Raw genomic sequence first — 72,089 nt, 5'->3', positions numbered from 1 at the left:
ACTTTCGAGAAGTAGGGAAGGAGGGAGATGGGCCGCAGATTCTCCAGCTTTTCGAAGCTGATATTAGGCTTCTTGCGGAGGGGGAGCACCACTGCTTGTTTCCATTCCCAAGGCACAGTGCTGGACCTGAAGGAGATATCCAACAGGTGCCTAATATATGGCTCTAGTGTTGACAGGCTGTCGGCCAGCCGTTTAGGAGATGCTGGATCCCGTGGGGAACCTGATTTCACTGATCTACAAATGTTGATCAGGTCTTCAGCTGGCGGGGTAGAGAAATTAAGCAGCAGCTTGTGACCATCTTCCTCTCTAACTGACGCCTCGAACTTTCCCTCTGCCGTTGGTTGGGCAGGGAAGGCGGTATAGATTTTGGACACTTTGTCACTAAAGTAGTCGGCAATGCGGTTACAGGCAGCCACAGAGCAGTCCTCTGATCCCGCTGAGGATTTAGGGACAACAAGAGATTTGTATACACAGAACAGTTCTTTTGCCGAGTTCTCTGCATCCAAAATTCTTTCGGCATAGTGGGCAGTTTTCGTTATCCTGATAAGATTGTGATATGCTCGTCTGTGGATGAGATATCTCTCTCTCTCCTGATTGTCATATTCTTCCCTCCACTGCCTTTCCGCACGCTTACACTCCCTCTTGGCACCCCGCAATTCCTCATTAAACCATGGTGCCGATCTCTGTTTACGACCACCCTTCTTTGGATGGTCTAACGGGGCCGTTTGGTCCAGCGCAGCCGTGATGCGGTCGTTAAGTAGTTTGTTTACCGAATCCGCATCATCGCCTCCAATGGGGCCATTGGCTATAAGAGCCTCATTGAATTTGGGCAGGGAAAACCTCGCCCATTTGCGCCTGGGATGGTTAAAGGGAGTGGGAGCAGTGACCTTGTTCTTAGGGAGAGAGATTTCAAAAGGCACCAAGAAATGGTCAGTCCACGGGAGAGGCACTGGGGGGGCCACCCTAACTTCCTCCCAGTTCGCAAAAACTGGGTCGAGCAGATGGCCGTGTTGGTGTGTAGGAAGGTGGCCCTTTAGCTCTAACTGTAATGCTTGAAGATCCTGCCGGAACTCCATCGCTCCCTTGTCTAGTGTATCTTCGAGGTGCATGTTAAGGTCTCCAAGTAGTAGAAACTTGTCTCTCCGCAGCACCATCTCTGTGGCACACTCTAAGAGAGTGCCCTTAAACCTAGCCAGAGGGCCAGGCGGACGGTAGACTAAATAACCCTTCACAGTTGTACCCCCATTGATTTTTATTGTGAACATCCCCACCTCACTTGCCGCCATGTGGACGGATTCAATTTGACAGGCAAGGTAGTGTTTAAATGCAAGTGCTATGCCTCCGCCTCTGCCCTCAGGTCTATCCAGCCTTACCATCAGATAATCATCTGGCAGTGCCTGAATGATATCAGGGTCGGAGTGTGTATCCAGCCAAGTTTCTGTAAGAAATAACAGGTCCAATTGTCTGTCCACGAGCAGGTCGTGGATGTCAAACTTATGGCAGCGCAGCGACCTCACATTAAGCAAACCGCACGAAAGGGTGGGGCTGTCCTGGGTATCAGCCATTGCAGTGCAGAATCGGAATTGGCAGAATCTGCAACCTGTGTCCGCCCCTGTATGCATGCTGTGGAGCCCGTCACTACATGTGACGGAGGACAGATTCATCAGCTCGTCCCTACTCCACCGGATCCGGTTAACAGGACCAGGGGCTTTGGCCCTGGGCCGTGTCCGGTCGCGGACGGGCGCAGACGGGCTTGGCTTTGGCGCGGCTTCGGCGCGCGCCCGGCGTGCCCGCTGCGCTCGTCCGCTGCGCTTCCTTGGCCAGGGTACCATTTTGTAGAGTCAAGGTCGGGCGGGTCTGAGCACTAGAGTGCTCGCCCAGCTCGTCCCCCTCACCCAAGATGGCGGGACCGGTGAGGAGGGAACGGGGGTTCGCGCCCTGCTTCTACAAAGTCCGTTTTAAACACAATGGAGCAGTTTTTACAAGCACTCTGTGTAAAATCAATAGCAGCAATTTAAAATCATAGCAGCAATTTTATAGGCATAAAACAGTCCCGGCTTTCCGCCTCAGGACAGCACTCTTACCGCGCTAACAATCAGCGGGGGCACGGGTGCGAGGAGCTTTTGTAGAGTCAAGGGCGGGCGGGTCTGAGCACTAGAGTGCTCGCCCAGCTCGTCCCCCTCACCCAAGATGGCGGGACCGGTGAGGAGGGAACGGGGGTTCGCGCCCTGCTTCTACAAAGTCCGTTTTAAACACAATGGAGCAGTTTTTACAAGCACTCTGTGTAAAATCAATAGCAGCAATTTAAAATCATAGCAGCAATTTTATAGGCATAAAACAGTCCCGGCTTTCCGCCTCAGGACAGCACTCTTACCGCGCTAACAATCAGCGGGGGCACGGGTGCGAGGAGCTTTTGTAGAGTCAAGGGCGGGCGGGTCTGAGCACTAGAGTGCTCGCCCAGCTCGTCCCCCTCACCCAAGATGGCGGGACCGGTGAGGAGGGAACGGGGGTTCGCGCCCTGCTTCTACAAAGTCCGTTTTAAACACAATGGAGCAGTTTTTACAAGCACTCTGTGTAAAATCAATAGCAGCAATTTAAAATCATAGCAGCAATTTTATAGGGATAAAACAGTCCCGGCTTTCCGCCTCAGGACAGCACTCTTACCGCGCTAACAATCAGCGGGGGCACGGGTGCGAGGAGCTTTTGTAGAGTCAAGGGCGGGCGGGTCTGAGCACTAGAGTGCTCGCCCAGCTCGTCCCCCTCACCCAAGATGGCGGGACCGGTGAGGAGGGAACGGGGGTTCGCGCCCTGCTTCTACAAAGTCCGTTTTAAACACAATGGAGCAGTTTTTACAAGCACTCTGTGTAAAATCAATAGCAGCAATTTAAAATCATAGCAGCAATTTTATAGGCATAAAACAGTCCCGGCTTTCCGCCTCAGGACAGCACTCTTACCGCGCTAACAATCAGCGGGGGCACGGGTGCGAGGAGCTTTTGTAGAGTCAAGGGCGGGCGGGTCTGAGCACTAGAGTGCTCGCCCAGCTCGTCCCCCTCACCCAAGATGGCGGGACCGGTGAGGAGGGAACGGGGGTTCGCGCCCTGCTTCTACAAAGTCCGTTTTAAACACAATGGAGCAGTTTTTACAAGCACTCTGTGTAAAATCAATAGCAGCAATTTAAAATCATAGCAGCAATTTTATAGGCATAAAACAGTCCCGGCTTTCCGCCTCAGGACAGCACTCTTACCGCGCTAACAATCAGCGGGGGCACTTCTGTCAGAAATGCAATAACATGTTTAATGTCAGCTGTCAACGATCTTCTGTAAAATAAGCCGGTTTGTCTTGTACCACAACATTGCCGCCTTCATCAGACTGCCGATTCACAATGGTATTGTACGATTTTAGTTTTTCTATTGCCAAGGTCTGATCAAAACTAAGATTTTTCTTGCCAGAGGGAGTTTTTTTATGCCGGATTTTCTTAAGATTACCCAGAGCCCCTCTGTCAAAAACTTAATTGGGAAAAGAAAAAACGCTTTTTGAATAGAAACAAGGTCCTAACTATAACTACCTAATGGCGACCGCCAATAGGTAATATATATTGACTATCGGAAATTTGAGAAGGAGGCGCGAGGCTTTGCGCTTCCTTAAACTCCCCGTGGAGGCAACAACCCGGGGAGAAACGCCGATACACGGCGAGATTTTGTTAAATTTCCAATTAAATTGCACTGAGCAGGGGCACCACAAAGATGGAAATATGTACCTGAATTGTTGGCTTTAACATACATTTATATGTTCAAAGATGGCGCGGCGCTTAGTTGCATTGTCAGTAGTCCATCATTAATGTTTAGTTAAGCATGTGACTGCATTAATACCTTTGGCCAGCCCGCGGAGTGCGAGTAACACTGACGAAGGCTTGATGCTGAAACGCGTCTGTTGTCTCTGAAAATAAAATAACGATGGTGTGAGCATTTACTTGGTTTACAAGTGGGGTTCTTCTGAGCATATTCTTGGGAGCTGAGCATTGGGATATTGCGGGAACCCACTGCCGCAGGCCGCACCCACCCGCGAGTGCCTCGGACTGTCAGCGGGACCGGGAGCATGTATACATAGACGTGCACCGCTGCAAATGCAACGTGCAAGGAGAGTGACACGAGGACCTGGGGATCATGGATCGGATGGAGGAATCAAATATCGGAGATTTACTCTGACAATGATACCACTACTGTGAGAGCGCGAGTTCAGATTTATATGAGCGGCGGCGTATAAGCAGCAGGGTGACGGTAAACACAAGTGAATGCACACACCCAACTCTATCAGAGCGGCAAGTGAAATCCATGAGAGGATATGTATTGTGAGAGCACGCGCAGAGATGCAGCCAAAGGAATGTTTAATAAACAAGAAGCTGCAGCAGTAGGCGTAAGTGCACAGTTACCACAGCAACAAACAAAACTTAATGACTTACTGGTGAAACTAGAGAGACTCTACGAGCGCGAAGTGCGCAAATGGTGGGAGGGGACTAGCCTCCAAAGTTACATAGACGACAAGAAGGTACCCAGAGGTCTGCGGGTGTACACCATTCCATCCTATGAGAACCCGGATCCCCAGCTCTTAACTAATTGGGCAGAGCACACAGCCCATTACTGTGAGGGTACATTACGAATACTGGTCCAATACGCCTGGAGTGATCATGATAAGGCATTGGCAGGCCAAAAGGAGAACAAACCAACCCTCCTCTTCTTTTTCACGACGAGTTCAGTGTAATCCGCCAGGCCTGGCCACGAGGTGGCATGAACAAGCCACCCGAAAGTCAACCCGTAGGACTCGGAGGGCAGGCGGAGGCATTAAGAGGAAGGGCCCAATCCTGGAGGAACAAGAGGAAAACCAACAAACAACAAAGATAAGGATGACAGATGACTTAACTGTGGTAAACCTAACCGAAAGTGTATTGACTAAAGCAGAGAAAGATCTGTTAAGCTTGGGATTAAGTTTCTTTCCGAACAATAAAATTTAATTTACACAAACAAGAATTGATCTGTATAGTTTTGTGAGGAAACTTGAACTACATAAGTATCACAAACTGAGAGCGTCGACTAAAGGGATGAAAACAGCTACTAAAAGACTGACTGCTACCGACATACTATCCTGTGAAGACCTAAGGGGTGTTGAAAACCTAGAAAACCTCAGGACTGAACGAGATACACAAAGCTCACAATGCAACGCCATGATCGAGAGGGCAATAATTAATGATATAGAGCAAGACAGGGAAGAAAGTGGATTTAAGCCTGTCTCAACATTTTGCCCTGCAATGACCTGGGATGCGATAGATGCATTCTCTGAGACTGTCCTGAAAGATCTAGTGACCCTGAGAGGTAAATGGAAAATTCCCAAGGGGAGAGATAATATCACAACACAAGAAAGGACTGCCCTACAGAACCTACAAAAAGACGAAAGGATTATTATCAAGCCCTCTGATAAGGGCGGCAATGTGGTGTTACTTACCAGGGAGTACTATCGTAAAGAAGCCCTGAGGCAACTCTCGGAAACTCAATACTATGAAAAGACTGATGAGAAGGCATATAAAGAGAGTATTTGCCGATATGACGATCTGGTGATGAAATGGTATAAGAAGTCAATGCTGGGGAGTGAAGAGAATCTATTCCTGCGCAACAACAATCCATCTATACCCACTTTTTACCACCTGCCTAAGCTACATAAAAACACTACTGAACCGCCGGGAAGGCCCATCGTCTCTTCAATTAATGGGCTGAACATATGTCGAGGTTTGTAGACAGTTTTTTTTCCCCCCTTGTTGTCCAGCTCAAATCCCACGTGAGAGACACAAAAGACTTCTTGGGAAAAATTGAAGACATTGTATGGGACACCACGTATTTACTAATGGTGCTGGATATAACAAGCCTTTACACCAACATCAGGCATGAACTGGGAATAACTGCCATAGAGCATTTTTTGAACAAACGGCTAGCCAGGTTTCATTTACACAACTGTATGCTGCTTGAATTCGTTGAATTTTGCTTGACTAATAACATCTTCCTGTTTGATGAGCAACTCTATGCACAGGTGTCTGGGACCGCGATGGGCACCTGCTTTGCCCCCAGCTACGCGAACTTGTTCGTAGGCTGGTGGGAAGTGCAAGTGCCCATGGCGCTCCAGAACGGGGGGCGTGAGGCAGGAAAGGTAGTGAGGTGGTGCCGATATATAGATGACCTCATGTGGCAGGGGGCGATGGAGACGGCACATCAGTCTATCGAGGTCTTGAACAATAACAACTGCAACCTGCACTTCTCGGGGACAGTTAGTCCGGTGGCAGCGGACTATCTGGACCTGAGGGTGTTTGTGGAGCAAGGCAGGCTACATACCTCGCTATACCACAAACCACGGCAGGGAACTCCATCCTGAGGGCTGACAGCAACCACCCTACCAGATTGATACAAAGCATCCCCTATGGGGAACTCCTTAGACTCAAACGGAACAGCAGTAGGGATGAGGATTTCGACCTGGCAGCAGAAGGTTGCATAGAGAGATTCTGTGAAAGAGGATGTGATTCTTCCTCCTTATTTAAAACAATGGCAAAGGTAAGAAAAATCCCAAGGGCCCACTTACTTAAACAGAAACCTGTAAACACTCAACCAATCAATGAGGGAAAATTTCGGATGATTACACCATACACCACCGAGTCCCACAATCTCAAGAGAATACTGCACAAAAACTGGCATAATCTCAGAACTGACCCAGTACTAAAGGAAGACATTCCATCTAAACCCCTAGTAACGGCAAGATCATTAAAAGATTCACTAGTGAGGAGTCACTTTGATAAAGCAATTCCCAATACAGGCAAAATAGCTGATATAGGGGGATTTTATCCCTGCGGCAAATGTAAGGCCTGTTCAGGAAGTAAGAGGGTACGTTCGTACTGGGTACCAGGAGCAGGCATCTCTAAACCTATCAATAAGTTCTTGACATGCAGTACTAGCTATGCGGTATACTGCCTTGTCTGTCCATGCACCCTAAGGTATATAGGGAGTAATAAACTAACTTTGCTACTGCACAATGCCTTCTGTGAATACCAAACGTAGTAAGTTTAGCCACAAGTAGTAGGTTTAACCAAAAGTAGTAAGTGCATTCTGTGAATACCAAAAGTAGTAAGTGCCTTCTGTGAATAGATCTGTGATTCGGGCCCATAGTCTTGATACATAAACTGTATCCCACATTACTGTTTTAAAAGCTTTCTATTACATTTCTCTTTCATGTTCAAGTTTCTTTTTGAGAAAAAATAGAGGGGGACAGGGAGCTGAATGAAGGTCCAGAGACTCGTACTCCTAAATAATGGATGATTCACTAAAGAGAGTTGCTGTTCCTAGGGGAGATGTTTGGGAAATGTCATTTTTAGAAAATAGAGAAAGGCAGGTAGACTTATACTTGATGCCCTCAAACACACCAAAGGATGTCTGGCTTCATCATAGGGCGGTGCTCCCTGTTGGGCTTGTGCTGCAATGCCTTATGGGTCTCCCGAAGGGTCACTTTGGCGGAGATCTGTTGTTTGTCAAGCTGTAAGATGAGTACGGGTCAGTACTAATCCATGAGAAGTAGGTAGTGAGTGGTGGGTTTAAAATTACTAAGGGGTGTCCAGAGTGAGTAGATTTAATAAAGAGGACCCCTCTGTCATAGTTAAAAAACCAATAGGTTAGGTGCTGCTCAGGGGTAATTATGGCCCTTAGTAGCTGTAATCGTGTTGTGCTGTTTATGAAAGTGTAATACAGTAGGTCAACATGTTTCGTACTTCACATGGTCTCAGGAGAAGATACCTAGCACTTCTTCAGGACCACAAAGGGATGATAAAGGTAATGATAAGTGAGTGAAAAGTGGCCTCATCAATTGAAGTAGTGCCACTGTGGGGACCTGGGAGTCGGTCCAATCTAAAACGACACGAAGGGTGGGGTATACAGGGAAGAAGAAACTTAAAAAGGGACACAGTTGTTCATATCAACGGTGTATCAGGCTATATATACGCCATACACGGTTCCTAGGAAGTGTGCCGCAGTCCTGTGTCCGAACTTAAGATCCAGGGCCGACTATTGACGCAAAAAGAGTCAAAGTAAGACAACAAATGAACATAAAAATGTATTTCTAAATGAACAGATTATGCAATCAAATCAATTCATCGGGTATAGTGATGGTAAATGTTTTGTCACAAGCATCCCATGTCTCTTGACATTAGGATGTTCGGGACGGCAGGTGGTAGTGGCACATAGTGTTAAGTATCCACTCAGTGATGGGACGAGATATTGATATTCCCATATAGTCTAACTTCATGGGCATGTTACGGGTCTGTTTCCATTAATGGCAAATCCTTTTGATCAATGGTGATAAGGTTCACTAATAACATATATCGAGCGGAATAGGAAAGGAGGGGGGAGGGGAGGGAAAGAGAAACAAGTTAATAGGTAGGAGACCGCTTACCTCCCTCTCTCCCCCCCTCCTTTCCCTTTCCCAGTCAATATATGTTACTAGGGAACCTTATCACCATTTGATCAAAAGGATTTGTCATTAGTGGAAACAGACCCGTAAAATTTTTATGACAGTTAGTTTTAGTCGATTGATTCTTCATGCACTAATCTGTGTTATGAAAGTGTCTTTTTGTACCAATGTCTTACAGGTGTGCCTTGTTCTCCTTCTGAAGGAGGGCCCTGCTCTGTTCCCTCTCCCCCGAGAGAGCACACATTATCTATACCTTTCCCTCTCTCTTAAGGTTATGCATGCAATTACGGTACAGAAGTATTGCTGCACTGCAAACCACAGGGTAAATCCGTCAAATGAAAGTTGCTGCTGGTGTTAACCCCTTCTATGCTCATGACGGAGCCGCTCCGTCATGAGCCTCGGTTGAGCTGTGCTCATGACGGAGCGGTTCCATCATGGCCCGGTCGGCGCGCCTGCGCGGCGCGAATGTTGCGCCTGCGCTGGTCTTTCTATTGAGCGGGCAGGGCTATGACGGAACCGCTCCGTCATGAGCACAGCTCAACCGCGGCTCCTGACGGAGCGGCTCCGTCACGAGCATGCGAGCGCCGCTCGGCCCCCCCGCCCCCTTAGCGCTGCGGCGGAATTCCCGCCGCAGCGAAGGGGTTAAAGGGAAGCAACCAAAATCGCACAAATCATATCTGACCTCGAGTAAAATGGCATTAACTTCATATGTAATGCATTTACACAATAAGAAGCACAGAAAATACTTGTTTTTGCTGTTTTCAAGTATAAAAAGTGAAATTATGTTTGAGGCACACCCAGTAAGTAACAAAAATATGAAAAAAAATGTTTGCTTTATTTTTTTTATTAGGTTTTCATGTACCACGATTTATTTCCTAATATACCTATAGCTCGTTAAACATGAATTATAAGCTATTCCTGTGTTATATTTTCACAATTTACTTTCTCCACTATTTCCCGGGAGCAGAAAACTTTCTGAAGCTGCGAAGAGCGCTAAAAGCATTTGCCCCATTCTTTCTATTTCAATCATCCAGAAAATATCACTGAAACAGATGTGTGGTCTTGTTCTGCATAATACATTTTCTGTAATAATGCCATGGTCTGTGTTGTACTGCACTTTAGTCATCATTTTAGCATCTATGTTCCTCTGTTGCTCAACTTGTTACTTTGAAGTAGAGCTGGGCTGAATGTTCCATTCCGCCCATGGAATGGGCAGAATGTTGGTCACTCTGCGTTATTCCTTAACCCGGTTTTCCGGACAAATTCTGCAACCATTGCGTGGTGGAAATTTTCTCCCGCAAGACTGCGGTAAATGCGAGCTGGAGAGTGTAACCAAGATTTGGCATCCCCAAGCACAATCTAGTGATGTGGGTGGTGGCGGTCAGAGGGCTGCGGCTCAAGTACACTTGCCACCGCTCAAGTTGATTTTCTACTCGAGTGGCAGGAGAGTCAACTTGAATGGCCACCTACACTCGTGCAACGCATGGTGTAGTTTGCGCTGATTTGTTCAGCACTGCTCGCACTACATGTGCTGAATAGCAGCATTGCCAGAACTCCACAGAATCTCATGGAGCTTTTATTAACTCCATTACGCCCACCTCTAGTTTGAAGAACACTGTGAAAAACGTATTGGCTCAGTGACATTGTATCTTTATGTGGACTTGTTTGCACTCTATTGATTAAGTGTTTCCTCTTCTTACTTACACAGATAACAGGAGCCAGCTTCATTTCCTGAATGTAGTGAGGATGGTTAGCCATGGAGCCTGCAACTCGTATTTCAACAAGAAGAGTAAGCCTATATATTTAAATACATGTTTAACTCAGCATTGTGCGTAATGCAAACCAAGAGCACATCAGAAAGAAATATTCTGTTTGAACAATAAATCATGTTCATGGTGCTTTATAGTAATTGTATGTGGTAATGTATTTACTTCTTTCAAACAGAGGGAGAAAGGGAGAAAATAAAGCATTTGCCATGCAATTGGTCTTGCCGTTGGGACCTTATATGTATTTAGCTATGCAGCACATTAGCCAGGGTGCTGAAAATTCTACTGGTCTTTAATACGGAGGGATAGTGCCCACACCGCCAGCGCTCGCTCCACCTTGAGCCCCATACCACTTTCATACCAAGGAGACTCATGAGACCGAAATGTGGGAAACGGTGGTGCAGGTTTATTTTGCATAACAAGTAGCAGATAAGGGGGGTCATCTTACAGGCGATCCAATGCGGCAGCCCCTCGCTGACACGCATGCCTAATTAGCCATCTTGCACGGTAAGTCGATGCTCTTGACGGTGCAATACGTTAACACTTTATTTCGTTCTACTCCCGCCCCCCCTGTCAGGGCGGAGCGATGAGGCACACCCCCGGTCGGTTCAGGCCCCCCGACCGCCCGAAGGACTAACGGGGCGCCGACGCTGTTTCCTGGAACCCCCTCGGCTCCAGGTTATTGGCTCAGGCACCCCTACTGTGCCAGGCAGAGGTATTGACTGTATCCTTCTGCCGCAGAGGTACCCTTACTGTCCATCTGCTACCAGATCGCCCTGTACTCCGCCACAGCTCTGGAGGAGGCCCCCGTCGATGACAGAGCCCCCCCACCACCTAGTTACCTTCGTTACACCCTAGTGCCCTCAAGATCATTGGCACCCTGCTGCTGCCAGAGCTTCCTGTAAGTCAAGGAGGAAAACATCCATCCCAATACCAGACAAGTGGACCCCATCTTTTTCATAGTAACCCACAGTCCTTTCCTGTATCAGCGCATGCCTAATAAACCCCAGGCCCCTCTTCTCCATGAATTTTTGCATGGCCCTGTTGACCCTCCTCCTGCCTTGCTCGATGGCAAGGGGTGACCGCGCTCCCCTCCAGGCCCTGCGGGGGACAATCTCCGACCATATTAATTCAGTGGCCCCCAATTTGTTCGTTATCGCGGTTGCATCCCTCTGCATGGCATCCACTAATGCTCTCCTCCCCATTGTCACCAGATCATTCCCTCCCAGGTGTATCACGAGGATGTTGGGAGGCCCCCCCCGTGCTGACAAACATTGGTCCAGTCTGCGCCTCAGCTGACCCCATCTCATTCCCGGGGAGCCCATCCACACTATTCGTGTCCTTGCAAAGGCCAAATCCCACTTCCTGTATGACGCCCACTGTTCCAGCCTGGTAACATACGAATGGCCCATCACCCATACGCAACAGTCAACTGCAAGAAAAGACACAGTTGGCATTATTGTTTTATTTATAATGACCTGCACAGCAAACGAAAATTCAAACAGTATCAGCCATCCTGAAAATTGGCATTACATAAAAACAACACACAAAATGAATCCACTGTGCCATGGCTGCCGCACAATGGCTCCTTCTACCCTTTATGCCATAAATATGGCCTTGCCACTTGTCATATTCATGGGCGGACATATCTCTGATAACAGGAGGACGACCACCTCCCCACTCGTTTAACCCCTTCTTCACCCAGCCCCGCCCTATATGCTGCAGTAGCCGCCCCTATTCTAAAGGAATGACTGGAAAATGTCCTTCCTTCCCCCGCAACTGACAAGCCCGCCTTGGCCAATACCCTCTCCATCACTCGCTCAAATTGAAATTTGGTCAATGGCGTGCCGTCAGCGTGAATCAAGAAGGGGCCCGCCAGCAGGGGTCTGATTTTTAGGTATTCCCTGACCAAAGCTACCGGGCAGTATCTAGGGTCCTCGAATGCATGCAATGTTATGGCCACACCTTTCCCAGCCTTATCAGTTTTAGATTTGCGCAGCCACAGAACCAGCGAATCCCTGGCTGCGCTAGTTATCGGTCCCATGAGTCCGCCTCCCGCTTGCCCAGTGTCGCCACCCATTGGTCGTTTGGAAAAGGGGGCGGCTCCAGGCCGGCGCGCTATCGTTCTGCTCGCGCGGCATGTGGTACTAAGACGCTGTCTCGCTTTAGCTCCCCTTCGCGTCGCGCGGCCAGCGGCAAAGTAAGCATCAAACGAGGTGACACGCAACGTATGGAAACACATGGAGAGAAATATTGCCTTTCAGCTGGAAATGGTATAGTCCTAAGCTCTATTTTTAATATAAAAGCAAGGCCTTCGGTGGTCACATCACTGAAAATGCAAGATTTGAAAAAAATATTATTGTCTACGGGTGTACGTGGAAGACAATTTCTATGGACTGGAATCTAGAGAATGCTAAAGTGATTCTGGTATTTTACTGTCCTCTGCTGGTCGTTTTCTATCAAGAAAGTTAAGTAGAGGCAGTTGCCAGAAAAATTTAAAAAAAGAAAGTCCCTCAGCAGAAAGCAATTCTGGTGTTTTACTGACCTCTCCTGGTCGTTTTCTATCAGACAGTTAAATAGAAGCAGTTGAACAGAAAAAAAAGTCCCTAAGCGGACGCTGACAAGTCCTAGAGCTGATCTCCAAAGCCCACAAAGTACATACACATATAAGTATATGCTAAAGTATATACAAGAGGTCTGGAATGGTTGACCTAATAATACTTGTAATATTTTTTTTCCTAACACTTGGCGGTCCTTTTGGTGCCTGGTGTCTCATGGCAGGGAAATAGGTTAAAAAAAAAATAGGTACAAAGTTGGTGAATTGATTAACTTGTGGATTAGAAAAAATGTTTATCTGCAATAGCTCTTGAAGATGCCCCGAAATGGGCAAAAATATTAATAGTGTTTTTCAGCCTTGTTGCATCTCCAGAAATAAAACAAACATTCCTTTACTTTATGTTTCCCTTTTACTATTTGTACTTTTATTTTGAATGATTTTGATTCTCTGTTAATATATTTCTTTTAATTTGCAACTGTCTTTTGCGGTATTGGCTTTCAATCTGAAAAGCAAATTAAGTCTACACGTAAACTACACATGTTCTCTGCTAATCACAGAATTAAAGGCAAACAAGTCCCCAATTAAGAAATATGCTTGGTGGGTACCTGTCTACAATCAGTGTAGCCACTTGTTTTTCCTTTGTCAAAATGTCACCCCCAGTAGTATGTACGACAGGAGAAGGAAGGTTGGAAATTATTAGTCTTTCAGGTTCGAAATACTTGTTTTTGTAACTGAATTGCTTTTTTGTTGGGGTTTTTTAAAAAGCAAACTACGTGGTATTGGAACGTAAAGTAGTAGTGGACACCAGCCTCTAGGCTTGTGTTTTCAACACCTTTTCTTGGATCAACTTAGAATAACATGCAAACATTGAACAATGTTACGTCACAAATATATAATCATGGATTGACCATAAGAGTGTAAAACGGAGTCACCGTAATGCTCTTAAAAACCGAAAAACGTGTGTTTGTCCACCTTGTTGTGTGTACATTATTTAAAAAAAAAGCTAAACACATTTTACAAATTGAAATGTGGCATGTTGACTTATAGCTGGTACCTTACCACAAATATAAGTCGTACATCTAAGAATAGTTCGTAGTCTATTACCCAGTAGCTAAACAATTAAAACACACTTCTGACTATGAATTAAACAATTCAAACGAAAATCAGTAAAGTCACATTTCCTGCTCTGTGGAGGAAACGCTGCACAGAGAAGACCATGAAATCATTTTATTCACCATAGAGATAGTGTGGTGGAGGAAATGTTACCAGTGGACTCTCCATCACATTAAGGCATTTCTCCACAAATCAGAGGAGTTTAACCTACCACCCGTCTCCTCAGTAAGGGCCCAAACCGTCCCAGCACGAATTGATGCCTGTGAATCTGTTGATAATCTATCAAATGCAGACTTGAATGAAGCCGCTGATGCATTCTCTAGGAGCTGTTGATAGAAAAAGAAGCCAGACTAGTCATATGTATGCATGTATATGTGTATTTATATGTCACATTTTGTTTATGGCAAACCTAATCAAAAGGCAGAGGAAAACTGTACAGGGTCAAAGGCAAAGGCATGTGATTGGAAGGGAAGCTGTTTTTTAACAGCAAAAGGGAACTGTTACTGCATCATACTCAAGAGTCCTTTAAAAATGTGCCTCCTCAGCTCTTTTCTAAATTGGAGTAGGGATGGTGCAGTCCTGATGGATACGAGGATATCATTCTAGATCCTCAGTGCATAAATGCACAAATGTTATATACCTAGTCCTACAGAGCCCTACCGTGGCAAAACAATACTTGTCGTAGGATGGTATATGAAGGATGGGTGAAAATTTACCGGATCCATGTAGAATACATGTGGCCTTAGACAGCAAGCTTGTGCTCCGCTGTTTAGATACTGGTACTGAAGCCGGCCATTTCAAAATATATTGAAGTTGAATGGGTCACTAAACCAGTCTATGTGCAATAAAAACATCCATGAGCTGTTACTACAAGCACTGTGAAATCTAAAATCACAATCTGACGAGATTGAGCATATTACCCCAGCTGGTCCACCCTATGAACATAAAACATGCTTATATCAGTACAGAAACTGCAGGCGATACCTAATGTTCAACTGCAAACCCTCCTTTCCTGGTCTAGTTGGGTAAGAGGCCTGCACACCCTATCTACACAAAGTGGCTGAGGACTCCAGTCTCATAAAAAAGTTATTTTGGTCTTGTGACCATAGAGCTTCAACAGATAAGGTGTGGTTGTGGGTGTGGACTGGAAGGTGCAGGGTGTGTCCTGGTAAGATCTTGGTGCCTTTGCGGTCTGTTAGTTGTGGTCCAGGTGGGTCACTAGAAGTGGTGGAGCAGTGCCACGCAGGATGGGTACAGACAGGGCCGGACTGGCCCTAGCAGGCACCGGGCAATCCCCAGGTGCGTCGCACGGTTGGGGGGGGGCTGGTTTGGTGCCCCTGGGGGCCGTTTTTTTTTACAGGTCCATTACTGCAAAATCGGCCCTGTAACACAATCGGTCGAAAACCTGCCCTGGCAAAGAGCTCGGTGGCACCCACAACTCCCCCCCCCCCTCCCTCGGATGGGGGGAGGGCGCCGAGCACTTTGCCAGGGCTGGTTTTGGTTCCCAGTCCGGCCCTGGTCACAGACATATCAGGATTCACACAGCCTGAAACATGTCACTCGGTCATCAGACCCCCAAAGCCAAAACATTGAAGTCAGTCAGCTGGAGAGACAAGATCGACCAGGGAGTCCTCATCAGCAAACATCTATCCTTTGTATACTCTAGCATCCCACTGACGAATATTAATTGCAATACAAATACCATTTTGACTAAATGTTTTTTTAAATGTAATGTTTGTGTGTGGTGATCATAGCGGTGCAATTTAGTGACAATTTAGTACCCTCCCCTCTCCTCTTCTTGGCACATGCACTCTTTTTCAAACTCCTGGTGAAAGGTCCTGCTTCCCACAGATTGCCCCCGGGTGTTACTTAGATCAAGGAACCGTGGGAATTCTGTGCATGGAATAGAGAGGAAGAGTGCTGATTCAGGTTTGCCAGATCAATTTTTCTAGGTTAAATTGGTAGGTGTGATTTTAGACACCGATTAGTGGGAACTAAATCCTGAACTTCACAGCACGCCCACTGGTAGCAAGGCCAAGACCACACCACTCATTTCTGTGGGCACTCAAAGCAAGCGTGCCAAGCCATGATTTGAAACGTAGTTAATAGTTGAAACGTTTGCAACACAATGCCATCTTATGTTCTGTCACACAGACACACACACACTTTGCACTCTGGAAATGTAATCACATATCTTAGGGTCACACTGTATATTTCCTACGCAAAAAACAATGGCTTTTATAATAAACCTCCCTCACAAAACGCATGAACGAGACACGCCGGCAATGTATTTATTTAATACTTGTTTATTGATTGCCACCTTGTTTGTACTGTAACTTTGTGTGCTTACAGCTTATCCTCCCAAGTGTGAGAATCCCTGAAGGCCGGCTAAGCACTGTGGCTTAATATTGGAGGCTCGCAGTAATAATATCTCTCTGAATAATTCATTAAATGAAAATTAAAGTTATTGAAAAGACAAACCAGAAGCAATAACATTGACAAGCAGTTTAATATATATTACATAAAAAATTGAAGTAACAAAGTTACTTAAAAAAGTCATAGTTATTGCTGAATTGTAAGTAAATATGTTTTAATTAATGTTGTTTTTTAAGTTAGGTTATTCGCATACTCGTCATATTTTCTTTATTCCCTCGACTTAAAGCATATTGAGGTAGTAGTAGAAAAACCCTTCATACCATGCCACCATGAATTTATGGTAAAATAATGTACCCTTCCCCCATTCTTTTTCTTTGGCCACCTTAATCCTTTTAAAGCTGGCTGCCATTTATAGGTTGAGGTTTACCTGACAGTGCAGCTCTCTGGTTTGCTAAAAATATCTTGAGGACATTCGGAAAGCTTCCCTGGGATTCATCCCCCCCATTGCTTACCATTGGCTTTGTGGTTTGTAACTCAGATTTGATTGCTTTCTATTTGCTGGCTTTGTTTTAGGTGGTACAGCTTGAATTCCTCCCTTTCATGGTGCATAGCCTGTTTACAAGGAGCCCTTACATTCTTCAACCATTTCTCCTTTCTGTAAAAAGGCCCTTAAATGTTGTCACATTTGCTGTGCATTAAGAGACATAGGTCAAATGTCTGAGGGAGCTTGATGTTAACTTTTCTTTCTCTGACTTCAAAGTGAGGGAATTTATGTGACAATCATGTTGTACAATGTTATTTTTTTCTAGCACACAATACAATTTAAATGGCTGTAAATGAACTGTGCAGATACTTCAGAAAATATAAAAATTAAGAAAGCACATATACAGCACAAATTTGGGTAATTGTGAGGTGCAGAGGAAACACGTATTTGAATTAGATCAAAACAAATCAATACACTGGGTGATGACGTTCACAGATTATCGTTTGTGCGCTGTATAGTTTTGCCAATAAAGCTGTATGTGTGTGCAAATGCAATTGTCATTTCAATTGAAAATGTGTTGTCTGTGAGTGCAGTGTGCCCCCACACTAATCATACTCCACTTTACTCTGCACTACTCCACGCCACTGCACTATACTATGCACCACTCCACTCTGCGTCACTGCACTTTACTCTGTGTCAATCCACTCTGCACCATGACTCTCTATGCATCTCTATTCTACACCACTCTACTTTATTTCAATGCACTACTCTGCAGCACTGCAATCTCGCCACTGCACTCTACACCACTCCAGTCTAGGCCACTCCGCTCTACTCTACCCAACTCCACTCTACTCTATGCTACTCTACTCTGCAATACTGCACTCTATGCCACTGCACTCTACGCCATTGCCCACCACTCTTTACCATTCTACTCTATGGCAATGCATCATAAGGCACACTAATCTTCTCTGCAACACATGCCTCCATGCCATTGCACTCTATGCCTCTTCATGCCACTCTAATCCACCCCACTCTACCCTACACCACTCCACTCTACACCACTTCACTGTACTACGAAAGAATCTAATGTACACCACTGCACTCTAAACCATTGCAGTCTATGCTGCACCACTCTACTCCATGCCACTGTACTCTGCACCAGTCCATACCACTGCACTTTACTCCACTCTACTCTAAACACTGCGCTGTGTGACACTGCATTCTATTACAATCCACTCTACACCACTTTACCCAAAATCAATGCCCTCTATGCCACTTCGCACTATGCCAATCTACTCTGCACCACTACACTCTACTCTACTATACTCTATTCCACTCTACTCTACACCATTGCACTCTACATCACTGCACTCTACACCACTCCATTCTAGTCTGCAACACTGTACTCTACACACTGCTCTTTATTCCACTATACTCAACTCTCCGACACTCTACTCAACACCAATGCATTCTACGCAACGCACTCTATGCCACTCTACTCTACAGCAATCCACTCCATGCCACTCTTCTCTGCAACACTGCACTCTCTGCCACTGAACTCTACACCACTCTTTTATGCACCAATGCACTCTGCCACTACACTCTACTCTGCACCACTCTATTCCATGCCACTCTACTATAAAAAATATTAAACATATAAAAAGAACACATTAAATATTAATTACATATAAGAAATATATAAAATATAATACAATAATAAATAAATGTACACAAAAATATTTTTTTTTAAACTAGAAAATATTTACAAACAAAAAAATTATTTAAAACATAAATGTATTAATTTTATTCCCCACCCTATAAAACCACACCAATATCAAAACAATTCAATATTTGTAATTAAACTTATTTACATAATTAACATAATTAATAATCGATTAAAAATAATATTAATAATTAAAAAAATAACTACCAAAAAATGAACACTATAATATCCACAACACACACCTAAATAAAACTTTGAAACATTTAAACACGATTAAAACTTATTTTACAATTTACTATCAATCAACAAATAAATAATTTAATTTAATTTAATATCCACTCTTTAACCCTTTCATTCAGGATATTCGACACTTGATAATATTGCTTCATTGGCCCTATTAGTAAAAAAGGCAAGCATGTGGAAGATTACATTATACGCCTGTTTTGTGGACCATTCCACAGCTTTTGATAAAGGTAACTGGCAAAGGCTGTGGAGTAAATTAACAGCATGGGAGGTTGATCTGAACCTTCTGGTTTTTTATTATCGGCCTGTATTCAGGAACATGGCTTAGGGTGAAATTGGCTTGTGATAATACATTGTCACCAAAAATGGATACCTCAAATGGTCTTAAGTAAGGCTGTGTCCTTGCACCGTTTATTTTCCTTGTATATTGCAGATATAGATTTGATGCTAAGTTCTGATATGGGCTTGGCACCTAAACTAGGAGGCAAAAAGATACCATATCTAGCATATGCGGATGATATAGTATTCTTGTCCCTAACTCCAAAAGGACTCCAGTATCAACTGAATCAATTAGACACATATAATCCAGTGAATGGTTTGATAGCTAACTTGTCAAAAACAAAAAATGTGACCTTTGGATAGTCTATACAATCTAAAAAGGGGACCTTAGGAGAATATTTAATTGAAGTATTGGAACAATATAGTTTTCTTGGCATAACCTTTGACAACAAGTTATCATGGTTAAACTATAAGGTTAGTAAGACTGCTAATTCAGCAGCTATTACTAAATCAATCTTGAGATTCAAGAAAATGTTTTGAGGAAATGCTATTATTTCATCACTTAAAATACTACAAATGAAAATGATCCCGTATTTACTATATGCGTATTTACTATATGCATCTCCAGTTATGAAGAAGAAAGACATCCTTGAACTTGAGAAATGTTTTATGAAATGTGTACGCACCATACTTCATTGAAGACAGGCATCTCCGCACTGTACGATAAGACTGGAATTTGGTCTAAAATCTCTGGAACTGAGGCATAAGAGAAGTTGTTTTACCTATATTATTGATTGTGCTAAGGCTGATTCATGCACACTGAAACATCTAATATTTGAAGAACTCCGGAGCAAAAAAGTCAGAGATTTGCAACTACATAGTATAATGATGGAAATAGGATCTTATAACCTGCCTGATACACAGGAGATGGGGTGAATGACTAGGGACGTGCGGAAAAATCTAATACCTAATACGATAATGACAAAGCAGTTGAATTTAGATCTTCTACAAGCTGGGAAATATAAACATACAGCTTTAGTAATTGATACTCATACCTTACAGGCTCAAGAATACTTGGGATGGAATTTGTCCGGTTACATAAAATGGAAATACTTAAGGTTTAGACAATTCTATATTCCGATTGGGGAGTTTGAAGGGTCTTGGAACCAGGCATTTAAAGGTATACAAGTATGTCGGCTTTGTGGAATTGGAAAAGAAACTCTTGAACATGTAATATGCCTTTGCCTGAAGTTGTTGCCATACGGAGGATATATTTACGCCCCTTGTTTAATAATGCTAAACTAAGAACAACTACAGAGACTGTTCGCTATTGTTTCATATATATATATACATCACAATCCTTTCCAAATTGAAAAGAAGGCGGCACACCAGGAACTGCACCAAAAGATAGACTAGAAAAGTTTGGTCTATGTGCTGCAGCCTTATATGAATTCAAGTTTTGATTGTGGGATATTAAGCAATATTGAGGGCATATTCACTCCTGGCACATCTCCAAATTATAGGTTGAGGATATCTATTTATTTTTATAATCTTGGTGGGAGACCTCCTTGATTGGACACTGGTCCCAGATCCTAAACCTCATATGTATCTATTGGGCCACTTGGCAGCATGATACCTTCAAATAAGATTGCAGGTTGCATCGATATCTTACATTTGTGTTAATATTTTCAGCAACTGCATATATTTATTTTGGTGTAATCTGCCACCGATAACATACGTCTTGGACGCCATATTGAACGTTCTTTTCTATTCGGAGACAGTCATATTGTGTGTATTATTGTGAATTTATACATATAATGAATACTGATGAAATCCGTTTTAACCTGTTAATTTGCATTTGCATAGAACTCAATACTTCCTTTGGATCATGCTCGCTGATTCAGGTCGCGATACTCAAGTATTTATGTATTGTGCTGACTGCTCTTTGAGTAACTCAATTCAATTATAAAACTTTATTTTCATAAGAGTCACAAAAATCGCTATACTTACGTATTTATGTATTATGCTGACTACTCTTTGAACAACACAGTGATTTTTGATGTATTTCTATTCAAAACTTTATTCATAAATAAGTCACTAGAGTGGGTTTTTGTAATTTTGCGGCTGATCCAAGATGTATGTCTTCTGTTTCCATGATTGTAATGAGGAACGCCCTTTTAAAATGACTATGCGGCAGCCCAACCGTTGAACCTGACGAAAGCTGATTGGCTGAAATGCGTCGTTCTTTGTGCACAATAAACTCTTTTGGTGCAGTTCCTGGTGTGCCGCCTTCTTTTCAATTTGGAAAGGATTGTGATGCATATTTGTGGTTTGGCAGCCACGGCTGGCACCAAAAGCAAGAAGCAGGCGGACTGCGTGTGGCAGAAAACCTTTGTGACTTATATATATATATATATATATATATATATATATATATATATATATATATATTATATATATATATATATATATATATATATATATATATATATACCTGGTATTATGAATTATATATGTTCTTTTATACGATGTTTCATCATGGAAATTATTTTAATGTTTGCATTTTCTCTTTTATTGTAATCAAATGATTAATACAATAAAGTACTTTAAACAAAAACAACCCTTTAGCAAAACACAACACACAAAAAATAAACAATTACCCAAAATAAATATCTAATAATTAACATTAAATAACAACCAATTATTAATTCATCAATGAAAAATGAATTACTTCCCACCCTTCCCACCTTTAAAAACCACAACACACACTTAAATTAACTACACAGTTACCAAAATGAATAACCAGTTAATTATTTAAAATTAATTAACAACAAATAATTAATTAATAAATTAAAATTAATTTACTTCCCACTCTTTACACCCTTTACCCCTATAAACACAACACACACCTAAAAATAATTACACAATTATCATAAATAATGAAGAACTAACTAACAACCAATTGTAAATTAAATAACAATAATTTACTTTATACATTTAACACTATAACATCTCAATTAAACCAATATTAATAAATGTAATTATTAAATATTAATCAATAAAAATGTATCAATGCATTTAATATAACTAAATTACTTCCCATCCTAGTCCCCTATAAACCCACAACCGGCTACAAAGCTAAAAACACAAAATTCATATAAAAATAAATTAATAAATGTAATATAATTAAATTACTTTCCACCCTATTCCTCTATAAACCCACAACCCCTACAGAACTTAAAGCGTGAAATTCAAATTAGAAAAATAACTACTAAAAATGTAACACATATATTAAAAATACAAAGAATTCTTATACAAAAAAACACACATCACATACATATAAATATATCCTAAAACCCAAAACAATTATGAAAACGATATATTTAACAACTATATTTTTGCAAACTATATTAAACACATCAATATTTTTAAAATCAATATTACTTACCTTAAATCAATATTCTTGACCACTATATTCTTGCTGTCGATATTTCTGACCCACAATATTTATGCCTCGATATTTGTGCAACTCAATATTTATAACTCGATATTCTCTCTCTGCACCCTCTAAACCACTGCACTCTAGGCTGTTCCATTCTAAGCCACTCTAATAAACTACTCTGCACTGATGCATCCTACAACACAGCACTCTATGGCACTCTGCTCTATTCAACTGTACTCTACACCACTCCACCCTACATCACTGTGCTCTACACCTCTGTGCTCTCCACCAATGCACTCTACACCACTTTACTCAAAAACAATGGCCTCTACACCAATCTACTCTGCACCACTGCACTACCTAATATTATTCTCAACACGGCAACACTTTACTCCACTTTAGTTTACACCACTGCATTCTACACCATTGCACTCTACGTCACAGCACTCTACGCCACTCTATTCCGCTGTGCACCACTTTACTCTATGTCACTGCTTTCTATGTCACTCTACTCTATGCCAATGCCCTCCATGCCACTGTATTCTACACCACTGTACTCTATGACACTTTATTATGCAACACTATATTCTCTTCCACTGATCTCTGCATCAGTCTGCTCTAATCCACTCTTCTGCACTCTACATCCATGAACGCTATACTGTTACGCTCTATGCCTCTTCACTCTGCACCACTTCACTCTACACTACTGCATTCTACGCTACATTTGATCTACTCTGCACCACTGCACTCAATGACATTGCACTCCACACCACTCTGCTTTTCACCAGTGTACTCTAGTCTGCACCACTGCACTCCTCACCACTTCACTCTACTCTGAAACAATCTACGCTATTCCACTGCACTCTGCGCCACTGCACTTTGCATCACTGCACTCTGCGCCACTGCATTCTGTGCCACTGCGCTCTGCAGTGCTGCAATCTATGCAACTCTACTCTGCATCACTCCACTCTGCGCCACTTCACTCTACACCACTTTACTCAGAACCAATGCACTCTACACCACTACACTCTCTGTAAATTTATTCTACTCTACAATACTCTATGTCATTGAATTGTAAGCCACGCTACTCTGTACCATTGTACTCTATGCCACTGCACTCTACTTTGCACCTCTCTACTCAAAACCTCTCTACTACACTATACACAATGCAATCCTCACCACTGAACTCTAAACTAATGCACTCTATGACACTCTGATCTACTGTGCACCACTACACTCTACATCTCTCTATTCTATACCACTGCACTCTACCCTGCACCACTACATTCTACACCCCTTCTCTCTACTCTGAAGCAATCTGCTCCATACTGCACCACTGCACTTTATGCCCCTCCACACTATGCCACTGCACTCTACACCACTGAAATCTATGCTGCACCACTCACACTGCACAACTCTGCTGTACGTCACTGCACTCTACAACACGTTACTGAAAAACAATTCACTCTATGCCACTGCAATCTATGCTAGGCTAGTCTGCACCACTGCATGCTTTGCTTCTGTACTCTACTCTGCAACAATCTACATCACTTGACTAAATGCCACTTCACCCCAGGCCACTATACTCCACTCTACAACTCTAATCTACACTCCATAATACTCCACTCTGACACTCTACTCTATTAAACTCTACTTTACTCTACTCAAATCCACTCTACTCTACTTCACTCTATTATGCCTTACTCTAGGCCATTTTACTCCACACTACGCAACTCCATACCACTCTACTCAGACATTTTACTCTACCCTATGCCACTCTAAAAACACTTTACACCACTTTATGCTCTCCACTATACAATACATTATTTCACGATGTGCAACTCTTTGACACTCAACGGCACTCTACTCCACTCTACTCCACTCTACGATGCTCTACACAACTCCCCTTACGCCACTCTACTCCATTCCACTACTCCACTCTATGATACTCCAATCTATGCCACTCCACTACAAGACACTGTATGCCACTCCACTCTATGACTCTCAGCGCTACTCCACACAACGCCACTCCCTTCTCTGCACTCTATGCCACTCCACTCTATGATATTCTATGCCACTCCAGTGTATGAGACTCTATTCACTCTACACTAACCCACTCTACAACACTCTACGCCACTCTATACCATTCCAATCTACCACACTACACCTATCCACTCTACAACAATCTACTTTTCTTTACGCTACAGCACTCAACTCTATGATACTCCACTCTGCTCTACGACACTCCACTCAACTCTATTGTATTGTATTGTAATTGCATTTATATAGTGCTTACTACCCCTGATGAGGCATCAAAGCACTTTTTTAGTGAGTAGCACACTATTCCAGAACCCATAAAGGATTAGTGTTGAATTAGTATAGTGAAATATAAAAGTAATTTGAGTGGTCAATAGATTAGTCAGTTATTTGGATTCAGAAGGATAGCGGAAGGATAGAAGAAGGAAAGAGGTATGCAGGTATGCTTGCTACCCCTGATGGGGTGTTGAAGCATTTTTGGGGCAAATAGCACGCTACTCTGGAACCCTGGAACCCATAAAGGATTAGTGTTGAATTAGTATAGTGAAATATGAAAGTAATTTGATTGGTGTATATGTGATAGTCAGTTATTTGGATTGAGAAAGGTAGGGGAGGGATAAAAGAAGGAAAAATGTTTGCAGTTATATAGCGCTTGGTCCCCTGTTGGGGTGTTGCTTCGCTTTTTTGGCGAGTAGGACGCTACTCCAGAACCCATAAAGGATTAGTGTTGAAATATTAGTATAGTGAAATATTAAAGTAATTTGAGTGGTGGATATGTTATTCAGTTAATTGGATCAAGAAGGGTATTAGAGGGATAGAAGAGGGAAAAAGGTTTGCATTTATATAGTGCTTGCTACCCCTGATGAGGTGTTGAAGCACTTTTGTGGCGATTAGCATGCTATTCTGGAACCCATAAAGGATTAGTGGTGAATTAGTATAGTGAAATATGAAATTTGGGCAGTGGACATGTTAGTCTGTTATTTTGATTGAAAGGAATAGTGGAGGGATAGAAGAGGAAAGATTGAGGTTTTTTTGTGTTTGTATTGGAACTCATAACAGTAGGAGAAGGCTTGGGATGAGTAGAAATGGATGTGGAGTGGAAGAGTCAGAGGGAAGAGTTTAGAAAGGCTTGTTTTGGGTAAAAAGTATAGTAAAAGAGGTGTCAGATGATGCAAGGAGGAGCAGAGTAGGGGAGAGTCTAGAAAGGGTTATTTTGGGGTTAAAAATAACTGAGAGAGTGGATGTAGAGGATATGTATCTATGACACTCTGTGGTGCTCCATCTCACTCTACGACGCTCTACACCACTCAACTCTATGACACTCTATGCCCTTCCACTTTGCAACACTGTACTCCCTCCACACACTTTGAGCCATTCCACTTCACTCCACGACAATCCGTTCTATACTACACCACAATACACCACTCTAAACTACTTTACCCCACTCAACAACACACTATATTACTCATTAGCACTCCTCTCTACTCCTCACCATTCTCCTTTATGCCACTAACATTTAGCCATGCTGAACAGTATCCACACTGGTGTATAACATGGCTAAAACAAATTGGCAAAGCCATTAGCTCTTACATAGGTGACACCTATTGGTTTTGCCAATGCTTGTTCTTCTTTTTTTTACTTCCTAGAACCTACCTCCCACAACCCTCCCTCTTTCCCTTCCTTCTGCCACACATTGATCACACAAGTTCCTGTAATTCTTTCCCTTTCCTGCTGTGCACTTTGGCACCCTCACTCCGTGCACTGTTCCTTTGATGCTGAAAGCTGACATCCTGTAGATTCTTTGTAAATTTGTTAATTAAAATAAATGATGACTTCCAGTTTGAATGCTTCATTTTTAACAGGCATTATTGTCAGTTTTTGCTATCAATCCCTCCTCATTTCCAGTCTTTATTTTCATTATGGGACATTTAAAAACAAACCATCATGCCCTTTGCTCAGTTTCCCCAGGTGAGATTTCAAAGTATGTGGTGTACTGTACATTTATGTTCCTGTGCCCAAGCCCTGCCTCTCCGTCCAAGCAAAGTAGACTTACACCTAGTGAAATCAGAATATATGCTTGTAGACTTGTGCCTCTGAGAGGCCAGTATGGATCAGACGCTATCTGACTAGTTCACCTATTACTTCTTAAGAAAAAAAACACCACACAAGGGCAATGAAACTCCTCCATCCACCAGGTATAATCTGAAACCACATAACTAAGTAGACATTAGCACTATCACCCCGCATCACTCACAGGTGTCCAAGGGGTGGTAGAGTTCGAACGATGGCGCAAATATCCCACCTATGGTACAGATTACCTTGTCCAAGCTCCTTCACTAGGAGATGTTCTAGTTAGTGACTAGTTCTTGATTTTAGGATGTGGGGTTGCTATTGTGGAGGACTCAGGACAAATAAAGTTTTCCCTCCCCATTGAAAGAAAAAAATCAATGCTGTTGCATTTGAAAACTACTGCTTTTGTCGGTCACTATATCTAAGTTTACCAAATGTTCTCCATTTTGCACTTTGAGCGGGACACTAATTGTGCTGAATATGGGCTGAGTAAGCAGTTACTGGAACACACCTCTCATTGATACTGAAACAAAAATGGCCAGCTGCTTGCTAGGGGCCAGCGTCTACTTTCTAATCCCAGTGACGTGTTGCCTTCTGTCCTACTCTCTCACTGGTCTTTTTGCGGTCTGGGCTTGCTGTTCTTCAGATCAGTACTCAGGAAGCCCTTACCCCAAAAAGTATCTGCGAGGGAGACTGTCTTCAGAACCTGGAGGAAAAGCAGTGGAGTCCAGAAGAAGAAAAGGCAGAAAGGACGGAGGGTAAGAATATTTCAAACTTAGCTTGCCACAGTTTTTTATATTACTTTTTCTAAAGCCATTTCTCTTTAATGAATGATTGACATTAAAATCCCCTTCACTTTACTGGTTTTGTGTGGTTGGACTGCAGAGTGGAAATGATGAGTCTATTAGTGAGGGAATGTTGTGGTCATTGTTATCTACTGGAGATGATTTCATGTGAACTTTTATATTATTTTTTTATATTATGTAATATACTCAATTGTTTTTTTCAGGTGAGGCCCACACTAAAGGAAATTCTAAAATTAATTAAAGTAATGAATGTAAGTCAGTTTTGAGGTGTATGTGGTTCAGGCTTTTTAATAAATGCTTTTAACAAAACAAATGGAGGAGTACCCCCTAAAGGCGTAACAGAGAAAGTCTCTGTGCCTAAAGCTTAAGACTTAATCAAGCACTTGTGCCCAACCTTTACGCAGGACAAAGCGTGTCCTTTTTGAAGACTCCTCACTCACCAACCTAGTTGGTGACATGCTTCATCATCGGGGTCCCACCCCGAAGGCCGAGTGCCAACAGGGTGTGCTACGACACCTGATTACAGCGGAGCGGGTATTTTTTCTCTTTTTATATGTGAAGTGATAAAAAGGGGTAAGTGATTTAAAAAGGGGCCAGATATACTCACTTCAAGACTTTATTCCTGAGTGACTGGACACCCTAATAAAAGAACTGTGACACCTATGTCTAATTAAGGAGACTCCAGTGTTCAAGACGTGTAGTGTTAATAAAATAACGACGTGTGCTATGTGATTTAAAATATAGGTCATAGGTCTACATGTTTCAACCTTCTTGTGATTGTGGGTTTTCGTCAGGACCAATGGAAAAAAGAGAGGGACCTGGGTGGTACGCACACGCTAAGACGCGCCCTTCCCTAGATCCGTGATAAATGGAAACACAAAATTGTGTCCCTTTACAAAATGTTGTTTTCTCCCCAATCTGGAAGAAAAACTCATAGAGCAGTAAGAATCCACTTCATGGGTGTCCGTGTTCCAAAGGCGATGCTCGCGTAATTTGCGGCTTCTGTTCCTCGAACTGGTAACCTACTTGGTTCCATAGACAGTACGCCCCGTTTAATAAATGCTCCGGAGAAACTAAAAAAAGCACTGGAAACACTCTATATGACCTCTGGAAGGTGTTTAGAGGGGGCTCATGATGTGACACAGATAGATGAAATTCATTGCATTGTTACTAAAATGGCTGCCACCTCATTGGTGTTCATGTGGTGGTAGCCAATCAGATCTCACCATGAGATCTGTCGGCCAGCGAATCCTCCACAGTGTGATATATACAATTTTTAAGCTTTAATTGCTCAAAAAGTACTAAACAGATGTACACCAAATTACAAAAATCACCCCGTCTGGGCCAAGATCTAGCTTTCTGTCAAACTTGGTTTAAATCCGTACAGCCATTTGGGCTGTAGCTATGCCTAAAGTTCCTATGGAAAAATGAAAGGGGAAAAAGCATTTTAGGGCCTTTTTTTTTCCTGGCCTCCACTTGACGGATCACCCCGAAACTTTCCACGCACAAACTAGTCAATAAGTAGCATGGAGATTCATCAAACATCACTGAGTTATTAGCAACACAAAAAAAAGTTTCCTATGGAAGCACAATCCTAACAATAACTATCCAGTTGCAAGCCGATCTCTTTGAAAGTTTGGAGAAATAGGCTCTGTCAACTAGTCAATCAATCAATCACAGCATTTATATAGCGCACTACTCACCCAAAGGGTCTCAAGGCGCTAGGGAAGGGGGGTCCGCTACTGCTCGAACAGCCAGGTCTTGAGTTGCTTCCTGAAGGCGAGGTGGTCCTGGGTCAGGCGGAGGTGGGTCTGGAGGGAGTTCCATGTCTTGGCGGCGAGGTAGGAGAAGGACTGTCCTCCTGTGGTGGCTCTTCGGATGCGGGGGACGGCGGCGAGGGCATGGCCGGTTGATCGAAGCTGGCGTTTGGGAGCGTAGAAGTTGAGGCGGCTGTTGAGGTATCCCGGGCCTTGGTTGTGTAGGGCCTTGTGTGCGTGGTTGAGGAGTCGGTAGGTGATTCTCTTGTTGACCGGGAGCCAGTGCAGGTCTCTCAGGTGTCCGGAGATGTGGCTGTGACGGGGGATGTCCAGGATGAGACGTGCTGAGGCGTTCTGGATCCGCTGGAGTCTCTTCTGGAGCTTGGCGGTGGTTCCGGCGTAGAGGGAGTTGCCGTAGTCCAGACGGCTGGTGACGAGGGCCTGGGTGACCGTCTTCCTGGTCTCGGTGGGGATGTTGAAGCACGACGAGGAGACGGTGTTGACTTGTCTGGTCATGGAGAGGGAGGACTCCAGGATGAAGCCCAGGTTGCGTGCGTGGTCTGTTGGTTGGGGTGCGCTGCCCAGGGTGGGGGGCCACCAGGAGTCGTCCCAGGCGGAGGGTGAGGATCCCAGGATGAGTACTTCCGTCTTGTCCGAGTTCAGTTTCAGGCGGCTGTTCTTCATCCATTCGGCTACCTCTTTCATCCCTTTGTGTAGGTTGTCTCTGGCGGTGGCGGGGTCGTTGGTGAGGGAGAGGATCAGCTGGGTGTCGTCGGCGTAGGAGATGATGTTGAGGTTGTGCTGGCGTGCGATGTCTGCGAGGGGGCCCATGTAGACGTTGAAGAGGGTTGGACTGAGCGAGGAGCCTTGAGGGGCACCGCAGATGACTTCGGTGGCTTCCGATCTGAACGGGGGGAGGCAGACTCTCTGTGTCCTTCCGGCGAGGAAGGAGATGATCCACTCCAGTGCCTTCTCCTGGACTCCGACGTTGCTGAGGCGCTGTACTAGGGTACGGTGGCAGACAGTGTCGAAGGCCGCGGAGAGGTCTAGGAGGATGAGGGCCGCTGTTTCTCCGTTGTCGAGCAGGGCTCGGATGTCATCGGTGGCTGCGATCAGGGTGGTCTCGGTGCTGTGGTTTGTCCGGAAGCCAGACTGCAAGGGGTCGAGGGATCCGTTCGTCTCGAGGAAGGCGACCAGCTGCTTGTTGACGGTCTTCTCGATGACTTTTGCAGGAAACGGGAGCAGCAAGATGGGGCGGTAGTTCTTGAGGTCGGTGGGGTCGGCTGATGGCTTCTTGAGTAGGGCGCGGAGTTCGGCGTGCTTCCAGCTCTCCGGGAAGGTAGCGGTGTCGAAGGAGGTGTTGATGATGTCCCGCAGGTGGGGTGCGATGACAGCGTCGGCCTTGTTGAAGACGTGGTGAGGGCAGGGGTCGGTCGGAGATCCGGAGTGGATGGAGTTCATCGTGCGGATGGCGTCTTCGGTGTTGATCGGAGTCCAGGCGCGGAGGGTGGTGGTGGGGGGGGTGGGGGTTCGGTCGTGGCGTGCGTCGGTTGAGTGCTGAAGCTGTTGTGTATGTCCGCGATCTTGTTGTGGAAGTAGGAGGCGAGGGAGTTGCAGAGGTCTTGCAAAGGGGTGATGTCGTTGTGTCCGGCGTTGGGGTTGGAGAGCTCTTTGACGATGTTGAAGAGTTCCTTGTTGTTGTGTGCATTGTTGTCCAGTCGTTCCTTGAATGCGGTTCTTTTGGTGGTGCGGATGAGTTGGTGGTGCTTTTGGGTGGCGAGCTTGAGGGCAGCCATGTTGTCCGGAGTTGGGTCTCTGCGCCAGGTTCTCTCGAGGGCTCGGCAGTTCTTCTTGGAGTTCTTGAGTTCGTCGGTGAACCATGGGGCTTTCTTGCTGCCGGGTCTGCTAGGCGGAGTCCTCAGGGGGGCGAGGTCGTCTGTGCAGTCGCTGATCCACTTGGTGAGGTTGGTGGCCGCCTGGCTTGGGTTCGGTGTGCTGGTGGGAGGGTTCATGCTCAGGGAGGTCGTGAGTTGGTCGGCTGTGATCTTGTTCCAGCTTCTGCGTGCAACCTGTTGCTGGTGGTGGTGGATCGTGGTCCTTCTGAAGCTGAAGTGGACGCAGCTGTGGTCCGTCCAGTGGAGTCCGGTGGCGTGGCTGAAGGCGATGTCCTTGCTGGATGAGAAGACGGGGTCTAGTGTGTGTCCGGCGTAGTGGGTGGGGGTGGTGACCAGTTGCTTGAGTCCCAGGTTTGCGAGGTTGTCCAGCAGGGTGGTGGTGTTGCGGTCGTTGTTGTTCTCCAGGTGGAAGTTGAGGTCCCCGAGGAGGATGTAGTCAGCAGAGCAGAGGGTGTGCGGGCTGATGAAGTCGGCGATGTCTTCGCTGAATTGTGTGCGTGGTCCTGGTGCATGTGAGGAAAGCAAACTGAGTGTTCCCATTCATTTCTTTCCAAAAAGATTTGATGCACTCTAGGAACCGGTGCATTTTTTTATTGTGTTACTCCACACAGCTACAATAATAAGAAAGATAAATATATATATATATATATATATATATATATATATATATATATATATATTTATACAGACTATTATGGAGCCAGTTAGTTAATCAAGAGCTAATAACATTCGTAAAGGACAATACATATTACTATTTAGTGGCCCCCAAGCCAGTTATGCTATTAGCAAATCAATGTACCATTTATGTCAACAATCCCTTATGGCCTCTTAAAAAGTACAGGTCTGATTCATGAAGCCATTTTTGGCCTCTAATGCAAAGTTCGTGATCAGTGTAGGCAATGTAGGGAAAAATGTTTTCCTGTGCAGTATAAAGGCAAAAAACTGAAATTGTGTTTTACACACAAGGCTGCAGTTTCCCTGTATGTAATTGAACACTATGTTCAACTGAGCATTGGGGAAATTAAGCCCAGGAAACACTTCATATGACCTTCATATGTACATCTGGAAACGAACACCTAGCGCAGCTTTCCAGGTTAATATAAGATTGTATGTGAACTCCTAAAAGCAGTAAATGTGCGACTGTCCATAGGAAAAAGACTATGGGCCCTATTCACAAAGGTAAAATGAGATGAAAGTCTAACTTTATCACTTTCGATATTTACAAAGAATATTCACTACTTGTAAATGCCCTTTGTGAATACTGAAAGTCATAAAAGTTCAACTTTTGGTATTCTCAATTACTCGTAAATGCCCTTTATGAATACAAAGGGGGATATTTACAAGGAAGTAGCGGAGAGAGGCGTTAGCGGTCATGGCTTAACGCCTCTCTCCACCACTTCTGAAACGCAAGGCAGCACCATATTTACAACAATATAGTGCAGTCGTACATTTCCCCCTGCGATGGCGCTACACTTAGCAGTGTAGCACCAATGCAGGCACCCTTGCACCATAGTGCAAGGGTGTCTGCGTGCAGGGGAGGATTGTTTATGTGAAGGAAGGTGTTCTCTCCTGCACATAAACAAGCCTGAAATGCCATTTTGTCACGTTCATGTGTGCAGCTTTATGCAGCACACATGAAAGTCACAAAATTGAATTTTTTTAAAAAGATTGTTTATGTACAGGAAAGGGGACCTTCCTGTACGTAAACAATCCATGGCATTTTTGCTTTTTTCATGTGTGCTGTACAAGGCAGCACACATGGAAAAAGCAAAAACGAGGAGAAATAATGCACTTCCCCTCGTTTCGCCATCTTTAGAGCAGGTTTTGCCTGGTCTTAATTTTGGCACTGCCACCTATGTACATAGGGGGCAGCATCAAAAACAATGGGTGTTGCAGTAGAATAACCACCGCAACACCCACTGCCTTACGTACAAGGCAGCATTAAGCCATGTTTAGTGGCTTAATGCTGCCTTGTAAATAAGGCTAAGCCACTGTCGCCACCACAATGTTGGTAAAAATGATTGCTGTGGTGGCAATAGGGGCTTGTACATATGCCCCCAAAAGTCATAAAATTAGACTTTTGTCTCAGTTTACTTTTGTGAATCGGACCCTATGTATGCAGATTCACTACTTTTCTCTTTGATTTGTCTCTAAATTGTCTGTTGTGAGATCTGTAGCAGGCCTGTCTACCTATATGTCATGGATTGGCCTCTGAGAAATCTGGTTGGCTGTCCATGTCCCACTATTAAAATGAACCAATACATTTCATGACACTAAAAAAGATACAAAATTTACAAAAATCTATATTTTTATGACTTATTCTAGTGTGCATTTGCAAAGAAAAAGAAGAGCTCTGTTTCCTATTTCTTTGTGGTGTAAGTGAGTGAAGGCATTTTGGTGGCTTAGGGGCCCATTAGGATGGTGGGCGGATCACCCCCTCCGGGCGTGCGGTAGCCACCGCTGGCCCGGGGGGGGGGGGGCTGATCCACCCGCCATCCATACCTGAAAGACCCCCGCCATATTAGTATGGCTGGGTGGGCCGTGGAAGACGGAAAGACCGTACGCTGCTTTTCCCGCGGTCAACTCATCGACCAGGCGGAAAAGGGGCATGGTATGGTGGCGTTGTCTGCAAGACACCGCCATGCCTATTATGATGCAGGCGGAGAGCAACCTTTGCAGGGTGGTGTTGCCACCATGGAAAGGCATGTGGTTTTTGCTGTTGGGGGGTGCACATGGGGGGTACCTATGGTACCCCCCTCAGGTACCCCCCTCACTGCAATGTGCTAAGTGGCAGGCACCACGTGGTGCCTTCCATGCAGTGCATGGCAATGCTGTGCACAGTACTTTTACATTGCGAGTGGGTCCGCAGCCAGCAGATCCACTGGCAATTTAAAAGGCCCAGCATGCACCCAACAGTGTGGCGGGCGTATCCTAATGCCAATGGCGGGACCGCCGCAACTTTGGCCGTTGGTCCCTGACTCCCTTGCGACGGTCCGCCCACCATTGTAATAGCCCCCTTAATGATTTGGAGAGGGAGTGAACGATATCACTGTCCTTCTTCAAGCACTCTTTGCTATCTAGCAGGTATTCACTTACATTTTTAACACTTGGACTCTATTAGTTCCTTTCCCTCAACTAAATCAAAATGTTACCTGCAAAAAGGCTATAGCATGAGACCCAATGCAGACACAAAGTGATATCACTCCGGAAGAAATCTCATACACAGAGAAGAAATAACCTGCACAAGAAAGTTCGTAAATACCCAGCACACGGAAGTACATAAATACACAGATAGACCGAGCTATCGTCCACCATGCACAGTCTTGGTAAGAGGGGAATACATCACCTGGTCCATGGTGAGGAACAGATGCAACAGGGTTAGACGTGGGATCTTGAGCAGATTCCTTCAGTGCTATCCATCTCTATTGACAATCTTGTGTGAGCAAATGGAGTAAAGATTCCTCTGGCTAATGGGCGGGGCTAGTTAGGGTGTTCTATACCAAAAGATTTGGTAGAAAACGTGATAAATTTAAAAATACAGTTTAATGCCTATAATTCACAAAAATAGCAGATGCCAATGTCACTATGAAGGTCAAAACCCAAAGTGGATTAAGTTATTTTATTTTGGTGGCAAAGCGAAGACAGCTTGGTTGTTTCTAAATTAATATGTGTGCCAATAGAAAAATACAAATGATCAACTGTAATACAGTAAGGGTGTCTCCCCCAACTCTTGGGCTGTTGTAAAACTGTTCTAAAGTTAGTTAGGAACTGAAGGATGTGTGAATAAAACTGAATTTGAATCATGTCAAATGAAAGGACTTGTTTTTTTAGGGTCCATGGATCCCTTTTCAGGTAACAGCTAGAGTGACGGGATGGAGGTAGGAAGGAAGCCACCTTGACGATGCCACTCAAGCACTGAAGAAAAGGCGTCTTCTGGAAACAGCGCAAGAGGCCACTGATGAAGAAAAGATCACACCAGCAGAAATAAGGAAAACACACGGTGGAATTGTTTTCTAAAATCTCCCAATTAAGGTGTCAAGTCACTTTGGTGTAATAATGGGCCATTTACCCTCTTCTCTAAGTCATCGTATTTACTAGGGTAAATCGTCCTTGCATATATACAAAACTCAAACACACTCATTGGAAATGATGCAGCGGTCCCATAAAGAACATTAATGGCTAATGATGTGCAAGAATTGTAAAGAATATATAGGACTGGGGGGTGGCGTAGGTCCTGAGCATTTTTTTTTTAACAATGCTAAAAGGAAACAAATGTATTGGGCTGCTCTCCTGTGGGCAGACAGTCTATTATAATATTTTCTGCCTTCGTGTCAAAATCACATCTCCCTTCGGTGATGCTGTATCAGAGCTTGAACTCTCCCACCAGATCTATCAACTCAATTAGCCTGTTCCTATTGCACCACTCAGGCCCACTTCCTTCCCTACAGTACAAGTAATATATTGTATTTCACTTTATTGAATTTATATAGCAACAGCTAAGTAACAGCACAGCAAAATTAAAAAATGTAACTATAAATATATAGTGCCAGCACGAAGGTGTCACTGGCAGCATCATTTTAAGAGGATCTCAATGCATCATAACGCAAAGCCAGAACAGAGGAAATGTTCTTCTGTCAGAGACATTTTTTTTCTGCTTAGACTGAAAAGGGGAACACGCCACGAAGTGTCCCCTCAAAATCTACGGTTTCGCCTAGGAGGAGAATCAGAAGTTAGGTAGTGGGCAGTGCCGGTTCCTCCTCAAGGGCGGAGCAGCTTCGCCCTGCCTTCTGTACAGCAAACAACATATATTAAACAGAATGGTGAGGATCATTACCATTTTTATAAAGTGAAGTGCACTTCGAGTTTGAGTGCGGGGGCGGGGCCATTCCAACTTGCATACAGTGTTGCCTAATGCATCTTGGGCCTCATTTATGAAGCTGTGCGTCACTTTTACGCTGCCGTTGCGTCACTTTTTGTGATGCGCCAGTGGCGTAAAAAATGCGCCTTGTTGAGCCATATTTACAAAGTGACCCATCTAGGTAGGTGCATCATTTTGTAAACCCCTGCACCACATTATACCTGCGCCGGGTATAACGTATGCAAGGAGGGCGTTTTGACGCAAGAAAGGTTCATGGAAGTGACGCAGTGAAATCTATAAGATTTCACTGCGCCATTTCTTGGCCACAAATGTGTCAAAATCATACGCCTGCTTCATGGCAGGCGTAAGACTGACGCAGGCACTAACAACATGGGATTTGCCCATGTGAAAGTACGCATTGCTGGAGTTGCGTCACTTTTGAGACACACTCCAGCAATGCGTCACTTTTGCCCCTACAGATACGTCAGAAATACTGACGTATCTGTAACTCCTTGCAACATGATGCGTCATATTATGAATATGACGCATTAATCATGACACAAGGAGTGCGCACTGAGAAGTGACGCATCGCTGCTTTCATGCAGCGATGCGTCATTTCTCATAAATGAGGCCCAAAGTGTGCATGTCCGATTGGCCGGCTGTCTTGCGACGCAGTAACATGTAAGTTGTAGAACAGCCTGGCAAACTGCAGACACAGGCTTCTAGTCTCAGAAGAAGCGCTGCCTTTATCTGCTCCGACCAAAGAAATAGCTTTTGTTACTTTTAGACCTTGGCCGTTGAGTCGCCACTGTTTGAATTCCAAGAAAATAGCTTAAAATATTCTTCGTATTGAATTGAAACTGCTATTAAAACTTGGTTCTGCGTTGGAGTGAACCAAGGGGCACATTAACAAGGCAGGCAATTTGAAATTATCGCTGTTTTTGCGGCTGTTTTCAGCCGAAAAAGAGGCGATCATTTCTTCGCCCTATCAGCAAATACACGCTATCGTGTGTTTTGCTGATTTTGCGCCCTTCTCAATAACGCCCAGATTTGCATCTCTAATGAGATGCAAAGTGGGCGTTCCAGGGCAAAATAATAGGAGAAATGTCGCTAAGCGACATTTCTCCTAATAACAAGCTGCTCGCTAATAAGCAGAGCGTTAGGAAAAGTAGCGCTAACCACAGTTAATGCTACTTTCCTAAAGACAAAAGCCTTATACACCGACTGCAGATTGTGCAGAATGCTGCAGCACGCTTCGTCCTGGCTCTTCCGAAAACCTCTTCTGCCACTGCGGCCAGGAAAGACCTTCATTGGCTTCCGGTCCAGCACAGAATCTCCTTTAAAATTCTGTGTCTGGCCTACAGAGCACTGAAAGAAGGTTCCTCGAGTGCTATTGGCTCTCTTCTCACGTGTTATGTCCCTACAAGAGGCCTTCGCTCTGCGGGACTCTGTCAACTTGTAGTGCCTCGTTTCAAACTTGCTAGATGGGGAGCCAGAGCTTTCTCCGTGGTTGCCCCGCAGCTTTGGAATTCTGTCCCAATTGAAATAAAAACTCTTCCTTCAATAGAGTCATTTAAATATGCTCTTAAAACCTGCTTCTTTAAGAGGGCCTACCAATGAGAGAATGCTGCAGAGGGGGGGCCTTAGCTTCTATATTTGACTTAGGCGCCTTGACGCCCATTGGGCTAAGTATGCGCAAGATAAGAACCGTTTCATTCATTCATTCATTCACCTGTTCTTAGCCATGTAATCCAATGGTCGGTGGATTACATGGCTAAGATTGTCCTGCCCTATCAGCAAGGTTATCGCCATTTTCAATGGAATATCGCTGGAAAACCAGCGATATTCCATTGAAAACAGCAATAATCCCCGCTATCGCTGGGATTTTTATCTCCATGGAATTAAGCATTGTTAATACAACGCTACCATGGAGATTATCGCCAGCGATAGCGGGCGATAGATTTCCCACGCTAGCAGCGGTCAGCGATAATTATCGCTGCCGCTTTGCTAATATGCCCCCAAGTTTTTTATTAAAATAATGGAAATTAACAGGTGCTAGCAACAGACAAAAAGCATGAAGAGTATGAGAGTAGGATCAGAAACGACTCTTGGGTAAGAGGCAGAAGAAAATAACTGGACAATTCTACGAGTAAAATGAAAATGGGAGCCACATAAAGAATTTCTGTGTTTTTTTTATGTCTGAGTCCAAAAAAAATAAAGAAACTGTGTGGCATCCATAGTTGGGGCATCGTGAGGTATGTGAGGTATGGAGTTGAGTAGAAACAGAGGAAAGTGAAAGAAACATTTGGGAATCTTTGGTACGGGTTTGATGGGAAAAACCTAATGACCAGATGAGGGTACTCAAGAATGATCAGAGACCAAGAAAAAGATCCCTTGATGAAGCCCAAAGTGAAGAGGGAGGGACTGGGAAGTAAGAGTAGGCCACAAACCTGATCTTATTTAGAGAAATAGATACAAATATGACCAGGAGAGGGCCGTGCCTGTGTTGTCGAGTGAGGAGAGAGAAGGAGTACAGAGCGATCAAGAAGCTCACAACGGTCACTATACTAGGGCCGGTTTATGACCGTAGAAGTTATTTATTGCACATGATAAATAACGATACCATAGGGTATGTTATTTATCTTGTGCAATACACAAAACCTGATCCGAGTTTGTGGAGAATAACATACGGATTTTGGTGTTTAATGCACCAAAATCAGCATGGTATGGTAAATACCAAACAATTTCCCTTGTTAAATTTAACTAAGGTTGAGTCATTTAATTACCGGACGTATTAAATAAAACAAAACTCGTAATTCTGACCCGTGCCTAAACGGTTTTGTGCTCTGGTCGGAATTAAGGAACCTATTCAGAATGATGTCCTAAGTGGCTGGTAAATCATGTGTAGTTGTTTTTATGATTTGTACTACCCAGAGCCTATTATCTCTGTAAACTTTCTTTTTTATGTTACAGATGTGTTCCCGTCCTGGACGCTGACTTACATACAATGCCTGCCCAGCGCCAGAAAAGAAAAGGGCCAGAAAGAGACACATAAAGGTATAGTGACCAAGAACGAGCATGTATTTTCGTGAGTGAAAAGGGAGATGGTGGTCTTTGGGAAAGAATGAAGCAAAAAAAAAATTGTAGTAAAAGATGAGAATAAATAGGGTAGTGGAGGAGAGATCCTAAAAATAATAAGGGAGCTGAACATTTAGTTAAACTTTATATTACTTTCCTGCCTAAGATGCAGATATCAGATTGTGCAACGTTGCCCCCCCCTGCCCTGGAGACGTTCGGTAGATGGCAAAGTGTGTACTAGTTCGGTATCAGCCAAATCAACAACATCCTCAGATGCTTTGAAAAAGCAATTTTATGTGCTTAAAATCATATAACCAATTCACAAAAGTGAACTTTTACAATGAAAACATTAGGCAATGAGAGAGCTGATGATTCTGGGGAGGACCAAGCAGATGCCTTGAACACAAAGAGCATAAACAAAAAGCACATTTTGTCGAACTTCAGTGGTGGTCCAATCCTCTTAGGACCACCCCAAGCACAGTTATTGGCAAAAAAACAATCCCAACCAAAGGCCCTGCAAAGCATTATGGGGCGAAATTAGCAGTGAATATTATAGTATCCAATATCAAAATAATTCCACAAGAGCTGCAGTTAACCTAGTCGTTACTAGATGTCCCTCACAAGTCAAATGCAAAGCATTGAAATTATTCTTACATCAAGCTGCAGTTCCACTAGTCGTTACTAGATGTCCCTCACGAGTCAAATGCAAAACCATTGAAACACTTTCATCAAGCATTTGCATTTGACTCGTGAGGGATATCTAGTAACCACCAGTTGAATTGCAGCTCTTTGTAGAAATATTTTGATATTGGATACTATATAATATTCACTGCCCACTCCTAATCTCATCCCATAATGCTCTGCAGGGCCTTTGGTTGGGAATGTTTTTTGCCAATAACTGTGCTTGGGTTGGTCCTAAGAGGATGGGACCACCGCCAAATTGTTCAATAAGATGTGCTTTTTTGTTTTCAAGGCATCTGTTTGGTGCTCCCCATAGGTTAGGGAGGATCCCAAAATCATCACCTCTCTCACTGCTTGCTAATTTTTCAGTGGCACTTTTGTCAAAGTATTATATGCACATTAGCATATAAAGATAGAGATACTTTTTTAATCATAACTGGCATTGTGTAGGATGCCATTTGCAATTATTTTTTTCATTTTTTCACAGTGCAGATGAGTTCACAGTGTCATCAGCTATGCTACGCAGACTATGTGTACTATGTGAAGTTCAAAGTATATTATGTGAACCTAGGTGTAGTGCTGCTACGCAAACTACGCCCAGGGTTAGTTTTAAGGACTTAAACAGCCCGACTGTAAATGAAAAAGATATTTCAATTCACCTGGAGTTTGGTGCTTGAAGTTGTGAGTACCCTCAGTCTGCCTTGATATTGTCACAGAACTCCTCTGTGACTTTCAACATCCTTACAATGTACTGTGGTGTTTACATTATCCAGAATATGAATATTCCATGTATCCATCAGGTCTGTGAGTACATTCTAGTGGCGTTAGAACCAATTTTACCAGTGATCAGTGACAAGCAGGTCCATCCATAATCATCCTGCTTTCACTGAAAAGTCAGAGAGCATCAGCTATTCCTCAGGATATCCATCATCGTTTATCAAATCAGGTCCTCTCCTCACTTCATTAACCAGGCAGAACAACGGACAAATATGGCCCACAGAACACCCACTGGCCATAAATCACCTCGGTTCTCTCCCTGCTGTCCAGTCTGCTTTCAGGCGTAACACAGCTGGCTCTCACCATCACGCTAGCTGTAGATCGATTCACAAACTTCCATATCAACCATACAGATGTCAGTCATATTGAGGCACCCGTGTGTCCCTTCCCTGTATCCCTAACCTCCATAGAAAATCAGGTAAATGCATTATTTGTCTACCTATATTGCACAACTAAAACCCAATACTTGCAATCCCTATATCCATAGAGTTACATACGGCCTTCAGCAAACACCACTGTTGGTTATTGTGTACATTTCTTGCATCCTTAATAAGCAAATTGGCCATCCCATCTATCTTGCTAGCCATCCTGTACTTTACCAAAATCATTCATTGGCTCCTTTTTTAACATTAATACAGAGCCTTGCAACAATCCCTTATCTTACAAGCCATCAATCCCTATATTCATTCAAAGATTTGTCAACAAATGTCATTAAATCTTTCAAACACCGCTTCAGCTGGACCTTTATGTTAATAGTGGAACTTCCCAACATCAGCAATAAGTATGATGTTTACCCCATGAAATACATCAGGAGCCAAACTGTAACCTCATCATGTCCAATCCCATTTCTTCAACTAGAGATATAATCATGTTTGTCCTCATCACACTACCATGCTGTTGGCCCAAAGACCTATTCCTCCTCCACAAATGGGGAACATGACGACTATCTCTCATACAGATGCCATTCTGCATCTGTCCATATCCTTTCTCTGGAAAAGGATAGATGCACTTCTCTATGAAAGTTATGGGACTCCCTCAAATACAATCATTTGCAGGTCAGGAAGGAATGGGGAAAAATAACAACCACAGCTCTCCCACGGCTCAGAAGTCTTAGTACAGGAGATTTTGGAAAATCACTCAGGGTTGCAATTAGTCGGCAAGAACTTTGGCCCCCACTAGGATGGCGGGCGGACTTTACCCGCCATCCTACCGGTACAAGGGACCACCTGCCATAAGGGTGGGGTCCCGTGGGGGGGATTAGGATGCGCTCGCCACAGTGGCGGGCGCATCCTGTATTTTTACAATTGCGGCGGGCGGTGCTGAAAGCATCGCCCGCCGCAATGGTAAAAATACATGTTGGGCATTTCAAAGCACAATGTTACAGGCGCGGTGCCTGCCACGTTGTACTTTGAAATTCAGGGGGTACCTATGTGCAACCCCCCTCCCCCCGGAGTACCTGGGGGCCCGCAATGGGCCCCCAGAGCAGACTCCGCATGCCTTTCCGTGGCAGCATTGGTAAATGCCCATTGTAATATGGTTGGCAGTGTCTGATAGACACCGCCACTATATGAACCCCTTTCCTCCCTGGTCGCAAGGCGACCGGGGTGGAAAAGCGGCGGACGGTCTTTCTGTCCGCTGCGGATCCCCCCGCCATGCTAATATGGCGGGGATCATTCCAGGACAGATGGCGGGCGAATCGCCATCCGCTTGCCATCCTAATGGGCCCCTTTGTATCCTACTTGGATATCTCATCCCAGGGCGGCGCTTTCTATCCTGTCCTGGTTCTGCAAATACGAGCCACTGCCGTGTTCCTCACAAGAAACTTTTTTCTTCTTTATTGTATAATATCTCCTAAGAGATATATGTTTTTATATGTAGTGGCAGCCAGTCTTATGATGCCACTTTCTCGAACTTCAGAACTAATTAGTGAGATCGCATTTTGTTACTGTCTTCGAGGAAATACTAAATTCTACAGCTTCACTGTCCATCAACGTTCCACAGCAGGACCCACGTCTCTTACTCGATGATTGCGACCCTGAGTGATTTTCCATATCTCCTCTGCTACGACTTCTGAGCCGTGGGAGAGCCTTTTTGGATAAGCAACCATTACTCTGAAGGATGTGCTTAAATGTGGAGCAACGATAGGTCGTATTAACGATCTAATAAGAGAAGAACCAGGGTGTAGAGAACAAGTGTTGATATTTCTAGCGGGTCCTGATGAAGGTGGCTCCTATTGTGGCTGTTTGCCACCGAAACATGTTGACCAAGTCTATGTAAAATCCTACAGTTTGTAGTGGCCCCGTGTTGGGTATTAGACAAGAACCAACGAAACGTGTAAACTTGCACAGATAGTTTGGGGTGTGAATGTGTATTAAGTATGAATGTATGGATTGATTGTGTTAGTTCTCTACCTGGTCATTATATGAAATTGTGAACTATATATCATGGTGTTTTGCTGTTAAACTGTGTATATAAGGAATGAACTGATTAATTTTTTAATGAAAATAATGTGAAAAGAAATAAGAATGAAAAATAATTTAAATAAAAAAGAAAATGAAATTCAGAGATATGTGAATTTGTGTTTTGGTTATGTCTGAATTTAGAGGCTAAAACCTTCAAGGAAATAGAGAGGTCAAGAGGGAGCTTTTCTTATATTAGATGCACTTCTCTTGTAGTGCACAGAGAATGAACTATCAGTTCATTGCCATGGAGATGCACTGATCCAATTTGACCTTTCCATCTGCTCTAGTATTCAAGCCATCATTTAACAGTAGAAATATGCTCTGGATAAAAGTGGCATCACAGACAGACAACAGCATTCAAGATAGTTATGACTGCAGTTTGCAACTCATCTCCAGGGTTAAGAGGAGCCCATTGGTGCCAAAAGGGTGTTGGGATTCATAGGAAAAATGACCTTTGCACCCCTGCCTATAGGTTCAGTGCAGTGGTGGCTCTATTGTGATAGCTGGATGGACTGAGTGTCAATTTGTAGATGTGATGGGAGTATAGATTTCAACCTGTAAAGGTAGTTAAAAGTGACTTTTGAAGTGCTTCCCTGGGCCTTGTCCCACCCTTCATTATATCCAGCCCACTGTGCTCCTCCGCCCTAGCACTGTACCATGTCCTATTGCTTTCATGGACTCTATCCTGCTTTCTGCATCCTGGGCCATCTGCAGTTCCAATCTATCAATCTCTTTAGTTCTTTCACTGCTTCACCAACACCTTGCCACCGTCTTAGGGACGGAATTCAATGACGGACCGGAGTCTGTCCAACATCGTTTTTTAACTGCAACCAAACAAACTCCTGTCATCGGTTCTAGCCTAGCAAGTAGGATGCAACGGAACCCTGTTTGGTTGCAATCCTATTCTTTAAAATAAGAGCATGCATTCTGAACGAAATGCATGCTCTCATTGCAAAGAGCAGAGGTGCAGTTCATCCCTGCACCTTGTGGCAGGCACCTCAAGGACCCTGAAGGGATCAACAGCCTAGGGCACCATTTTGGTGCCGTGCACTGATGGGCGCCCTGCTGGGGGCCCTGAAACTAGAATTCCCACAGCCTTTCTGTGTCGAAAATGCTGGCACAGAAAGACTGTGGGAATCTTCCATCGGAATCCCTCGACCCAAAAGAGCCGCCCAAGGGATTGAAGGAGGTTTTCCGAATGGCAGCTGAGCCCGTCGGAGGCCATTTAGAAATCTGGTTAGGATTCCTTACTGACTGACCCCATCAAAATGGGTCAGTGGAAAAGCAATCTGAACGGGACATTCCGATGTGGTCGGAGCGGCTCCATCGGAATCAGCCCCTTAGTGTCAATCCTAGGTCATATGCTGATCTTGCTGGGAACTTCCGTGCTCCCCATAGACTCCATGCCACTTTCCAGATCCTGCACTACCCACCACAATATGTATTGCCCACTGTCCTCTTAAAGCTCTGTGTCTTCTTCCGTTGACACTGTGTTACACCAGAAAACTACCCACCTAAAGATTGCCCTTCCTTCTCCCCTAACTCCCAGATAGCGATACATATTTTGGTTTTTGAAGGAGACCAGGTATTTGCCTAGCACGATTATTTTGTTCTGGGCAAATATCAGTATCTTGGCATTGATACACAATTGCCAAGAGCTGTGCAAGCTTCATTATATTTTATTCATGCTTCCAAACATATTTTCAATATACAAACATGACAATTGGCACTCCCAATGCTTGTTTCCTGTGACACAAGTTTCCTAGACAGATCTGACTTGCCTGGTGATCAAGAACCATGCTCAAAATCTCAATTACATTCCTAGCCTGCATAGTGAAATCACTGAAGGAACTGCAGACAACAAACAGCACTCACCAACTCTGGCATCTTCCAAAGTACTCACTGCTTCGTGCAGGGACGTAGTTTGAGGAGATTTTAAGTCAGGTGTGACACTCAACAAATAAATACATTCTTGACTTGGTAGCTATGTCTGGGGGCCTTGAGTCTCATCATCCGGATTTCAGTAAGGGGTTTGGATCAGAAACCTAAATATATATAGTGACCTGTTTACCAAAAAAGTATTACATTTGCATCAACAAAAGTACTTTAATCTACTACTATTTGGGATGCACAAACATAGGCAGTAGTGGGCCTAGAAAGTTGCCCCAGTCTCCGGTTTCCAGGGATGCTACTGGCAATAAAATACCCAAAAGGGGATAGGATAAATGCTTGCTAATAGTGTAACCACTGGCAATCCCTCAGGGTAGCATTCCACCTCATTATTTTTCACCCACTTTGCCACTCTACATGGATTGCCTGACTTAGGTTTTTGTGGACAGAGTAAAGGTAGACAGGGTGGTGTAGGACTTTACATAAGCCACCCTGCCTTTACTCTGCCCAGCAAATTTAGAGATGTCCACCAGCTAGCGGACATCTCTATACATTTGCAGGAACAAATTTCTCAGCAGTTCCTGTCAATGAAGGAAACGTTTTATGAACCATTCAGTCAAACATGGTGGCTGGCTGTCAAACATTTCCGAAATGTTTAATTTTTCAAAAACAAACTCCTAATGTGGGAGTTGTTTTAAAAAAAAAAATTAATGAGCCCCACCATGGAGGATTTTTCTCGTAACGTGGGGGGTCATTTTCCTGTGTTTTTTTTTTTGTTACTGTCCTTCACCACCCGGATATATCTAAAGGTAATGGGCAGTTAAAACAAAACCAGTCGGACATGCACACAAATATGGCAAAAAATCAGATGGCGTACCCAAAACATCAGGCTATTCGAGGAAGTTTTACACTGATTGTGTAAATTTTACTTCTTGGACAAAAACTTGCGGTTTGCCTGACTTAAAATCAGGCAGGTGGATCTTGAGTTTAGAGGACAGAGTACCCTGTGTGCCAAACTCTAAAACAGCCCCAGTTACACATTTAATGAAGCCAGTGCTGACTCTGTCCTCCTGGGAACTGTCCATCTTGTAAGACGACGTAACCTGTCTCCTGCTTCCGGTCCGTTTGAATCGTACATCAATAGCGGTTGAGTTTCGGTAATTTACCTCACATCAGGAGGAATCTTTTTTCCCGCTACCGATACATGGCGCAGAGCGCATTTTTATCTTCTAATTACACCGGAGACATTTCGTTATATTAAAAACTGCCAGGTAACTGGCGGTCTGAAAAACTACTAATCAAAACACGATCATAAAGTTCCTTTTTCCAGAATTTTCTTTTAAAAGACATTGTAACATCGCCACTATAAGAATAGAAGTTACTGGACTAAAAGTAGAAACCTGTAAAACTTCGACACATCTGAAGTTTCGTGGATGAGGCCATATATTAGAAAATGATATATTCTTTATTTCATCTGTCTTAAAAGAAGGATCACTGGCTCCGTATCCTGCTGAGCTGACAACACTTAGAAAGTCTGTAGCACGTGGCTACTCCTGAAGAAGGCGCTGGTCGCCGAAACGCGCGTCGTGAATTGTGCCACTTTTAATTTTAATTAATTTTCCTAATTAACTGTTTTTGTATAATTCTGTGACTGATATTTCTTTGTGAAAGTAGGTTGATAAGTTGTTGCAGAAGAATATACTTTTGTATATGTAATATGTATTTTATTTCTTTTTAAATGAGAATATTAATAAACTATAGAACGTGAAATATACCTGTTTCTTTCCTCTTTGCGGATTTTCTATATGACAAGCTAACTGTAATTGCCTAGGTTGTTGCCTTTCAAATACTGTCCATCTTGTGCCTTCGTCATCTCACCCATTCACCCTGCGGCCTACTATTTTTTTTAGTTGGTAAATTTGAGCTTCACGCCACTCAAATTTTACTGGCTAAGCTACACCCTTGACCTTGCAGAAGGTTTTGTGTGCAGAGGCCAGAAGATGGGTGTGTTTTAAGAGCATGTGGAATTGAACAGTCTGCTATTTGAGGAAAAGTTATATTTTTCTCACCCTGTAATTGTCTCAATAAATGTTCATAACAAATTATCTCATCTTTCCTGTGCTAGCTCATCCTTGAATGTTATAACTAAAATCAATGCCTGTAAAGAGTAAATTTCACACTGCGTACATTTCAACATTCTGTTCCTTAAGAAGTGAAAATGTTTTGCAGGTGTAGTGAGAACAGCTTGAATAATGGAATTATGTCATCCTGGAAGAAATTGAGCCAAACATTAGACCCAATAGAAGGTGCCATGCAGTCAAGGTCACTTTGGGACTGCACCACGATTCAGAGTAAATGAATTAACAAAAGAAATTGGAGAAATTCTGAGCTTCAGTGAGCCTGAAGGAGAAGGTGCCTCATTCACCGCAAAATGTGTAGCATGATTTGAATCAAGCAGGGTGTGGCTTCGGTGCCTAGCGAGATGGCCGCCTAAAGGAAAGGCTCCGCTTCATCGGGACTTCCCAAGCCTCAATGTGACGTATTTCTGCAATTTCTTCCACCTGCAACTGGCTCAATTGAAACCGGAATATGTCACGTCTTGGGTGAGATGCTTTTCAATTTAAAGCTCGTTGCGCTTATCTCTTATTTTGCCGCTGACAGATACTCCTCAGCAAGTCCGACATTTTCAATGACAACCGGCTCTACCTTTGGGGCGCGAATGGCTCACTGCTGCCGTCTTGCTTTCGATATGGGAAAATGGTCCAAGACCTCTATATTTTATGATGACTCAATTAATCAGTGACTCTTTAGAATCAACAAAGTTGGGAGCATGTCACTCAGGATCCGCTCTATTCAATTAAATGTTTTTCATTTTTCACAACAACAAGTTGTAGAAACAAGGGCAGCAGCAACACGTAGTATCTAGCCTTGAGAATTATTCAATAAACCAAGGTTCACATATTAATCATTTCATACATTGATTTGAGTTATATATCAAAACGTCACCCCAATGGAGCGTGCAGATAGAAAAAGAAGTAGAAAAAGTGTGTGCAATTTAAGAGGGAAAGGAATTCACAGAAAATTATTGTGACAAAATATATTCAATAATAATGAACCAAAAACAACAAGCGACAAATCAATTGACCATGCTGTTCAACCTGGCCAAGATGGAATACCATTTCTTTGCAAGTTTTAATGAATGTTCATAACTCCTCAGTGTCAAAGATCTCTGCACAATAATATACAGAAACACAGAAAAAAGGGGGTCCAGGTCTTTATAATTAGATACGTCGACGTTTCGACTCGTCTTTACGGCCTGACGGTTATTTAAGCCTGAGCCATGCGAGTCTTCTTCAGGACGAAAAAAATAGAAGGGTAACTTGGGATCATAGATGACCCTATAAAACAAGAAATAATAGTTCTATAGACTGCTGCCTCAAAGATCATTAAAGAGGTAAGACCAAACTAATATGCTTACCCTTCCACAACGATGGGGGTGGTGCTTATTCCCACATACCTAGGGATTATTCTTTAATCTTATAACAATAAATATTAAAACCATGTAGAATATTTTTTACCAAAACCAAAATTGATAAAAAAATTGGGAACTCCAAAGTCAATATTCACCAATACGTCACTCCGTGAGGAGTTGATAGTAGACGTGGAATAGCGAGCAATGGATAAAAACGAGGAGATGCACTACAAAAGAAATTGTATCTATCAGTGTCTGCTAGTAAAACTCTTGTTAAACTGCGGCTAAAAAGAATTAAGGGTGGATGTACCTTAGTTCAATCCGGGCACAATCTTCCAACAAAATCTGTATTGTGGAAGGACCGCTGGTACTCATTCGGGCCACTTTATTTATCGTAGACTCCTGCAAAAATAATCGCGCACAGACAAGAGAGCCTATATAATATCCTTCTCCTCTTTTACTACAATATCCATCTGGTTCACCATTATAGAATAGTACCTGAATTTTAAGTCTCAATTCGGGTAGGTCACCTCCTCACTCTGTAACCCCCAACCGAAAGTTGGGCCATCTGTGCCAATTGTTAATTCTAAAATCAATGGAACAGTATTTAATAGGTGTCTGTTCAACCCGAGTTAGGGTATAAGCCTACTTATCACATAAGAGCAAAAACCGCTTACCGCTTACCTAATATTGACGTTGTGCTCTCCTCAAAATTCTCAATATGGCATAAGCCCATGTATAATATCCTCAAAAAACCTCCTTGCATGGGTCTCCATGTTCCGAGACTTGGACAAACAGTCCCACACGGTTGCTCTAAAATAACAAAACAGGCAAGTAACTACATTTTTTTAACAACGTGGACTAATTCACACAGAGGGCAGGCTGGTCAAACAAGCGCTTACCAGGTATTTTCAATTAACTCAAGCGTCTCGGTGTCGGTGCTAGCCTCGCACTCAAGCCCCCTCGATTGCCTCTTAACTTCTGCGTTCGCGGTAGTAAACATCAACAAGGGACTACTATTGCAACCGATCGGGTCATTCGAAAAACTCTGCATCCGAATTTGTAGTTATAGAGGTCCTATTTGCAAACATGCTAGTTAATAACTGAGGGCCCAAAAAATATTAAAACGAACACAGAATTCTCAAGTGTGTTCATCCAAATGTCAGGTCCGCCATCTTAAAACGGTATAATTTGGGAAAAGCAAAACATTTCATCAATGTGAATGACGGCGCCATATTGTGTGAGGGTGAAGTAAAACATTTCATTAATGTGAATGCCGGCGCCATATTATGTAAGGATGATCTAGTTCTCAGTTACAGAAATGTGGTATATGGGATCGCCTATTAGGATGCACTATTTTGAATATCAACACCTTCGTGAAAAGCTCAATTACCATATTTTAAAATATCAGCATATTAGGAGGTTTTTGATATTACAATTATGAAAACATTTTTTACAAACTGAAAGATCATGTTAATAAGTGTTACACAATATTTCCTTTCAGCACCTGAGGTGTTCACAAGCCTAATACCTGCTGCTCGCTGTACAAAAGTGTAAATTCAAGTCCTTTGGAATAAATTAGCATTCTCATTTCTTTTTATGAAGCGTATATGCCTCAGGATGCCCATTACTTTGTCTTCATTCCCTGGTCAGCTATACAAATGAACTGCTTACATCATTTAAATGCTTATTTCACAGTTCCACAGCTTTTGTGGCTCCTTCATGACCTTTTCACATAATTTTTGCTACTCCTCTTTGCCATAAACTTGGATACGTCATTTCTGCTGTTCCCTCAGAAGTTATATCATGTATTGTATATTGTTCCTCCTAAGACAGTTTGATATGGTGACTGTTTTATAACTTTCTTTCACTACCCTGTTTGAAAGACGGTCATGGCTCCACCTTTTTAGCGCGTCTAATGAAAATAAATTGCATAATCTTTTTGAATGGCTTTTGCGGCTTTCATTATTTTTTTCCCATAACTTTGACTATGTTACCTATAATATATCCTCAGCTCTACTATTTGAGGTCATATACCACTCCTCTTGAGGAACTCTGCCACAATGATGTTTTTATTTTTTTGGAGTGAGGAAGCAGCACTACATGTTTTTTGCTTTCTATGGGAAAATTACGTAAGCCACAAGTTGTCTTTATTCCTAAGCTACGCACATTGAGCTCAACCACATCCACTTTGCCAGTTTTGCCTTTGTCTATTGTTACTACAGAGATGGCTGAGGTTCCATCTTCCCGCACCTCTTCAGCACAGTCTGTAACCAATAAACCTTCTCCTTCATCTTCCGCCACTAAACGTTTGAAATAGGGCATCTCCTACTATAGCCATGGAAATGCTACTAGAGGAGATTTGTGCTACATGTCCGGTTGTTGAAGAAACGAACAACAGAATGCAATCCCTGGAGGAAAAATGGCTCTCAATGAAGAATAGAATATCTACAGTGGAACAGCAAATCTCAGTTGTTCAAGGCGACTCTCAGAGACTCACTTCTTTAGAAAAAGAGGTGTGTAGGCTCGAACAGCATACTGAGGATTTGGAAAATCGAAACAGGAGGAACAACCTGTGTATTTATGGACTACCCGAGTCTTTAGAGGGGGATGATCCTGTCTCCTTCTCTTCCTTCTTGCCAAAGTTGTTGGAAATGCCATCTTCAACATCCCTCAGCATCCAGAGAGCTCACAGGATTGCTCCTTGCCCTTCACTCTCTGTTTCTTCAGTCAGACCTAGAGCCGTCATTATCCTTTTCTTGAAATTCACTGATTTGATCTCAGTCCCTTCTGCAGCTAGAGCTAAACACCAAGTCTCTTGGTTGGGTCAAAGGATTTTTCTGTCCCAAAATGTTTCCAATGCTACGGCAGCCAGACGGAAGGAGTCTCTTAGTCTTCATGCTCCTCTTCACTCCCTTGGTGCTCGTTATGGCCCCTTTCATCCCTGCATTTTCAAAGTGACTTTTCAGAATTACACTTTGTCATTTGAGGATCCGGCGGAACTCAAGAAATTCATTCATTCTCATACTAAAAACAAAATGGAGACTGCAGGTCCTTCTTCTGGTTGATTAGTCATAATCCTATTTATATTTTTATGCAGTTCTTTACATGGTTGTTGTTAGACTTCATGATGCTGTTATTTTTTTGTTTTTTCTCTTCTCTCTGTACTCTTCAACTTCTTTACCCTATGGCTTGATTGTGCTACTTTTTAACTCTTGTTCAAACTACTTATCCTACTTTTATTTTCCTCTATTTTCATGTTCGGTATTGGGTTCCTTATGTGATCTCTATATTACATACCTTAGGTTGTATTAGTCTTTCCTCCAGTTGTTTTACGGTTCAATTCCACAGTTTCTTTTCATCTTTATATTTTGTCGGTTGTCTTAGGAATATTATTTCGTCAAGTTTTCATGATGCATGTTTAATCTTTTTTCTTTCAATATTCTCATAGGTCATTTGGTATCTTTCAAATTTTTTGGTTCCTTTTCGTACCTCTTCTTGTCCTGATGTAGTCCGGAGTTTCCGGTTCTGGGTGTCTCATCTTGTTGTGCATCATCCTAGCCCTTGTGTAATTTCCTTTATCCCCACCAGGTATGTCTTCTCAGTCATCCTTTTTGGATATGTACTGTCTCTTCTTTGTTTTCTCTTCTTTATACCTCTTCCCTCTGCCCCTTTCAACCTCCTCTCTTCTAATGGTTTCATCATTCTTCTTTGTCCTTCTCATTGACTATTCCCTTTCTTTTCCTTATCTTTTTTCCCTCACTCCCATTTGTTTCTTTTTCTCTGTTTCTATATCAATTACTCATTTTTCATTTTATGCTCATATTTATCTTTTCTTAATATTAAACTGTTGTTTAGATTATGTTAATCTTTCTCTTTCAGAGTTGTTTCATGGAATGTAAAAGGGTTTATTAATCCTATAAAGAGGCAGATAATTCTTTCACATCTAGCCTCATATAAACCTGATTTAGTTCTGTTACAAGAAACTCATCTATCTGAGGCTGAAGCTCTCAAACTTAAGCGTAATTGGGTTGGCTCAGTATTGTGATCTCCTACAATCACAAAAAAGAACGGGGTTGTTATTTTATGTCATAAAAAATTGAAATGCACTGTTGTCACACAAGATACTAACTCCGATGGTAGGTGGATCCTAGTTTAACTATTAATTAATAATATCCCTCTCACTGTGTTTAACCTCTATGGTCCAACTAAACCTAATTCCTCTTTTTGGCCTACTGTTACTGACAAGTTTTTTCAAAATAAGGATGAATTTTTTATACTTGGTGGCAATTGCAATTAAGTATCGGCGAAATTTGCGAATTCGCATTCGCAATCCGCACAATCCGCAAATTCGTGCAAATTTGCGGATTTTTGTTTTTTGCGTGTTCGCGGGTTTTTTGCATGTTCGCGGGGCTTTTTGCATGTTCGCGGGCCGCTTGCATGGCGAAGTTACCAATGCTGTTGTGTATGGGCACAGGACCCTGTGGTTCACCACTGCCACCCTCTGGTTCATCACTGCCACCCTCTGGTTCACCCATGCCACCCTCTAGTTCACCAGTGCCACCCTCAGGTTCATCCCTGCACCATCTGGTTCATCACTGCAACACTCTGGTTCACCCCTGCCATCCTCTGGTTCACCCCTGCCACCCACTGGTTCACCCCTGCCACCCTCTGGTTCAGCACTGCCACCCTCTGGTTCAGCACTGTCACCCTCTGGTTCACCCCTGCCACCTTCTGGTTCATCACTGTCACCCTCTGGTTCATCACTGCCACCCTCTGGTTCACCACCGCTACCCTCTACTGAGACCTTTTGTGATGCGGCGGCAGCACAAAAGATGCGCCATGGTGCTGGGTATTAACAACGTGAAACATCTGAGAGATGCGTCACGTTGTAAAGCCCTGCACCATCAGGAGACGTTCCGGCGTAGGGAAGGGCGATCCTGCGCAGGAACGCCTCCTAAAAGTGGCTCAGTGAAATCTACAAGATTTCACTCAGTCACTTTTAGGCCAATGCTTCATCAAAACCCTGCGCCTGCTTGAAGCAGGTGCAAGGCTTGATGCAGCATTGGGGAGATAGGGCCCCCAGAGCATTGCTGGAGCTGCGTCGCAAGCGTGACACAGCTCCAGCAGTGCGCTGCTTTTACGGCACAGATGCGTGACGCATCTGTGCCGTTTTTGCCACATGGTGCGCCGCATTTACAATGCGGCGCACCATGTGGCAAAAACGGCACAGTAAATGCGGCGCATCATCAGTGGCAGAGCTGTGGCGCACAGTAACTGGCACATCCCTCGGGATGCGCCAGTTATTGTAAATCTGCCCCTATACATTTAGCCAACGAGGGAACACTTCCTGATTAGACAGTAGAAAGTACTCCAGTTGAGAAGAGGTATTGCACAAAAAGGTGGCATCTTCGTGGACAAACACGCAGGGCGGGATTCAATCTGCCCCCTGTTCTGCCCCCTGTTAGACTCGTTTTTTGTGCCCTTCTGCCCTCTGTTACATTCGTTTTCCCTTGTTTTTCTGCCCTTCTGCCCTCTGTTAGACTCGTTTTTCCCTTGTTTTTCTGCCCATCTGCCCCCTGTTAGACTCGTTTTTTGTGCCCTTGTGCCCTCTTTTAGACTCATTTTCCCCTTGTTTTTCTGCCCTTCTGCCCTCTGTTAGACTCGTTTTTTGTGCCCTTCTGCCCTCTGTAATTCCCTTGTTTTTGTGCCCTTCTGCCCTCTGTTAGACTCGTTTTTGTGCCTTTCTGCCCCATTAGACTCGTTTTTTGTGCCCTTCTGCCCTCTGTTAGACTCGTTTTTCCCTTGTTTTTCTGCACTTCTGTCCTCTGTTAGACTGTTTTTTTGTGCCCTTCTGCCCTCAGTTAGACACGTTTTCCCTTGTTTTTCTGCCCTTCTGCCCTTTGTTAGACTGCTTTTTGTGCCTTATTGCCCTCTGCATCACCACATCATCACTCAGCGCTTCCCCAGCATCACTCAGCACCACCACATTATCACTCAGCACCACTACATTATCACTCAGCACCACCACAGCACCACTCAGTACGACCACAGCATTACTCAGCACAACCACAGCATCACTCAGCACCACCACAGCACTACTCAACACCACCACAGCATCACTCAGCACCACAACAGCATCACTCAGCACCACCACAGCATCACTCAGCACCACCACATTATCACTCAGCACCACCACAGCATCACTCAGCTCCACCACAGCATCACTCAGCACCACCACAGCATCACTCAGCACTACCACAGCACCACTCAGCACCACCACAGCACCACTCAGCACCACCACAGAACCACTCAGCGCAACCACAGCATCACTCAGCGCCACCACAGCATCACTCAGCTCCACCACATTATCACTCAGCACCACCACAGCACCACTCAGCACTGCCACAGCATCACTCAGCACCACCACAGCACCAATAAGCACCACCACAGCACCACTCAGCGCCACCACAGCATCACTCAGCCTCACCACAGCATCACTCAGCACCACCACATTATCACTCAGCACCACCACAGCACCACTCAGTACCACCACAGCATCACTCAGCACCACCCCAGCATCACTCAGCACCATCCCACTATAACTCAGCACCACCACAGCACCACTCAGCATCACCACAGCACCACTCAGCACCACCACAGCACTACTCAGCACCACCCCAGCATAAATTTGCACAACCATTCAACAACAACTGGTTCAAATATGTTCTCTCAATGTTTCAAGTGTTATTACAAATGTCACAAAAAGATGTTAATATTTCACTTCTGTTCTTGGATTTTCATCACAATAAAATACACTAAACATAATCTTCACAAAAGTTATTTACAAAAGTTTAAGCTATTTCCATTATAAATTAAAATCACTTTTATTTAAGTATTAATGTAAAATGAATGAAAAGCTATTGTAATTTGTAATATCAATACAGCTAAGTCACATAAATACAAAACATGCTGCATTACAAATGCTAGAGGTGTCACATTTGCGAAAGTCATAACTATTGGCATTGTAAATGACAAAGCTATTAATTTAGCTAGTTTCAAAACCAACACATAAATAAAAAAAAATGTCATTTACAAGACCAATAGCTCAAACTTTCCTAATGCGAGACCTATTGCATTGCAAATGCTTGTTTTTATATCTGTCAGTGCTTCCTGTTGAGGTTTAATTTTCGTGACAGGTGCCTCATTGACAACTTGTAACTATTCTCTGACCCTACTTCAAGGGTCAGAGGAGGGTCAGAGAATAGTTGCAAGTAGGCAACGAGGCACCAGGAAGCACTTACAGGCTTACAGCAGCAGGTGCCCAAGTTGAAGTTAATTTATTTGTAACCCTTTTGTAAAAGGTTACAAAAAATTAGATTCAACTTTTGCACCTGCTGCTGTAACCCTGTAGGGTGCTTGGCTGAAAATTCGTCCCCGCTGGTTAGCGGATTTTACCGCGATTTTGCGAGATTCGCGGATCGCGAAATCGTGGAAAATCCGCAAATTCCACGAGCGGAACGAATTTTCAACCCATCCTTAATTGCAATGAAGTTATAGACCCTTTTCTTGATCGCAAATCCCAAGTATGATTTATTCTACATAAAACTCACAAACAATTTCTTAACACTATTACACAGACTCAACTGATCGACGCTTGGAGGTTATGCAATCCAGACTAGTTCGAGTTTTCTTTTTTTTCTGCTCCACATGGTTCCTTATCCCGGTTTGATTATATATTTCTTTCCAAATCCTGGGCCCAAAACCTTGTATCCTTCTGGATTGAACCCATTTTAATTTTAGATCATGCTCCAGTGGTTGTTGATTTTGATTTACTTCCTCCCCAATCTAAAACATCTAGGTGGAGAGTTAATAATTATCTTTTACAGGATCCATTTTTTTCCTCTTCTTTCACCTCCTTTGCTAAATAATTTTTCTCTATTAATGAAGATTCCTCTGTGTCTCCTGTTTAGGTGTGGGATAGTTTTAAAGCCACTGCTAGTGGTTTTATTATAGATTATGTTTCTAAGAAAAAGAAAAAGTCCTCGACTAAAACTTTATTGTATTCCTTTAAACACTTTGAACATCAATTTCATACTTTTTCATTGGATTCTACTCTGCAGCAACTTATTCGTGCTAAGATGGAATTTAATAACATTTCTACTGACAAGGATCCCTTCAATTTGCTCTGTAGTAGTGCTACGGTGGTCGTAATAAAGTTGCTCACTTCTTGCTAAATATTTAAAATCTAGGGAAGAGAAAACATTAATTGAGTCCATTCAATCTACTGATGGTACACACCTTTTTAAAGATAATAATATATTAGCTGAATTTACAAAATATTATAGTGCTCTATACACTCCTAGGTCGCCACCAATTGATTTCCTTATTAATGACTACCTTAGTACTATTCCTCCTCCTTCCTTTTCTGAGCTAGATTTCACCTCCCTAGACACTGATCTTTCATTACAGGAAATCTCCTCCTCCTTGAATTCTTTAAAGAAAAGTAAATCCCCTGGTCCTGACGATTTTTCTGTAGAATTTTATATTTATTTTTCCAATTTGTTATTACCAATTTTTTTTGCCCTCTTCCAACATTTTAGCTCCATGGGCACAGCAAGTGGCACTTTTCTAGAAGCTTCTATTTGCCTTTTTCACAAGGAAGGCAAGGATCCCAAATTTTGCAAAAACTATCGCCTCATCTCTGTGATAAATGTTGATTATAAGATCTTTGCTAAACTTACACCTTGAATCCTTCCTCCCTCATTTAATAGATCCGGAACAATGTGGATTTTTAAAGGCAGACTAACCTCTGATAACTCTCGTCTATTTTTTAATGTTCTTAATAAAGCACCTTCTCTATATTTTCCTCTTGCGGTGATCTCCATGGTAGATTGGTCCTTTCTGTTTAAATCTCCTTGATGGCATGGTTTTGGTGCCAAATTTATTTCTTTTATCTCCCTTCTTTACTCTACCCCATCTGCTTCTACCATCGTGAATGGTCAAATTTCGCAGTGTTTTTCACTTTCCCGTATTCGTCAAAATCCCTCTATTTTCAATTTTTCATATGGAGGTCATCATCTGAAATAATCTGCTTATGCTAACGATATTTTGCTTTTCATTTCCAACCCAGAGTCCTCCATCCCTTCATTATTACAAGAAATCTCAGATTTTTCAGCGGTATCAGGATATAAGATCAACTCTGATAAAACAGAAGTTTTACCAATTACAAAATGTTGCCTCAAACCACAATTTGAATCTACTGGTTTCCATTCGAATAGCACTAAAATAGAATATCTTGGTATTTGGTTTTCCAATTCTATCACTGACTCGGTTAAATTGAGCATGAAAATAGCTCTAGATCGTATTTCCAAACTCTTCTCATTTTGGAATCCTTTTTTTCGCTCCTGGTGGGGTCTTCTTGACTCCATTAAGATGATGATAACTCCTATTCATCTGTATTATTTTTCTATGATTCCTATACATATTCGCGTCACCTTTTTAAAAAAAATGGACGCTCTACTTTCCAAATTTCTATGGAAGAACAAAAAATCCAGAATATCTTTACTCCATATTAGAAACCCGAGATATGTAGGAGTGGGTAAATTTTCCAGATTTTTGATTATATCATAAAGCTTTCAGCTTAAAACAAGCTTATTCTTTCAGAATCCTCTCCTTTCCCTCCTCTATGGGTCACTATTGAACAGTGTTTATTTACACCTTTCTCGACCAATCAAGTTCTTTCTTTTACTGCCAAAAATGCCCTTCCACTATTTAAACACACTTGTTTTTTGTTAAGTCCTCATTTTGAGCCAAAATTCATATCCAGAAATGCTTTTTACATTGTCCTTTGTGGCATAATCGTCTTATAACCAGTAATAATCGACCTTTATATTGGGCCTCATGGAAAGCAAAGGGGATTACCTGGGTTAATGATTTATTTGATGGCACTTCTCCTCTCCCATTTCCTGATTTTCAAGCTACATTTAAATACCCTCGATCCTTTTTTCATACATTTTTCATACTTATGGAACTACTGCTAAGTATTTTCTTTTCCCTTCCTCCTGATGAAGCTTTAATTACCAAGGACTCACTTCTTCAAATCTTAGTATCAACTCCAAAAGCCTCCTTAATTTATAAATTGGACGCAAATCTGTGCCTGTTTAACGAAAAAAAATTGGCTCAACACACCTATGTCCAATATTCTTCTCTTTATGAGAAGCTTATCAGAATTCATCCCTTTACCTTCTTATGAAAAAGGTTTGTTTGATCTCATGTTGGCTTTAGCTTTTCAACAAATTACGATGAACTGGAAATGTTTGACCAAACTTTCACTTAAGTCATGGTGGAATACTGTATGTCAATACCATAGGTTAGATGTTGCTCATGCCGCCCAACTCAAAACTCATGTAAATAGAGATGTATTTTGGCTGCCATTAACTACTAATTTAAATATGGTCTCAATAATAATGTTTCTCATTATTCTGAAAATGTCCATCCCCCCCTGAATGGAATTCCTTCCTCTTTCAAGTCAAGTCAAGTCAAGTCAAAAACATTTATATAGCGCACTACATACCCAGAGGGTTTCAAGGCGCTTAGGGAGGGGAGGTGGATTATTTGTCAAATATCCACGTTTTAAGCTGTTTTCTGAACGCTAGGTGATTCTGGGTGAGGCGAAGGTAAGCGGGGAGTGAGTTCCATGTTTTGGCAGCCAGGTATGAGAAGGATCTGCCTCCCATGGTGGTCTTGTTGATGCGAGGTACAGTGGCGAAGGCTTGGCTGGAAGAGCGGAGTTGGCGGGAGGGGGTGTAGAAGGACAGTCGAGAGTTGAGGCAATCTGGTCCGATGTCGTAGAGTGATTTGTGTGCGTGGGTAAGCAGTCGGAAAGTGATCCTCTTATTGACGGGTAGCCAGTGGAGGTCTTTAAGGTGACCGGAGATGTGTTTGTTGCGTGGGATGTCTAAAATGAGCCTGGCTGAGGCGTTTTGGATTCGTTGTAGTTTCTTCTGGAGTTTTGCGGTGGTACCTGCGTAGAGGGTGTTTCCGTAGTCCAGACGGCTCGTGACTAGAGCGTGGGTGACTGTTTTCCTTGTTTCGGGGGGGATCCAGCGAAATGTTTTTCTGAGCATGCGAAGAATGTTAAAGCAGGAAGAGGATACGGCGCTGGCTTGTCTGTTCATTGAGAGTGAAGAATCCAGGATGACGCCAAGGTTCCGTGCGTGGTCTGTCGGGATGGGTGCATTTCCGAGGGCTTCCGGCCACCAGGAGTCGTCCCATGCAGAGGGGGATTTACCTAAGATGAGGACTTCTGTTTTGTCTGAGTTCAGTTTCAGACGGCTTTGTTTCATCCATTCGGCGACTTCTTTCATTCCTTCGTGTAGGTTGGTTTTAGCGGTGCTGGGGTCCTTGGTGAGAGATAGGATCAGTTGAGTGTCATCCGCGTAAGAGATGATGTTGAGGTTGTGTTGGCGGGCGATGGCCGGGAGGGGGCTCATGTATACGTTGAAGAGGGTGGGACTGAGTGAGGATCCTTGTGGTACGCCGCAGATGATTTCGGAGGCCTCGGACTTGAATGGTGGGAGGCGGACTCTCTGGGTTCTTCCGGTGAGGAACGAGGTGATCCATTCCAGTGCCTTACCTTGGATTCCGATGTTTCTGAGGCGTTGTAAAAGGGTGCTGTGGCAGACTGTGTCGAAGGCTGCAGAGAGGTCGAGGAGGATGAGGGCCACAATTCTAGCATTGTAAATGCGGCGCACCATGTGGCAAAAACGGCACAGTAAATGCGGCGCATCATCAGTGGCAGAGCTGTGGCGCACAGTAACTGGCACATCCCTCGGGATGCGCCAGTTATTGTAAATCTGCCCCTATACATTTAGCCAACGAGGGAACACTTCCTGATTAGACAGTAGAAAGTACTCCAGTTGAGAAGAGGTATTGCACAAAAAGGTGGCATCTTCGTGGACAAACACGCAGGGCGGGATTCAATCTGCCCCCTGTTCTGCCCCCTGTTAGACTCGTTTTTTGTGCCCTTCTGCCCTCTGTTACACTCGTTTTCCCTTGTTTTTCTGCCCTTCTGCCCTCTCTTAGACTCGTTTTTCCCTTTTTTTTCTGCCCTTCTGCCCCCTGTTAGACTCGTTTTTTGTGCCCTTGTGCCCTCTTTTAGACTCATTTTCCCCTTGTTTTTCTGCCCTTCTGCCCTCTGTTAGACTCGTTTTTTGTGCCCTTCTGCCCTCTGCAATTCCCTTGTTTTTGTGCCCTTCTGCCCTCTGTTAGACTCGTTTTTGTGCCTTTCTGCCCCATTAGACTCGGTTTTTGTGCCCTTCTGCCCTCTGTTAGACTCGTTTTTCCCTTGTTTTTCTGCACTTCTGTCCTCTGTTAGACTGTTTTTTTGTGCCCTTCTGCCCTCAGTTAGACACGTTTTCCCTTGTTTTTCTGCCCTTCTGCCCTTTGTTAGACTGCTTTTTGTGCCTTATTGCCCTCTGCATCACAACATCATCACTCAGCGCTTCCCCAGCATCACTCAGCACCACCACATTATCACTCAGCACCACTACATTATCACTCAGCACCACCACAGCACCACTCAGTACGACCACAGCATTACTCAGCACAACCACAGCATCACTCAGCACCACCACAGCACTACTCAACACCACCACAGCATCACTCAGCACCACAACAGCATCACTCAGCACCACCACAGCATCACTCAGCACCACCACATTATCACTCAGCACCACCACAGCATCACTCAGCTCCACCACAGCATCACTCAGCACCACCACAGCATCACTCAGCACTACCACAGCACCACTCAGCACCACCACAGCATCACTCAGCACCACCACAGCACCACTCAGCACCACCACAGAACCACTCAGCGCAACCACAGCATCACTCAGCGCCACCACAGCATCACTCAGCTCCACCACATTATCACTCAGCACCACCACAGCACCACTCAGCACTGCCACAGCATCACTCAGCACCACCACAGCACCAATAAGCACCACCACAGCACCACTCAGCGCCACCACAGCATCACTCAGCCTCACCACAGCATCACTCAGCACCACCACATTATCACTCAGCACCACCACAGCACCACTCAGTACCACCACAGCATCACTCAGCACCACCCCAGCATCACTCAGCACCATCCCAGTATAACTCAGCACCACCACAGCACCACTCAGCATCACCACAGCACCACTCAGCACCACCACAGCACTACTCAGCACCACCCCAGCATAAATTTGCACAACCATTCAACAACAACTGGTTCAAATATGTTCTCTCAATGTTTCAAGTGTTATTACAAATGTCACAAAAAGATGTTAATATTTCACTTCTGTTCTTGGATTTTCATCACAATAAAATACACTAAACATAATCTTCACAAAAGTTATTTACAAAAGTTTAAGCTATTTCCATTATAAATTAAAATCACTTTTATTTAAGTATTAATGTAAAATGAATGAAAAGCTATTGTAATTTGTAATATCAATACAGCTAAGTCACATAAATACAAAACATGCTGCATTACAAATGCTAGAGGTGTCACATTTGCGAAAGTCATAACTATTGGCATTGTAAATGACAAAGCTATTAATTTAGCTAGTTTCAAAACCAACACATAAATAAAAAAAAATGTCATTTACAAGACCAATAGCTCAAACTTTCCTAATGCGAGACCTATTGCATTGCAAATGCTTGTTTTTATATCTGTCAGTGCTTCCTGTTGAGGTTTAATTTTCGTGACAGGTGCCTCATTGACAACTTGTAACTATTCTCTGACCCTACTTCAAGGGTCAGAGGAGGGTCAGAGAATAGTTGCAAGTAGGCAACGAGGCACCAGGAAGCACTTACAGGCTTACTGCAGCAGGTGCCCAAGTTGAAGTTAATTTATTTGTAACCCTTTTGTAAAAGGTTACAAAAAATTAGATTCAACTTTTGCACCTGCTGCTGTAACCCTGTAGGGTGCTTGGCTGAAAATTCGTCCCCGCTGGTTAGCGGATTTTACCGCGATTTTACGAGATTCGCGGATCGCGAAATCGTGGAAAATCCGCAAATTCCACGAGCGGAATGAATTTTCAACCCATCCTTAATTGCAATGAAGTTATGGACCCTTTTCTTGATCGCAAATCCCAAGTATGATTTATTCTACATAAAACTCACAAACAATTTCTTAACACTATTACACAGACTCAACTGATCGACGCTTGGAGGTTATGCAATCCAGACTAGTTCGAGTTTTCTTTTTTTTCTGCTCCACATGGTTCCTTATCCCGGTTTGATTATATATTTCTTTCCAAATCCTGGGCCCAAAACCTTGTCTCCTTCTGGATTGAACCCATTTTAATTTTAGATCATGCTCCAGTGGTTGTTGATTTTGATTTACTTCCTCCCCAATCTAAAACATCTAGGTGGAGAGTTAATAATTATCTTTTACAGGATCCATTTTTTTCCTCTTCTTTCACCTCCTTTGCTGAATAATTTTTCTCTATTAATGAAGATTCCTCTGTGTCTCCTGTTTAAGTGTGGGATAGTTTTAAAGCCACTGCTAGTGGTTTTATTATAGATTATGTTTCTAAGAAAAAGAAAAAGTCCTCGACTAAAACTTTATTGTATTCCATTAAACACTTTGAACATCAATTTCATACTTTTTCATTGGATTCTACTCTGCAGCAACTTATTCGTGCTAAGATGGAATTTAATAACATTTCTACTGACAAGGATCCCTTCAATTTGCTCTGTAGTAGTGCTACGGTGGTCGTAATAAAGTTGCTCACTTCTTGCTAAATATTTAAAATCTAGGGAAGAGAAAACATTAATTGAGTCCATTCAATCTACTGATGGTACACACCTTTTTAAAGATAATAATATATTAGCTGAATTTACAAAATATTATAGTGCTCTATACACTCCTAGGTCGCCACCAATTGATTTCCTTATTAATGACTACCTTAGTACTATTCCTCCTCCTTCCTTTTCTGAGCTAGATTTCACCTCCCTAGACACTGATCTTTCATTACAGGAAATCTCCTCCTCCTTGAATTCTTTAAAGAAAAGTAAATCCCCTGGTCCTGACGATTTTTCTGTAGAATTTTATATTTATTTTTCCAATTTGTTATTACCAATTTTTTTTGCCCTTTTCCAACATTTTAGCTCCATGGGCACAGCAAGTGGCACTTTTCTAGAAGCTTCTATTTGCCTTTTTCACAAGGAAGGCAAGGATCCCAAATTTTGCAAAAACTATCGCCTCATCTCTGTGATAAATGTTGATTATAAGATCTTTGCTAAACTTACACCTTGAATCCTTCCTCCCTCATTTAATAGATCCCGAACAATGTGGATTTTTAAAGGCAGACTAACCTCTGATAACTCTCGTCTATTTTTTAATGTTCTTAATAAAGCTCCTTCTCTATATTTTCCTCTTGCGGTGATCTCCATGGTAGATTGGTCCTTTCTGTTTAAATCTCCTTGATGGCATGGTTTTGGTGCCGAATGTATTTCTTTTATCTCCCTTCTTTACTCTACCCCATCTGCTTCTACCATCGTGAATGGTCAAATTTCGCAGTGTTTTTCACTTTCCCGTATTCGTCAAAATCCCTCTATTTTCAATTTTTCATATGGAGGTCATCATCTGAAATGATCTGCTTATGCTAACGATATTTTGCTTTTCATTTCCAACCCAGAGTCCTCCATCCCTTCATTATTACAAGAAATCTCAGATTTTTCAGCGGTATCAGGATATAAGATCAACTCTGATAAAACAGAAGTTTTACCAATTACAAAATGTTGCCTCAAACCACAATTTGAATCTACTGGTTTCCATTCGAATAGCACTAAAATAGAATATCTTGGTATTTGGTTTTCCAATTCTATCACTGACTCGGTTAAATTGAGCATGAAAATAGCTCTAGATCGTATTTCCAAACTCTTCTCATTTTGGAATCCTTTTTTTCGCTCCTGGTGGGGTCTTCTTGACTCCATTAAGATGATGATAACTCCTATTCATCTGTATTATTTTTCTATGATTCCTATACATATTCGCGTCACCTTTTTAAAAAAAATGGACGCTCTACTTTCCAAATTTCTATGGAAGAACAAAAAATCCAGAATATCTTTACTCCATATTAGAAACCCGAGATATGTAGGAGTGGGTAAATTTTCCAGATTTTTGATTATATCATAAAGCTTTCAGCTTAAAACAAGCTTATTCTTGCAGAATCCTCTCCTTTCCCTCCTCTATGGGTCACTATTGTACAGTGTTTATTTACACCTTTCTCGACCAATCAAGTTCTTTCTTTTACTGCCAAAAATGCCCTTCCACTATTTAAACACACTTGTTTTTTGTTAAGTCCTCATTTTGAGCCAAAATTCATATCCAGAAATGCTTTTTACATTGTCCTTTGTGGCATAATCGTCTTATAACCAGTAATAATCGACCTTTATATTGGGCCTCATGGAAAGCAAAGGGGATTACCTGGGTTAATGATTTATTTGATGGCACTTCTCCTCTCCCATTTCCTGATTTTCAAGCTACATTTAAATACCCTCGATCCTTTTTTCATACATTTTTCATACTTATGGAACTACTGCTAAGTATTTTCTTTTCCCTTCCTCCTGATGAAGCTTTAATTACCAAGGACTCACTTCTTCAAATCTTAGTATCAACTCCAAAAGCCTCCTTAATTTATAAATTGGACGCAAATCTGTGCCTGTTTAACGAAAAAAATTTGGCTCAACACACCTATGTCCAATATTCTTCTCTTTATGGGAAGCTTATCAGAATTCATCCCTTTACCTTCTTATGAAAAAGGTTTGTTTGATCTTATGTTGGCTTTAGCTTTTCAACAAATTACGATGAACTGGAAATGTTTGACCAAACTTTCACTTAAGTCATGGTGGAATACTGTATGTCAATACCATAGGTTAGATGTTGCTCATGCCGCCCAACTCAAAACTCATGTAAATAGAGATGTATTTTGGCTGCCATTAACTACTAATTTAAATATGGTCTCAATAATAATGTTTCTCATTATTCTGAAAATGTCCATCCCCCCCTGAATGGAATTCCTTCCTCTTTGTTGTATCCTTCCTCTTTTTCTACATTTAAGTGAAGTTTATATTCAACAGTTACTTACTATTTATATTTTACAATTTTTTGGAGCACAGCTAACATATATTTAGTGATTATGATTATAAATATATTTTATACCAGGTCTTTTCCATTCCCCCCTTTCTTCTCCCTTATTTTCCCAAAATGTAAACAACTTTCTTCTACGTTTTGTTGTCTTCTCTATTTTACTTACAGGATATCCTATGCATTGTTAATCTTGAGGCCTTTAATGTATGTTATTGGTTTTTATATTTCAGTAAAGCTTATTGAACTTAAAAAACAAAGATTTGAAAAAAAGCCTTACTGGACCTTACCTACTCTCTTTTTTGCATTCAATTTTACTCTTAAAAACAGAATTCTTGGCACTGCTGCTGTTTTAGGGAAAGTATCCATAAGGCTAAGCAAGCTGTGATACAGCAGGTCCACATACCTACTGATCAAACTGTTGTGAACGTGTAAATGGTCAACACGCCATGTTGAAAGATCATTTACTGATGCTCCGAAACTCATATTGTAGTCTGGCTGATGTGTCATTAAGTACTCTACATCTGGGAACATAATCTTCTCTACATCTGAGAAAATAATCTTTAAATTGGTGTACATTGACCATCTGAGAATTTCGCTTTTGAAATTGTGAATCATTTGACAAGATATGCATCTGCAATGCTGCTTTGTAAAACGGCCCTGGCCTCTAATATTTTGGCCCTTTGATTTGGAGGCAGGCTATACATTTCTCCTTTAGGATTGTTTTGCATCAGTTCATTTTCTGCAAGCACATTGCACAACACCCACTCCCATACGTGTTTGAATATTACAACATCAACAAGAAAAGTATTGCCCTTTTTAAAACTGTATGTAAAATAGTACAATATCAACAACAACATTATTGTCATTAAAAATATAGTAATAACAGTAATGTCAACTACAAAAATATTGAAAAAAACATTGTATTATAAACAACAATGCAATCGATTGAACCTTGATAGAATCAGTGCCAGAAAAAGAAGAGCAGTGAGGCAAGCCACACCAGCACCCAAATCCTTTGCTAAAATAAACATTCAATCCCTTAGTCCTTCGGACCCCATTGCAGCATCAGTGCAAGTCTAATGTATACTTTCATCTGGTAATTACTGGGTGTTCGAAACAATTCCAATCGTGGCGGGGGATTTAGTAAGCAACAATGGCCCCTTTTCTGATGACTGTTATTATATTTGTACTGTATAATTTTCTTACCATTGAATGAACAAGTAACTGTGGAGCTAATGATCCATTTCGCACAAAGGCAATTTATTGTTGAATGTAATGTACTATAAGTGTGTCTTTTTGTAATGGGTCAGCTGTACTAGATTCTGTGATTGATCTTCTATTTTTATGTTCTGCTGATAATTTGAATAGATATCTCACTTGAATTGTATGTTTCCTAGAATTTGCTCAATAAAAAAACAAAATAAACAATATGTCCTTAATGTATGGAATCTTACCTAACAAACATAGCTGAACATATGAAAGATTTATGAGATTTATGATCTTAAACCACCAGAAAAGCAAAAAACATTTCCTTCCCAAAGAAATAATTGATTTTAATCATGCCATAAGACACACTTTTCCTTGGGAATTTTGAAGACACTTAGATTGGTCACATGTCACACAATGTTTGAGATCCAATTGTGGAATATCTATCAATGTGCATTAAAGAAGTTAAAACAAACAACACAATACAAGGATGGCACAACTCATTTCAAGGAACACTAAGGAGACAAGACACCATCCTTTATAAATGTTTTGATTTATTACAAAAAGAACACAACTATAAGAGTTTAAGCACACAGCCAAATGTTTGGTCCTGAACTATCCAACTTAACAAAGCACACACACAATAGCCTATCTAACAAGAACAGCTATTTGAAAATACACCAGCTCATTATTACATAGAATGAATAGCCTGCATCCTAATTTAACCTAAATCTCAAAAATAAATGTTAAACTAACCAATCACACTAAACCTAAACACTACACCTGTACCAGAATTGTGACTATCAAAAACTATCTTTAAGCAACTTACCAGTGCATGTTTGTTCACTTGTTTAGGACTACCATTATTAATAAAAAAAATTAAGAAGTAGATATTACAATACACAATTAAAATAATATATTATACAATGCATCTCCAAAATGCTACATGGAAAAATCTAAAATATTTGAAAATCTTTTGAAATACAAAAAAATTACATCCAACTTGAAATGCATGCTTTAATAAACATATATTAAAAATAACAAAATTGAGTACGACAATAAACACATCTTTAAGAATAACATAAAAAACAAAGCAAGTTTCCTCGAAAAATATTTAAAGCATTATCTGCTAAATAAGTTATGCATTCATAAAAATATTACAGCTAGTAGCATATATCATTAAATAGATTACCAATTAAACAACTCTGTACTAATCCCACCAACTTTATTTCCAAAGAAAAGCAATACAAATAAATACTTACTGTTCCAGAGCTATTGAAGGTCCAAACAAACAAGGCTTCCTCCATAGCAGATAATCCACATATTAGACCCCTAAGAAATTCTTAACATACTTATCTCCAAAAAACAGACATCCAAAAGGAAGGTTCTTGGTCAAATCCATCTATTCTCTTAAACACCTGATGCAAATAGTGGGACATACTGAAAAATTTAAGAAAATGTAAAAAAAAGTTGGAAATAAGAACTTAAAACATATTTTTCCTAAGTAAAAAGCACAAAAACTGAAAATGTTGGCAGTCCTTAAAAGAACACTCCTCAAGGATACTCAAAACATTACACATTATCACAATAAAACATTTGAAACCTAACAGCACCATACAAACAACACATAACTTCCTTAACTAACCCAATATATTATACAAGAATATGTAATTATCATTTATTTCATCTCGTGCAGTATTCATAACCGACACATTATTAACTTAACTAATATACTTAAAGTACAATAATCTATATCCACCCAACATCTACATGACATGTTAACGTAATGTTTTATTTTTCTTACCAGATGAGATGAAAAAGCAACCTCCAGCCACTGTCCTCAAGTCCGCTGTGAAATGAAATGAAAAAAAAAATACAACTTTACAATGGACTCACTGTGAAAAATTCGGCAATGAAGTAAAAATGAACAAGAAACTACAGATATATTGCAAACAATGTAAAATGCTATATATTATTTTTGTATATTAAGAAAGTTTGTGTAAATGTAGTATTTTACAAGGCACATTTACATTTTTTATTTACTTAAAATGTGTGCATAATGTTTATTTGCAAAAAGCACCTATTAAAAAAACATTCAACTTGCCATTCAAAAGATTTCTTATTAAATATGTAAAATATAAACATTCAATTCTTTATTTGTTTCCAAATGTAACAAGCACTTTATTTTCTTTATATACTATTTTATATAATGTTAAAAAGCATCATTTTTATATGCATTCTATATCCATAACTAGTTTTGTTTACAATTGAAATCCATAACTAAGTTTCCTATTTTATTTCTTCAAAATATATCGATGTGTTTATATTTATACATACATGTGTTTTTATTGCTTGATGTAAATAAAATCTTACATGATACAAAATGTAATGTTTGATTGTTTATAATAAATGTTCTCTAATGTTATAATAAAATAATGCTTTTGTACATATAAAAACATTCAAATGTAATTTAATCATTTGCTTCTCATTAGACACACTAATAACACATTATAAAACTAAAATTGTATTGTTTCACATTATAGTAATGTTAAATATGGGCTGTAAAAAATGGGTTACTAGTTGACTAGGGTGTGAATACTGGTCAAGCAGCAACCACAATCCTAGTCATGGTAAGGCAAAAGCAAACCACCAGTTAACCTGAGCTCAACCCCCTGGTAGCTTGACACAGAGCATTCAGGCTTAACTTAGAAGCAATGTGTAATTTATTTTTGCAACACTTCAAATGGTAAAACAGGAAAAACACTACACAAAAAGATCCCCACACAAAGTTAAAAACATAGAAACTAACTTAATAAATAATATTAAAAACAAATGTCCAATCAGTAGAACTGGAGTTATGAATTTTTAAAGAATAAAGTGTAAAATAGCAACCCAAAAGCACAAAGTGCTGAACCTGGTCCTGCTGAACCTGGTCAAATCCAAAGTTCAAGCCGACCGCGATGGAGTGTGGGTTGGATACAGTCCCAGATTTGTCCCACTGAAGGTTTAGCTTCTCAGTTTTTGAACTAGAAGTCCCATTCATGTTGGACAGGATCAGGGAGAGCAAGGAGAGCATCTTGGGCAGTGCTTGTCAAGGTGTGAAGTGCGGGCCGAGCGTCACGGATGGGCAGACTGGTGCTTTGCATTGGTTGTCCCCTGCAGTTGATCAATCCTTGCTCTGCAAAGAGATGGACTGAGGGCGGATTGCGCTGAATTTTGGTGTGAGTGGCATGGTCTTGGTGTGAACGGGCCCATTTGTGGTCATTAAGAGCCCAGCAGCTTGATTTAGGAGCCCACTGAGCCACAACAAGGGTCCAGGACCTGGAGACACCTCTTGGGGGCAGGAACGTAGTGCAGCTGGGTCTGGTAGAGGATTGGGGAGCCTTTTATGTCCCCGAGGCTCACATCAGGTGGAACTAATCATCACACTAGTATTTGATGTTAGGTGGAGAACCACTGAACAGTATTATTACTGTACAAGATGTAATTTTATTTGCTTTTGTTTAAAATGTTTGCAATGATGAAACAATTTACCATATGGTGACATAAAGACAAATTGAAGACTGAAAATTTTTTTTTCAGATTTTGTGTAAAGCTCTACGTTTTGGGATTATTGTTACTAAATAGATTTAAATTACCTGTAGAAACCTTAGGGACCATAACTGTGCGCTGTTAAGTGGAGAGATTTGGTCTGTCCCTGTATTACATAGATTACATAAAGTGGGGTTAGCAGCAGACCCACATCACAGCTGCATGCAGAGATAAATCGTATACTTAACAATTTTTTTGGTTAACATACATAAAGCAGGTGTGCAGGTTGGCAACTGTTTTTTAAAACGTTTAGTTTTCCAGGTCGAAATGGCAGTTTAAAACTTCTCACACAGGCTCTGCAATTGCAGGTCCAAGACATGTTCAAGAGGCGACTTAAGAGATTGACACAGTCAGTGCTGGAGCCCCACTACTAGCTTTTAATTTGCAGGCCCTGGGAACACATAGTGCCACTTTGCTAGGGACTTATAAGTAAATAAAATATGACGATTGGAGAAAAGCCAATATTACCATGTTTTGAGTAGTGAGCACATACACTTTAGTACTGGTTAGCAGTGGCAAACTACTCGGAGTCCTTAGGCCAGCAAAAACAAATTCAGTAAAAAATAGGAAGAGGAAGGCAAAATGTTTGGAAGTGAGCCTTAAGAGAGGAACATTTCCAACACAACCCCCTTCCAGCCTAAAGCCAGGGAAGAATAATCAATACCTTGATGGACTTCCCTGATTAGAAAAAGTCCTGCCCATGGGCCTAAGTCAACCTGCATTCCTGGCCCATGTAATTCTCTGGGGAAACTAACCTTTTCATTAACATGACCTGGCTAGTCCTGGTGTCCCTCACAGCAGGTGTCTGAAGGACACTATTTATATCTGGTTGTACCTTCAAAGTGGGGGCAAAACCACTAGAGGTTTCCATTTGAAGTACACAGGCATCCTGCCTTCCCTGTCCAGGCTCAAGACTAACTAAAGGGCTGCCCAGCTCTTCCCTCCCACCCAGGCACCCCTAAGCTCCATATTGTGTGTGGCTGTCTAGGACAAATACACAGTGCTCAATTGTCAGCTACACATAGTCATGTGACCCTAGTACAGGCTACATGTGCTAAACTGCTATTGCAGGAAAATGCCAAATTAATAGTTTTTTAAAGCATTTTCAGAATTACAATTTAAAATCCAACTTCACCATGAGTTAGGATTTTAAATACTGATTCCAGAGACCCCTTCTCAATTACATTTATAAAATGTAATAAGACAACTCCAATCTTAGCCTATGAGAGAGCTAGACCTAGAAAAACAAAGCAAAGGATTTTTCACTACCAGGACATTTAAATATTGAAAATACATGTCGGACTTTTTCAATGCATTGACCCTGACCTCTGGGCTGCCCAGGACCTACTCTATGGGTGACTTATACATATTAAAAAGGAATGTTAGGACCTGGCAAGATGCTTACTTTGACAGGTCGAAATGGCAGTTTAAAACTGCACATGCAGGCTCTGCAATGGCAGGTGTGAGACATGTTTAAGAGGCTACTTAAGTGAAAGGCACAATCAATCATTCAGGACCATTAGTAGTATTTAATTTACAATTCCAGGGCCCATGTTGTGCCACTTTACTAGGGACTTATAAGTAAATTAAATATGACAATTAGGGCTAGGCCAATAGAACCATACACTGCTAACCAGCTATTACTCTAATCAATCAATCAATCAATCAGAGTATTTGTAAAGCGCGCTACTTACCCGTGAGGGTCTCAAGGCGCTGAGGGGAGGGGGTGCCGCTACTGCTCGAAGAGCCAGGTCTTGAGGAGTCTTCTGAAGGCGAGTAGGTCTTGGGTCTGCCATAGGTGAGTAGGGAGGGTGTTCCAGGTCTTGGCGGCGAGGTAGGAGAAGGATCTGCCACCGGAGGTTGTTCGGTGGATGCGGGGAA

At 42.3% G+C, this 72,089-nt stretch overlaps 1 long non-coding RNA gene across 1 annotated transcript; it reads left to right on the top strand.

The window, feature by feature from the left end:
• Nucleotides 1-34,878: 34,878 nt before the first annotated feature.
• On the top strand, nt 34,879-68,698 carry LOC147750974 (uncharacterized). The gene is made up of 3 exons (XR_015299907.1): nt 34,879-35,073; nt 38,873-38,956; nt 68,425-68,698. It is a non-coding gene; the product is annotated as an uncharacterized LOC147750974 (long non-coding RNA).
• Nucleotides 68,699-72,089: the final 3,391 nt, after the last annotated feature.

This window comes from Lissotriton vulgaris, chromosome 1_1 (genome assembly GCF_964263255.1).
Source record: "Lissotriton vulgaris chromosome 1_1, aLisVul1.2, whole genome shotgun sequence".
Lineage (NCBI taxonomy): Eukaryota > Metazoa > Chordata > Amphibia > Caudata > Salamandridae > Lissotriton > Lissotriton vulgaris.
This window is presented reverse-complemented; position numbering and strand designations above follow the sequence as displayed.